Source organism: Salmo salar, chromosome 17, assembly GCF_965601325.2.
Source record: "Salmo salar chromosome 17, fSalSal1, whole genome shotgun sequence".
Classification (NCBI taxonomy): Eukaryota; Metazoa; Chordata; class Actinopteri; order Salmoniformes; family Salmonidae; genus Salmo; species Salmo salar.
The window spans coordinates 21,031,519-21,092,466 of record NC_138307.1 but is presented as its reverse complement, the minus strand read 5'-3'; the positions used below and the strand labels follow the sequence as shown (position 1 = coordinate 21,092,466).

The 60,948-nt window shown below is 42.3% G+C and overlaps 1 protein-coding gene across 3 annotated transcripts; it reads right to left on the bottom strand.

Moving 5' to 3' along the window:
* Window positions 1-720: 720 nt before the first annotated feature.
* Window positions 721-50,655, bottom strand: LOC106575727 (prolactin receptor). 3 transcript variants are annotated; one of them, XM_082963585.1, is made up of 9 exons: window positions 50,190-50,655; window positions 26,297-26,409; window positions 12,845-12,986; window positions 10,867-11,036; window positions 8,001-8,179; window positions 7,170-7,323; window positions 6,942-7,029; window positions 6,618-6,687; window positions 721-5,249 (listed from the first exon to the last, which is right to left on the bottom strand). In XM_082963585.1, exons 1-9 carry the CDS (start codon window positions 50,345-50,347, stop codon window positions 4,527-4,529), a joined length of 1,797 nt encoding a protein of 598 aa, XP_082819711.1. In that variant the 5' UTR covers window positions 50,348-50,655; the 3' UTR covers window positions 721-4,526. The 3 variants fall into 3 exon arrangements, with proteins under 3 accessions (XP_082819711.1, XP_082819710.1, XP_082819712.1); XM_082963584.1 differs by having other exon boundaries at window positions 721-5,252; window positions 50,190-50,641; XM_082963586.1 differs by lacking the exon at window positions 50,190-50,655 and adding an exon at window positions 46,835-47,268 and having other exon boundaries at window positions 721-5,252.
* Between the last annotated feature and the right edge of the window lie 10,293 nt (window positions 50,656-60,948).

Sequence of the window (60,948 nt, the reverse complement as noted above, 5' to 3'; positions counted from 1 at the left end):
TACCAGTCAAAAGTTTGGACACAACTACTCATTCAAGGGTTTTTCTTTATTTTTACTATTTTCTACATTGTAGAATAATAGACATCAAAACTATGAAATAACACATATGGAATTATGTAGTAACCAAAAAAGTGTTAAACAAATCCAAATATATTTGAGATTCTACAAAGTAGCCACCCTTTGCCTTGATGACAGCTTTGCACACTCTTGGCATTCTCTCAACCAGCTTCATGAGTTAGTCACCTGGAATGTATTTCATTTAACAGGTGTGCCTTGTTAAAAAAGTTAATTTGTGGAATTTCTTTCCTTCTTAAAGCATTTGAGCCGTTCAGTTCTGTTGGGACAAGGTAGGGGTGGTATACACACACACACACACACACACACACACACACACACACACACACACACACACACACACACACACACACACACACACACACACACACACACACACACACAAATACAGAGAGACACACAGACACACATACAGTTTTCTGTCGACAGGTTGGCATTTCACTGACATTTTCATTGGATAATGACGTGGAATCGCATCTGCCCTTTAAATATTTGAATCCCAGCTGTGATAGATGATGGTTATTTTAGCTTTCAGTGCACTCACTGAAGTGCAACACTCGCTGCTAGGGAATTCCTGCCAGAGTCGATCAGAGGTAGTGGTGTGTCCGTGTGTGAGAGTGTTCAGGAGAATGGACGAGGCTGAAGTAGAGACAGGTCAGCAGTAGGCTTTATTCACTGCATGGGAAAGATCTTGCAGGGGACATAGCTTCCAAAACAAACAACATAACTCACCCACCCCACCGTATCCAATGTACAGAACAGAAACAATTTGACCTGACTGTTTCTACGTGTCCTATATGGCCTTTACAAATACCGCTGTTGTCTGTGTTATCGCGTGTGTGTGTGTGTGTCTGTCTCTTTAGAAAAATATATAATTTCAGTCTACCAGTGTGAGCACTTATAAGGACAGGAGAGTTCCACACAGTCAAGTCAAGGCACAAACTTGAAGCGGCACAGCAGAGTACAACAGTGAACAGAACAATATGACAACACAGAGAAAAGCTCTGCACAGGACTACTGATGGCAGAGAAACCACCTGACTTCATAGAGAGGGGGGGAGAAAAAACCGAGAGAGAGAGACATTAAAAACTAAAAACATCAGTCATTTAAACCTTAAAAATGTACCAACACGTCAAACAGACTGACCAAGGTCCATCCACAGGGCCAGTGTAACAGACTGACCAAGGTCCATCCATAGGGCCAGTGTAACAGACTAACCAAGGTCCATCCATAGGGCCAGTGTAACAGACTAACCAAGGTCCATCCATAGGGCCAGTGTAACAGACTAACCAAGGTCCATCCACAGGGCCAGTGTAACAGACTAACCAAGGTCCATCCACAGGGCCAGTGTAACAGACTAACCAAGGTCCATCCATAGGGCCAGTGTAACAGACTAACCAAGGTCCATCCATAGGGCCAGTGTAACAGACTAACCAAGGTCCATCCATAGGGCCAGTGTAACAGACTAACCGAGGTCCATCCATAGGGCCAGTGTAACAGACTAACCAAGGTCCATCCATAGGGCCAGTGTAACAGACTAACCAAGGTCCATCCATAGGGCCAGTGTAACAGACTAACCAAGGTCCATCCATAGGGCCAGTGTAACAGACTAACCAAGGTCCATCCATAGGGCCAGTGTAACAGACTAACCAAGGTCCATCCATAGGGCCAGTGTAACAGACTAACCAAGGTCCATCCATAGGGCCAGTGTAACAGACTAACCAAGGTCCATCCACAGGGCCAGTGTAATAGACTAACCAAGGTCCATCCATAGGGCCAGTGTAATAGACTAACCAAGGTTCATCCATAGGGCCAGTGTAACAGACTAACCAAGGTCCATCCATAGGGCCAGTGTAACAGACTAACCAAGGTCCATCCACAGGGCCAGTGTAATAGACTAACCAAGGTCCATCCATAGGGCCAGTGTAACAGACTAACCAAGGTCCATCCATAGGGCCAGTGTAACAGACTAACCAAGGTCCATCCATAGGGCCAGTGTAACAGACTAACCAAGGTCCATCCATAGGGCCAGTGTAACAGACTAACCAAGGTCCATCCATAGGGCCAGTGTAACAGACTAACCAAGGTCCATCCATAGGGCCAGTGTAACAGACTAACCAAGGTCCATCCATAGGGCCAGTGTAACAGACTAACCAAGGTCCATCCATAGGGCCAGTGTAACAGACTAACCAAGGTCCATCCATAGGGCCAGTGTAACAGACTAACCAAGGTCCATCCATAGGGCCAGTGTAACAGACTAACCAAGGTCCATCCATAGGGCCAGTGTAACAGACTAACCAAGGTCCATCCATAGGGCCAGTGTAACAGACTAACCAAGGTCCATCCATAGGGCCAGTGTAACAGACTAACCAAGGTCCATCCATAGGGCCAGTGTAATAGGAACACAGTGTTTTAGTACAAAGTATTTAAGCTACTCGTTGCATCATATCTTACTGTGTGTGTTATCATTGTTATCCAGTGTGACGGCTGGTAACCAAGAAAATTCCCAACTTTTTTGTTAAATGGCTAATGAACTGCTTCCGATGTCATTAAACTGTACCCCGACATTTCAAATGCCCTGAGACTTTAGGTTTATTTCACAGGCGATGCATATTATTTGTTTCTCCATGTTTCTTTCAAAAAACAATGCATATATTTAGTGTAAAAATCCTCTGTAGATATTAGACTGCCATCTACACACCTTCAAGGTCATCTTGCTAGCAACTGGGAGCGTCTTACTTTTGTCATTAAAAAAGCCTCCATTTTCTAAATATCATACATGCCCTCCTATTCACCAGGACAGCTTGTCAAAGAAGATTTTATGAAGAAATCACTGTGAAAAACACATCTACTCAAGTATGTGGGTGTGGTGAAAATGTCTTGTTCCTATACACATCATTAGACGCTTTAACCATTGTTTGTCCTTGTTGTAATATCGGTCACCTTCAGAAGTAAAAATCTTTTCTAAGTAAAAATCAATAAAATGATCACAGTGCTCTTTTCTTTAGCCTCCTCTCTTTTCTCCCCTGAGAGAGCTGCATGTGTTATGTTCTTGTAAAATAAGTGCTTTCAAATCCAGCATGTAGTTAATAGTCAGAGCACATGTAGCACTGCATAGTGAAGGCTGTTTTTCAGACTGACAATTATAGATGTTACGAAAAATGACCATCACTTGTTTTGAATACAGTGCAATCTGTAGTTTCATTTCTGACCAAAAATTCAAGAAAAGGAAAACAAGTTTTGAGTGTACGCGTGTTTGTGCAGTCTCACGGGACTGAAAGTAGATTGCAACTTTACTGGGTTGACTTCCTACTGTGCTACTACTGTGCTATGCTTGGTTGACTTCCTGAGTATGAAGCATACAGTTAAATCTGTGATTTAGTTCATGGACTGAACCCAGACAGTTCACTTTATAAGTGTACTTTACTGTTATCATTATTATTATTAGAACATTGCCTCATTATATTTCTCGTCAATAGTGCATTTGATATATTAAAGTATTTCCTCTGTAATTCATTCATTCTAATAATTACAATCATTTCTCTCTAAAAATGCATTTATATTTGAAGAAGTGTACTGCTCTCTTGGTCTGGCTGTTCAGATCTTTGGTGTGCTCCACTGTTCTCTAAATGCATGCTAACTTCTGCCAGGGCCTCAGAACGGCTATGATTGGTATCAGTGAGGTACAACTGGTATTCTTGCATTCGTCAAACTTTTCACCTAAATCCAGTTAAATCAGTTCACAGAGCCCTAAAACATGATTGTTAAAAAATGGAAGGGTCTTTCACAGAGTGATTGGTCATTAATTCTACATCCAACAACAAGAGAGTTCACAGGCATTATTTTCTAACAAGACTGGACCGAAGAACAGGTGAGTATATTAACCTTTCAGTGACTCAGTCCACACAACAACAGTTGTAGTTCTACGGAGAATCTATTGTTATTGTTCAAGACACTTTGCAAGTTTATGTTTCTTTCATCTTGTCAGATTTTCTGCGTCAAAAGGAATCCATCTTGTATCCCGACCTCGGCTCTGCTCTGAAAGAAAACCTGCTGCATCTCTGATTCCCCGCAGAGAGAATGTAGTCAGAACGTTGTCCCTGCCATATCAGCGGTTAACAGAGGTGGCAGCAGTGTCTGTCCAGCAGTGTCACTGTCATTTGGCAGGCAAGGGGGGGGGGGGGGTAGACAAAGAGGACTCATGTCCCAGGCCGGTGCACTCACAAAAACATATTATGTTCGTATATTAAGTAGGTATATTCAAAGGTCCATCCATGAGTTAACATCCTCATTTTAGCCTGGAGTAATTCCTGTTGCTGTGTGTGTGTGTGTGTGTGTGTGTGTGTGTGTGTGTGTGTGTGTGTGTGTGTGTGTGTGTGTGTGTGTGTGTGTGTGTGTGTGTGTGTGTGTGTGTGTGTGTGTGTGTGTGTGTGTGTGTGTGGGGTAACTGGTCACACCCGGTTGCCCTGTGTGCCAGTGGTTCCAGGCAATAAAGGCACAGCCACTTCACTATGCTCCACACTCTCTGTCTCCACCTCTGTCTCTACCACTGTCTCTCCCGGAGCACTGCCGTTGGCTACTGCCTCCATCTTCTTAGCCAGGTAGTCATCTAACTGGCTGCTCTTCTCCAGCCCTCCTTCCTCTAGCTCCTCCTCCAGCTGTACGTAGGGGCTGTGTTTCAGGTGGTTGGGCAGGCAGGGCACCAGATGCACTTGTCCGTTGTCACCCAGCACGTTCACGCACGTGTAGAAGTCCTGGGTGGATGATGGGGGCGGGGCCTGCTGGTCTGGAGGCGGGACGGGGGTGGGATCCACCATCATGCTGTAGTCAGTGCCCGGGAAGACCAGAAGCTCCGGCTGGTCGGGGTTTTCTGTTGGCCATTCCCACGCGGTCGGGAAGGCTTCCACTGAAGCCTGGCAGTAAGGGGCGGGGACTGGGGTATAAGAGGCGGGGACTGGGGTATAAGGGGCGTGGCTGGAGGTGGTCTGGACCAGTAGTTGGCTGTGGATGGCCATATCATAATCCTCCTTCCGGACTGCTAGGCTCCCCAGGGGAGCCTGGAGAGACTGGTTGTTGTCCATGCTGACAGGGTCCCAGACCTCCTCCTCACTGTAGCTTGGGGGCTTATAGCCATGGAAGGAGATGAAATGACGGTTGATCTCATCGAAGCCCCCCTTCTGAGAGAGAAGGAGGGAGGAGAAAAAGAGAAAGGAAGGTGAGGGGATAGAGAAGATGGGAAGAGGAATGTTTAGAGAAGATAGGAAGGGAGGGGACAGAGAAGACAGGAAGGGGAGGGGTTAGAGAAGATAGGAAGGGAAGGGGATAGAGAAGATAGGAAGGGGAGGGATTAGAGAAGATAGGAAGGGGAAGGGTTAGAGAAGATAGGAAGGGGAGGGGTTAGAGAAGATAGGAAGGGGAGGGGACAGAGAAGATAGGAAGGGGAGGGATTAGAGAAGATAGGAAGGGGAGGGGAAGAGAAGATAGGAAGGGGAGGGAACAGAGAATACAGGAAGGGGAGGGGTTAGAGAAGATAGGAAGGGGAGGGGATAGAGAACATAGGAAGGGGAGGGGATAGTGAAGATAGGAAGGGGAGGGGACAGAGAAGATAGGAAGGGGAGGGGATAGAGAACAGGAAGGGGAGGGGATAGTGAAGATAGGAAGGGGATGGGATAGAGAAGATAGGAAGGGGAGGGGACAGAGAAGATAGGAAGGGGAGAGGACAGAGAAGATAGGAAGGGGAGGGAATAGTGAAGTTAGGAAGGGGAGGGGATAGAGAACATAGGAAGGAGAGGGGACAGTGAAGATAGGAAGGGGAGGGGACAGAGAAGATAGGAAGGGGAGGGGACAGAGAAGATAGGAAGGGGAGGGGACAGAGAAGATAGGAAGGGGAGGGGATAGTGAAGATAGGAAGGGGAGGGGACAGAGAAGATAGGAAGGGGAGGGGACAGAGAAGATAGGAAGGGGAGGGGATAGAGAACATAGGAAGGGTAGGGAATAGTGAAGTTAGGAAGGGGAGGGGATAGAGAACATAGGAAGGAGAGGGGACAGTGAAGATAGGAAGGGGAGGGGTTAGAGAAGATAGGGGATAGGAAGTGGAGGGGTTAGAGAAGATAGGGAATAGAGAAGGAGTGGATAGAGAAGATAGGAAGGGGAGGTGATAAAGAAGATAGGAAGGGGAGGGGTTAGAGAAGACAGGAAGGGGATTGATGGATAGAAAAAAATAGAAAACAAATGACTCAGTGAAGCTTGAGTGAACAATGAGTTATAAGTCACCAGGCTGGTGTGTGTGTGTGTGTGTGTGTGTGTGTGTGTGTGTGTGTGTGTGTGTGTGTGTGTGTGTGTGTGTGTGTGTGAGAGAGAGTGCGTGTGTGTGTGTGTGTGTGTGTGTGTGTGTGTGTGTGTGTGAGAGAGTGCGTGTGTGTGTGTGTGTGTGTGTGTGTGTGTGTGAGAGAGTGCGTGTGTGTGTGTGTGTGTGTGTGTGTGTGTGTGTGTGTGTGTGTGTGTGTGTGTGTGTGTGTGTGTGTATGTGTGTGTGTATTTACCTTCAGAAGCAGGGAATTGATGCCTCTGATGCGTGGTTTGGGAATTGGAGGCAGAAGGAATGCTTTTATCCTACACCGAAAGACAGGGATCAGAGAGAACCATCAATACACTTTCTACATTTATATTTCATGATATTACAGCCTATATAGCATGTGTGTTTAATATAGAAGGGTTTATATATCAATACAAGATCACTCCTGCACACATTTATCTCTAAACCTGTCCTTCATGTGATGAATAAAAAGTATTTGAAAGAAATCAAACATGTATTTGATGTTTACAAAGTTGTTTACATAGTTGTTTACGTGTGTGTGCTTCCCTACCTCTTGCCCTGTAGGATAATTCCAAAGCCGATGATTAGCAACAACATGACCCCAACACCGGTCACCAAAAGCAGAGCCAACAGATTATCTGTAAGGGACAAAGACAGCACAGATCATTCCATATCATTCCATTCCATATGGGTCATATATAACAGTGCTTGAGATTAGGAGTTGACTGTGGGTAGGTGCAGACAGTAACTGAATCATCAGACAGTTAAGAGTCCCTACCAGGGGTAGATTTGGCTGGGACACAGAGTAGGACAGGGGTGCTCCACTTGCTCCAGAGGCCGTTGTTGCGGGAACGGCATCTCACCCTGACAATGTACTCTCCTACCGGCAGATCCAGCAGCTCCAGCCAAGGCTCTCTCAGCAAGCCCTTCACCTGCAGACACACAGGGGGCGATAGTGAGCTGTCAGTAGCAGTTACCGTACACATACATTATTTAGCAGATGCTCTTATCCAGAGCAATTTACAGTAATGAGTGCATACATTTTCATACTGGTCCCCCATGGGAATCAAACCCACAACCCTGGCGTTGCAAGCACCATGCTCTACCAACTGAGCTACACAGGATAGAGGTGACAGAAGGTGATAGAGTAGTATGATACTGGTTAAAGTGACAGTTTAAAAAATCCGATACTGTTGAAATAATATGGTACTGTTTAAAAAAGATCCTTCGCCGTTCAGCCAGACTAAACCATGGAGCCATAGAGAGCTGCTGCGTTTCTGTTAGTTTCTGTTCTTTCTCATCTGACAAAGAGGCAGGATCATCGGTCGTAACGTGGGTAACAGACAAACTCCCAGTTTAACTGTGAAATAAGCACATCTTCCTCTTAAAGAATCAATCATGGACATGACATGCTTCCCACGTCACACGCTTAACACCCTCAAATGGTGTTGATAAACACTGCACCTACAACCCTTCCTCTCTCTCCATCTCTCTCCATCTCTCTCTCTGTCTCTCTTTCCCCCTCTACCTCTCTCTCTCTATTTCCCCCTCTCCCTCTCCCTCTCCCTCTCTCTCTTCTCTCTCTCTCTCTCTCTCTCTCTCTCTGTACCTTCCAGTTGTTGGGCTCGGCGATGCGTCGGTACTGCAGCTCGAAGACCAGGGTGATCCAACCGTACTGGATGTGGGAGGGATTGGGGTAAACCCAGGACACCATGGCGGTGCGGCCAGCTTCCTCCTCCGTCTCGTTCAACAGGGTGTAGGTCAAGTTAACCGGAGCCTCTGTCTCCACTGCAGACAGACAGACAGACAAGAAAACTGCAAGGCGTGGGCTTGTTATGGTTGTATGCTTCACAGGGAGTGAAGAAGAGCTAGAACGTAAATAGAGAAACAATGGGATGGGAGGATGGTGAAAGGAAAAGGCCTAGGCTGGCAGTCAGGGGGAGAATACACAATGAACAGCAAACAGGATGTGGAGGGACAACAGGGACAACAAGCAACATGCTGAGGTAATGGTACGTGAATGGGGTTATCTTTTATAATGAAAATGGAGAAAGGCCAGTTGGAAGGGGTTTCAGAGTAAGAAGGGGAAGCTGAATAGGTTCTGAATGACATCTCTATTGTTACCGTGAGAAAAAGCCGAGAGCCTGGAGAGTAACCCTTCTATTTTCCTTCACATGCGTTACTATTCTCTGTGCATACGGAAGCACAATGTAGACATGAGTGGTGACTGTTTGCAATGCGCATACAGTATTGAACATTCCCATGCACGTGTACACAAACACACACACACACACACACAAATCAGGGTGCTCTTTCCATCGGCTTTGAGAGTGCACTCACTGATGGAGAAGTAAGGGATGGGATCAGATGTGCCCTGCTGGGAGGGGACTAACTCCCATTGGACTGGGTTGAAATGAGGAAGAGCTGACGTCACACAAACAGGGAGAGGAGGCGTGGCAGACGCCAGACACACAGGAAGAGACATCACAAATATCAGACACAACAGTGGGTTAAGACAACAGTCATAGGTTGAGCTGAAATAGCACCCTATTCCATATACTATAGTGTACTGAAATAGCACCCTATTCCATATACTATAGTGTACTGAAATAGCACCCTATTCCCCTTAGGTTCTGGTCAAAAGTAGCACACTATCTAGGGCAACTAGATAGGAAACTAGATTCAGCTGCGGGACGACATGTTGGAGTGAATGGTTGGGGGGCTGGAAAATAATGATAATAATTTGTACACTGCAAATTGACCACAACTAAGCCCCAAAAGAGATGGTATTTGAAAAGAACAGTAATTTCATACCTTGATTACATTGAGACAACATCACATATTTCTCTTTTTTTATTTGTGTGAATACTTGGGAACAGATTTCCTAAATTAAACTCAATTTTAGCTGAATTGCTGCTGGTTTTACAGTTTTCTTTTACAAAAAGTGTTTTTTTGGGGGGGCAAGAGAAATCACTAGCCAGATGGTTTTTGATCTCGGGAGCAGGATTTCCACTTGGGGCCCCCATTCCAGCCTGTGCCCCCCCACACATGTGCCATGTCTATTTCTATGGGCACAAGCACTGTTCATGACTCAAACTGTTCACACCCTTCTTGTTGGTGGAGAGAATTTTGCAGGTTTCTGTAATTCTACACATTTTGTCATGTGGTGCAAAGAAGATTTAGCAGTTTTAAAGCTAATTTTATTGCAATTCTATACATTTTGCCATGTCTAATGTATATTCATGTTATATTTGAGTGACTAAAAACGTACAACAATATCTATGGGCTAAAAAACATATATAAATAAACTTTAGCTGACATGGGCTAGTTGAGCTGGACATTTCTGACAAGTTATAAATAGCTCTCTAAGTTATGTAATGACTATCATGATAAGAGGAACTGATGATGTACTACCCAATTTTGACCCAGTTTGGGAACCACTGGTTTATATCACCCTGTACCTATATCATCCACATCCAGGCAGTGGTCTATATCACCCTGTACCTATATCATCCACATCCAGACAGTGGTCTATATCACCCTGTACCTATATCAGCCACATCCAGACAGTGGTCTATATCACCCTGTACCTATATCATCCACATCCAGACAGTGGTCTATATCACCCTGTCCCTATATCATCCACATCCAGACAGTGGTTTATATCACCCTGTACCTATATCATCCACATCCAGACAAGTGGTCTATATCACCCTGTACCTATATCATCCACATCCAGACAGTGGTCTATATCACCCTGTACCTATATCAGCCACATCCAGACAGTGGTCTATATCACCCTGTACCTATATCATCCACATCCAGACAGTGCTCTATATCACCCTGTACCTATATCAGCCACATCCAGACAGTGATTTATATCTCCCTGTACCTATATCATCCACATCCAGACAGTAATTTATATCTCCCTGTACCTATATCATCAGCCACACCCAGACAGTAATTTATATCACCCTGTACCTATATCATCAGCCATACCCAGACAGTGATTTATATCACCCTGTACCTATATCATCAGCCACACCCAGACAGTGATTTATATCTCCCTGTACCTATATCATCAGCCACACCCAGACAGTGATTTATATCACCCTGTACCTATATCATCAGCCACACCCAGACAGTAATTTATATCACCCTGTACCTATATCATCAGCCACACCCAGAGAGTGATTTATATCTCCCTGTACCTATATCAGCCACATCCAGACAGTGGTATATATCACCCTGTACCTATATCATCAGCCACACCCAGACAGTGATTTATATCTCCCTGTACCTATATCATCAGCCACACCCAGACAGTGATTTATATCACCCTGTACCTATATCAGCCACGTCCAGACAGTGATTTATATCACCCTGTACCTATATCAGCCACGTCCAGACAGTGATTTATATCACCCTGTACCTATATCAGCCACGTCCAGACAGTGATTTATATCACCCTGTACCTATATCAGCCACGTCCAGACAGTGGTCCTTGGAGCTGAACACTCCGTGGGAGGTCCTGGCCATCACGTTCAGGCAGTATATGGTCCAGATGGACGTGTGGCCGCTGTCAAAGTGACAACTGTTGGGGCCGCCCGTTACATAGTCTGGACACTCACGCCTCGGCCCCTTTCTGTGACAAACAAGAAAGGAATGATATGGTCAATTAAATTCAACTAATTTATTTTAATGAAGATGGTCTCTTAGGGTACATTGTTACTACACGATGTGATAGAACAAAAATACCTGCATATATTGGGAAAAAAAGCCTTGAAATGAAAAATTAATCTTAGAGTATTTCAAGGCGTTTTTTAATGAATACAGGATTTTATCCTCTACCAATCCTGCAACAAGGAGAGTACAAGGTGTGTACTGTGTATATATACAGTATATCGTACATGGTGTGGAGTACATGTAGTACATATACAGCATATAGTACATGGTGTTTACATATACAGTATATAGTACATGGTGTGTATATATACATTATATAGTACATGGTGGGTACATATACAGTATATAGTACATGGTGTGTATATATACAGCATATAGTACATGCTGTGTGTATATAGAGTGCCTTCGGAAGTATTCAGACCCCTTGTCTTTTTCCACATTTTGTTACGTTACAGCCTTATTCTAAAATTGATTAAATACAAAAAATCCCTCAACAATCTACACACAATACACCATAATCACAAATCGAAAAAAGGTTTGTTGAAATTTTTGCACATTCATAAATAACAAAACAGAAATACCTTATTTACATAAGTATTCAGACCCTTTGCTACGAGACTCGAAATTGAGCTCAGGTGCATCCTGTTTCCATTGATCGTCCTTGAGATGTTTCTACAACTTGATTGGAGTCCACTTGTGGTAAATTCAATTGATTGGACATGATTTGGAAAGGCACACACCTGTCTATATAAGGTCCCACAGTTGCCAGTGCATGTCAGAGTAAAAGCCATGATGTCTAAGGAATTGTCTGTAGAGCTTCGAGACAGGATTGCGTCGAGGCACAGATCTGGGGAAGGGTACCAAAACATTTCTGCAGCAATGAAGGTCCCCAAGAACACAGTGGCCTCCATTGTTCTGAAATCGAAGAAGTATGGAACCACAAAGACTTTTCCTATAGCTGGCCACCCAGCCAAACAGAGCAATCGGGTGAGAAGGGCCTTGGTCTGGGAGGTGACCAAGAATACAATGGTTACTCTGAAAGAGCTCCAGAGTTCCTCTGTGGAGATGGGAGAACCTTCCAGAAGGACAACCATCTCTGCAGCACTCCACCAATCAGGCCTTTATGGTAGAGTGGCCAGACGGAAGTCACTCCACAGTAAAAGGCACATGACAGCCCGCTTGGAGTTTGCCAAAAGGCACCTAAAAGGACTCTCAGACCATGAGAAACAAGATTCTCTGGTCTGATGAAACCAAGATTGAACTCTTTGGCCTGAATGCCATGCGTCACGTCTGGAGGAAACCTGGCACCACTCCTACGGTGAAGCATGGTGGTGGCTGCATCATGCTGCGGGGATGTTTTTCAGCGGCAGCGACTGGGAGACTAGTCAGGATTGAGGGAAAGATGAACAGAGCAAAGTACAGAGAGATCCTTGATGAAAACCTGCTCCAGAGCACTCAGGACCTCAAACTGGGGCAAAGGTTCACCTTCCAACAAGGCAATGACCCTAAGCAGAATGCAGGAGTGGCTTCGGGGACAAGTCTCTGAATGTCCTTTAGAGGCCCAGCCAGGTCCCGGACCTGAACCCGATCTAACATCTCTGGAGAGACCTGAAAATAGCTGTGTTTTCGCTTTGTCATTATGGGGTATTGTGTGTAGATTGAGGAGGACATTTTTTTATTTAATCCATTTTAGAATAAGGCTGTAACTTAATAAAATGTGGATCAAGGGGTCTGAATACGAATGCACCGTACAGTAATAGTACGTACTCTAAGGAGTAGGTGAGGCTGTAGGTGATGTTGTCGTCACTCTCGGAGTTGTTGTCAAGGGGATGCCACCAGCAGGTGAAGACCTCCATGTTGGGCGAGCGGCAGTAGTAGATGTGGGGCCGGGTCGTCACGGCAACAGCACCTGGGGGATAAAACGAGAGGTTAATGACTCTAACCGTCTCTATGGATATCTGCATTCACTGTCGTTTTTTTTCTAACAGACTGATATATTATTCTATACACTTATTTGGTGAATACATGCCGGATCAACCATTTATAAACATGAAGAAATACATGCCAAAATCATTCAGCTATCAAAATAATCCATATTATAATACGTCAGCCTCTTAACATTTAACCGGGTCTCTCAGGTGCCTTGGTTGTCAGGGCAACTCAAATCCAGGTTCATGACATTTGGACTAATGCAAAAAACTGTTAATCCAGGTTTATGACATTTGGGTGAACGCTAAAAACTGTTAATCCGTTAACCATTATAGAAGCTCACAAAGGGTGAGGTGAGTTTGTCTGGATGGCGATGCTGGAACAACCCCATGTGATACAAACTAAGGAAGTTTGAACACTAGTGTTTTGTGAAGTTATTTTCTTCTTATGTCATTGAACTCGAAACAGAGATCTCATATGTTTGAAAAAACAAACAGTTGTAAAGCATAGCACACACACTGAAGGGGGGGTCTAGTTGCACCAAAAACAAGTTGAAGCTAATATACAGGTTGGTCTTATGACTCTTGTTGAGAGAAGCAGCCGGTAGGAAACTGAACTGGACCCCAAATCAAACAGCAGGACCTCGTGAGAAGGATTACATCTCCAACAGTGACACTCGGGCTAACTGGAACAAACAGTTACTGTTTAAATCCCTTTATTTCCCTGAAGAAGCACATTATGTAAGTTACAGTGACGTGGACACTTATGAGATAAACATTTTATAGACAGTACATTTTGCTTTAATGATTAACCCATGACAGGTTTTATGAGGCTAATGAACATGACCGTCTTGAATAAGGCTGTTCAATTGACAGTTAATGTTCTATGTATTTCCCATGTCAGGAAATACAGTGTTTTTGAGGCAGTACGGTAGTGACAGACTGACTGTCACACACGCGCATGCATGCACGCAAATACACACACACACACACACACACACACACACACACACACACACACACACACACACACACACACACGCGCACACACACACACACACACACACACACACACACACACACACACACACACACACACACACACACACACACACACACACACACACACACACACACACACACACACTCCCTGCTGTGGAGGTGCATCCAGGTAACATCTGTTGAGAGACTTATACTGAGGTGAGGTCACTAGAGAGAACAGGCCTTGACCTACCCATTGTCTAATGACTGACTGAGATTACTGGTCCATTGAGAAGTATTACTACATACTGCACTTCTTAATGGACCAGTAATCTCAGTCAGTCAGCAAATTAAACAAAAGCAAAGAACCTTGCCAATGGATTTTTTCAGAATCCCAAATCCTACTAGGAAAAGCAGGTCCACTCTGGAAACTGGCCTTATACACTACATGTGATAGGCCTGTATAACAGTACAGACACTGTGCTGTACTTTAGATATATATGACATTGGCAGTTTCCTATTCATAGGCACTTGGCAGTGTTTGAGGCACACGTACAGTGCATTCGGAAAGTATTCAGACCCCTTCCCTTTTTCCACATTTTGTTATGTTATAGCCTTACTCTAAAATTTATTAAATAAATAAAAATCCTCAACAATCTACACACAATACCCCACAACTACAAACCAAAAACAGCTTTTTAGATTTTTTTTCTAATTTATTCAAAATAAAAAACAGAAATATCTTATTTACATAAGTATGAATTTGAGGCACATAATGAGTTATTCATGACAACAACTGTCACGTCCTGATCAGTAAAGGGGTATTTTGTTATTGTAGTTTGGTCAGGACGTGGCGGAGGTGTTTGTTTAGAGTGTCTCGAGGTTTGTTAGTCTATGTGCTTATGTAAGAGGGGGTGTTTGTTTAGAGTGTCTCAGGGTTTGTTGGTCTATGTGCTTTTGTAAGAGGGGTGTTTGTTTAGTGTGTTCCGGGGTTTTTGGTCTATGTTCTATGTTAGTGTATTTCTATGTTCAGTCTAGTCAATCTAATCCAATACATTGGATTGACCTTCAATTGGAGGCAGCTGTTCCTCGTTGCCTCTGATTGAAGTAACGGGATTGGTGGGTAGTTGTTTCCTGTTTTGTGTCTGTGCACCTGACAGGACTGTTTAGTGGCGTTCGTTGTTTTGTATACGTGATTTGTTTGTTTTTTCCTTCTTTTGATTTAATAAAGAAGATGAGTATACACGTTCCCGCTGCACCTTGGTCAAATCCTTACGACGCCCGTTACAACAAAGAACAAGATGAAAACAGGGTCTATATACCAAGTCAACATACATACTGGTATGTCAACCAGAGGGCCAATATACCAAGTCAACATACATACTGGTATGTCAACCAGAGGGCCAATATACCAAGTCAACATACATACTGGTATGTCAACCAGAGGGTCAATATACCAAGTCAACATTCATACTGGTATGTCAACCAGAGGGTCAATATACCAAGTCAACATACATACCGGTATGTCAACCAGAGGGTCAATATACCAAGTCAACATTCATACTGGTATGTCAACCAGAGGGTCAATATACCAAGTCAACATACATACTGGTATGTCAACCAGAGGGTCAATATACCAAGTCAACATACATACTGGTATGTCAACCAGAGGGTCAATATACCAAGTCAACATACATACTGGTATGTCAACCAGAGGGTCAATATCCCAAGTCAACATACATACTGGTATGTCAACCAGAGGGTCAATATACCAAGTCAACATACATACTGGTATGTCAACCAGAGGGTCAATATACCAAGTCAACATACATACTGGTATGTCAACCAGAGGGTCAATATACCAAGTCAACATACATACTGGTATGTCAACCAGAGGGTCAATATACTGGTGGGAGGAGCGCTAGAACGACGGTCTCATTGATGACGTGGATGTCAGGTTGGATTAAATGCGGAAGACACATTTCAGTTGAATCCATTCAGTTGTACAACTGACTAGGTATCCCTCTTTCCCTTTCCTTTCATTGTAATGGCTGCAATGGAATAAATGGAAATTTGACTCTATTACAATGAGCCCATTCTCCTATAACTCCTCCCACCATCCTCCTAGGATGTCAAAATACAGTAGCGCTACATGCCAGTGTTTGTGGGTGGGGTCTCATTGTCTGAGCGAGATTAGCTGTCTTTAGGTGACGTGTGTGTGCACATGTGTGTGCATATGGGTGTGTGTGTACACGTGGGTGTGTGGAACTAACACTGTTACTGAAGTGAATAGCCATTACCCTCTGGTGAATCCCAGCTGCAGATATCAGTAAACAGGAAGTAGAGGAAACTAGATTTAGAAAAAGGACGACAATGCCTCTGAAGATGTTCCTCCTCTCTACGTCTTCTACCATTCATGTGATCTGGATTTTCTCCCTTCCTTCCCTCCTGGGCAATGCAGTAATCACCTTACTGTGGCATGTATTTCCCATTCCAGTCTCAACTATACCCTGTCTGGGTTGGTTCAATACCATGGTTCTCCCTCCAGCACTAACCTACCCTACACACAGTCCTACGTCAACGCAGCTGTCAGTGCCACTAAAGCAGACAGCAACAACCCCCTTCTGTGGTTTGATGGTTCAGCTAGTTCAGTACCGGGGCTGTGAGAGCTTACCTCCACAACTAACTGAGAGCTCCACTACATATTAGACTATGAACAACCAGCTGAGAGCTTACTTCCACTACATATTAGACTATGAACAACCAGCTGAGAGCTTACCTCCACTACATATTAGACTATGAACAACCAGCTGAGAGCTTACCTCCTCTACATATTAGACTATGAACAACCAGCTGAGAGCTTACCTCCACTACATATTAGACTATGAACAACCAGCTGAGAGCTTACCTCCACTACATATTAGACTATGAACAACCAGCTGAGAACTTACCTCCTCTATATATTAGATTATGAACAACCAGCTGAGAGCTTACCTCCGCTACGTATTTGACTATGAACAACCAGCTGAGAGCTCCACTACATATTAGACTTTGAACAACCAGTTGAGAGTTTACCTCTGCTACGTATTAGACTATGAACAACCAGCTGAGAGCTTACCTCCTCTATATATTAGACTATGAACAACCAGCTGAGAGCTTACCTCCACTACATATTAGACTATGAACAACCAGCTGAGAACTTACCTCCTCTATATATTAGATTATGAACAACCAGCTGAGAGTTTACCTCCTCTACATATTAGATTATGAACAACCAGCTGAGAGCTTACCTCCGCTACGTATTTGACTATGAACAACCAGCTGAGAGCTCCACTACATATTAGACTTTGAACAACCAGTTGAGAGTTTACCTCTGCTACGTATTAGACTATGAACAACCAGCTGAGAGCTTACCTCCTCTATATATTAGACTATGAACAACCAGCTGAGAGCTTACCTCTGCTACGTATTAGACTATGAACAACCAGCTTGCTGTACCTCCACTGTATTAGTGCTATGACTGTGGTCATAGAGGGGCTGTGCTGTGAGAGCTTACCTCCACTGTATTAGTGCTATGACTGTGGTCATAGAGGGGATGTGCTGTGAGAGCTTACCTCCACTGTATTAGTGCTATGACTGTGGTCATAGAGGGACTGTGCTGTGAGAGCTTACCTCCACTGTATTAGCACTATTAGGTGCAGTAGTCACAACACTAGTTAGAGACGGTCAGTGCTTAATTGAGTAGGATACAGAATACCTTAGACAAATTAGACGGGTCCAGTCAGAGTAAGGTCATTGTTCATGTGACCTGTTCACCAGATAAGCATCACTGACTTCAGTAGTAGTGTTGCAACATATACTGTAGGCAACCCATCATAACACTTACTGTAACTACAACATATACTGTAGGCAACCCATCATAACACTTACTGTAACTACAACATATACAGTAGGCAACCCATGATAATACTTACTGTAACTAATATACAGTAGGCAACCCATCATAACACTTACTGTAACTAAAACATATACTGTAGGCAACCCATCATAACACTTACTGTAACTACAACATATACAGTAGGCAACCCATGATAATACTTACTGTAACTACAACATATACATAATTTATACATACATACATACATACATACATACATACATACATACATACATACATACATACATACATACATACATACATACATACATACATACTAGAGGTCGACCGATTAATCGGAATGGCCGATTAATTAGGGCTGATTTCAAGTTTTCATAACAATCGGAAATCTGTATTTTTAAAAAAAAACTTTATTTAACTAGGCAAGTCAGTTAAGAACACATTCTTATTTTCAATGACGGCCTAGGAACGGTGGGTTAACTGCCTTGTTCAGGGGCAGAACGACAGATTTTTACCTTGTCAGCTCGGGGATTCAATCTTGCAACCTTACGGTTAACTAGTCCAACGCTCTAACCACCTGCTTTACATTGCACTCCACAAGGAGCCTGCCTGTCACGTCCTGACCAGTAAAGGGGGTTATTTGTTATTGTAGTTTGGTCAGGGCGTGGCAGGGGGTGTTTGTTTTATGTGTTTCGGGGTTTTTGGCTTATGTTCTATGTTAGTATATTTCTATGTTTGTTCTAGTGTGTCTATTTCTATGTTTAAGTTTCTTGGGTTGACCTTCAATTGGAGGCAGCTGTTCCTCTTTGCCTCTAATTGAAGGTCCTATTTAGTAGGGGTGTTTTTCCATGGGTTTTGTGGGTAGTTGTTTCCATGTATTTTCAGTGTACCTTACAGGACTGTTTTTCGTCGTTTGTTTAGTATAAGTGTTTTTTTTTTTTTTTTTTTTTCAATAAAAGAAGATGAGCATACATATACCCGCTGCGTTTTGGTCTACCTTTAACGACGCTTATGACACCTGCCTGTTACGCGAATGCAGTTAGAAGCCAAGGTAAGTTGCTAGCTAGCATTAAACTTATCTTATAAAAAACAATCAATCAATCACAATCACTAGTTAACTACACATGGTTGATGATATTACTAGTTTATCTAGCCTGTCCTGCGTTGCATATAATCGCTTAGGTACACGTTGCTCCAACCATAAACATCAATGCCTTTCTTAAAATCAATACACAAGTATATATTTTTAAACCTGCATATTTAGTTAATATTGCCTGCAACATGAATTTCTTTTAACTAGGGAAAATGTGTCACTTCTCTTGCAAACAGAGTCAGGGTATATGCAGCAGTTTGGGCCGCCTGGCTCGTTGGGAACTGTGAAGACTATTTCTTCCTAACAAAGACAGCCGACTTCGCCAAACGGGGGATGATTTAACAAAAGCGCATTTGCGAAAAAAGCACAATCGTTGCACGACTGTACCTAACCATAAACATCAATGCCTTTCTTAAAATCAATACACAGAAGTATATATTTTTAAACCTGCATATTTAGCTAAAAGAAATCCAGGTTAGCAGGCAATATTAACCAGGTGAAATTGTGTCATTTTGTGTTCATTGCACGCAGAGTCAGGGTATATGCAACAGTTTGGGCCGCCTGGCTCGTTGCGAACTAATTTGCCAGAATTTTTGGTAATTATGACATAACATTGAAGGTTGTGCAATGTAACAGGAATATTTAGACTGAGGGATGCCACCCGTTAGATAAAATACGGAACGGTTCCGTATTTCACTGACAGAAAAATGGAATCATTGCGGTGGAATCATTTCACGGAGCAAAGTTCTTCACAAAACTGGATCTCAGGAGCGCGTATAACCTGGTGCGTATCAAGAAGGGAGACGAGTGGAAAACCGCCTTTAGTACCACATCGGGCCATTATGAGTACCTCGTCATGCGGTATGGGTTGAAAAATGCTCCAGCCGTCTTTCAATCCTTTGTTGACGAGATTCTCAGGGACCTGCACGGGCAGGGCGTGATTGTCTATATCGATGACATTCTGATATATTCCGCCACCCGCTCCGCGCATGTGTCCCTGGTGCGCAAGGTGCTTGGTAGACTGCTGGAGCATAACCTATACGTTAAGGCTGAGAAATGTGTGTTTTCCAAACGAGCCGTCTCCTTTCTGGGTTATCGCATTTCCACCACGGGGGTGGTGATGGAGTGTGACCGCATTAAGGCCGTGCGTAATTGGCCGACTCCAACCACGGTGAAGGAAGTGCAGCGGTTCTTAGGCTTTGCCAATTACTACCGGAGGTTTATCCGGGGTTTTGGCCGGTGCGTTTGCGATGGTCGACGGAGGCGGACGGAGCCTTCAAGAAGTTGAAGACGCTGTTCACCGACGCACCCGTGTTGGCGCACCTGGACCCGTCTCTAGCATTCATAGTGGAGGTGGACGCATCCGAGGCTGGGGTGGGTGCCGTGCTATCACAGCGCTTGGGTACGCCATCGAAACTCCGCCCCTGCGCTTTCTTTTCGAAGAAGCTCAGTTCGGCGGAGCGTAACTACGATGTGGGGGACAGGGAGTTGCTAGCGGTGGTAAAAGCTTTGAGGGTGTGGCGGCACTGGCTTGAGGGGGCTAAACACCCCTTTCTCATCTGGACCGACCACCGAAACCTGGAGTACATCTGGGCAGCGAGGAGACTGAATCCACGTCAGGCAAGGTGGGCCATGTTCTTCGCCCGGTTTAGGTTCACTATCTCCTATAGACCGGGTTCCCTTAACACTAGAGCCGACGCGCTGTCCCGTCTCTATGACACGGAGGACCGGCCCATCGATCCAACTCCCATCATTCCAGCGTCTAGGCTGGTGGCACCGGTGGTATGGGAGGTGGACGCGGACATCGAGCGGGCATTAGTGTTGGAACCTGCGCCTGCGCAGGTTCCCGTGGGTCGCATGTATGTGCCGCTCGGTGTTCGTGATCGATTGATTCGATGGGCGCACACGCTACCTACTGCGGGTCATCCTGGTGTGGCGAGGACAGTGCGGAGTCTCAGGGGGAAGTACTGGTGGCCCACCTTGGCTAAGGACGTGGGGTCCTATGTCTCTTCCTGTTCGGTGTGCGCTCAGAGTAAGGCTCCTAGGCATCTACCGAGAGGGAAGTTAATTAGCGGGGCTATTTATGTTAGCTGGTCCGCTTCCGTGTTGTGCAGGATTATTTCTATTGTGATGGCTCATGTTCGTGTCGGCGCTATTTTACGCCGTGTGTATTTTCTCCCCTGTGTTTGGGAGTATTTGTTTGATGAGTGAGTGTAAATTAAATACGCCACTACCCTGTGCTCGCTGCTTCCTCCTTCACCACGACTGCAAATCCGTTACACATACATACATACATACATACATACATACATACATACATACATACATACATACATACATACATACATACATACATACATACAGTACCAGTCAAAAGTTTGGACACACCCACAACTCATTCAAGGGTTTTTCTTTATTTTTACTATTTTCTACATTGTAGAATAATAGTGAAGACATCAAAACTATGAAATAACACATATGGAATCATGTAATAACCAAAAAAGTGTTAAACAAATCAAAATAGATTTTATATTCTTCAAAGTAGACACCCTTTAGCTTGATGACAGCGTTGCACACTCTTGGTATTCTCTCAACCAGCTTCATGAGGAATGCTTTCCCAATAGTCTTGAAGGAGTTCCCATATACGCTGAGCACATGTTGGCTCCTTTTACTTCACTCTGTGGTCCAACTCATCCCAAACCATCTCAATTGGGTTGAGGTCTGGTGATTGTGGAGGCCAGGTCATCTGATGCAACACTCCATCACTCTCCTTCTTGGTCAAATTGCCCTTACACAACCTGGAGGTGTGTTTTGGGTCATTGTTCTGTTGAAAAACAATGATAGTCTCACTAAGCACAAACCAGATGGAATGGCATATCGCTGCAGAAGGCTGTTGTAGCCATGCTGGTTAAGTGCGCCTTGAATTCTAAATAAATCACTGACAGTGTCAACAGCAAAGCACCCCCACACCATCACACCTCCTCCTCCATGCTTCATGGTGGGAACCACACATGTAGAGATCATCCGTTCACCTACTTTGCGTCTCACAAAGACACAGTGGTTGGAACCAAAAATCTCAAATTTGGACTCATCAGACCAAAGGACAGATTTCCACCGGTCTAATGTCCATTGCTCATGTTTCTTGGCGCAAGCAAGTCCCTTCTTCTTGTTGGTGTCCTTTAGTAGTGGTTTCTTTGCAGCAATTCGACCACGAAAGCCTGATTCACACCATCTCCTCTGAACAGTTGATATTGAGATGTGTCTGTTCCTTAAACTCTGTGAAGTATTTATTTGGGCTGCAATCTGAGGTGCAGTTAACTCTAATGAACTTATCCTATGCAGCAGAGGTAACTCTGGATCTTCCTTTCCTGTGGCGGTCTTCATGAGAGCCAGCTTCATCAAAGCAGTTTTTGCGACTGCACTTGGGGCGGCAGGTAGCCTAGTGGTTAGAGCGTTGGGCCAGTAACGAAATAGTTGCTAGATCAAATCCCTGAGCTGACAAGGTAAAAATCTGTCGTTCTGCCCCTGAACAAGTCAATTAACCCACTGTTCCTAGGCTGTCGTTGTAAATAAGAATTTGTTCTTAACTGACTTGCCTAGTTAAATAAAGGTTTAAAAAAAGAAACTTTGAAGTTCTTGAAACTTTCCACATTGACTGACCTTCATTTCTTTGTTTCTCTTTTCTTATTTGAGCTGTTCTTGCCATAATATGGACTTGGTCATGGACCAAATAGGGATATCTTCTGTATACCACCGCTACCTTGTCACAACACAACAGATTGGCTCAAACGCATTAAGAAGAAAATAAATTCCACTCCTTCATGACTGTTGGAAAAGCATTCCTCATGAAGCTGGTTGACAGTATACCAAGAGTGTGCAAAGCTGTCATCAACGCAAAGGGTGGGTACTTTGAAGAATCTAAAATCTAAAATATATGTTGATTTTTTGGTTACTACATGATTCCATATGTGTTACTTCATAGTTAGGATGTCTTCACTATTATTCTACAATGTAGGAAACAGTAAAAATAAAGAAAAACCCTTGAATGAGTAGGTGTGTCCAAACTTTTGACTGCTACTGTACATACATTTACATTACATTTACATTACATACATACATACATACATACATAGATACATACATACATACATACATACATACATACATAAAGTTATATAAAGTCTTAAGATTGGTTTCCTGACTGCATAATGTTTTATCCAAAGTGCAACATCAACACTAGCATTTTTAGCACCGGTGAATTGAATATCAATTGAATATTCCTCTTACTATATGAAGCACACTGAAAATGTCACTCATTTGTTCCCCTCTGTCCTTAATCAAGCTACTGTTCTGTCAAAAGGGAATGTATTGTACTACTGTACTGGCCACATTGTCCATGATGAGTCTCCCACTGTGAGTTCTGAAGTGGTGCAGGGTACACAGACCAGACAATGTAAGACGTAGTTGTCACGAATTCCACCGAAGGTGACTCCCCTGCCTGCTCGGGCGGCGCTCGGCGGTCGTCGTCACCGGCCTACTAGCCGCCGCTGATCCCTTTTTCCTTTTCGTTTGGTATGTCTTATTGTTTGCACCTGTTCCCCATTTGGTTCTCTTGATTTATGGTTATTTAAGCCTGTTTAGCCCGCCCAGGTTTGTGCGGGATTATTTGCGTCAGTGTGTTTGTTATTGGATGTGCTGGCGATCGTATAGTGTTGTTTTATGTGCGTGCTGTGCGCCTGTTGTTTTTGGGCACCTCGCATTTTCACGCCGGTTGTGTTGGCGTCGACCGTTTTTTGTTGTGTTAAGGAATAAACACATTATCTCCTTACCTCTGCTCTCTGCGCCTGACTCCTACCACCACTCCTAGCATTTACTGACAGTAGTAGAATAGACAGCCTTCATGTCCTTCTCTCCACCCTATTCTCCCTGAATGAGTTTAAATGTAGACACATTATCTGATGATGATAAACTCATGTAAGAGGAAGATGGTGGAGGGAAGAAATAATCTAATACACCGTTACCTTAGCTCAACAACCGCTGCCTTACTTTAACAACTAGCAGGCTAAGCAGATGACTTAACCAGGAACAAACTGGTACCTCAGCAGCTCAGCTAAGTATATGATTATTCAGTCTCTTCCATAAACCGATATCAAGGTTTAACCAGACCAGCTGTCTTCCTCCCTCTGCAGAGGCAGCGTTGCTATGTCCGTGGAGGCCGGCAGGCAGGTTGGCCTGATATATAATTCACAACTCATGTTCTGTTTTATTCACTGAACAAGCAACGAAGAGCAGGGTATCACACAAATGACAAGCTGACGACCAGGTTCCACTATGAGAGGATTGCTGCCTGCCCCACATCTGTTACTCAGACTGGAGGGGGAACGAGACAACAGAATTAGGAGCACTGCCTGCTTTTGTTTCAGTTAAATGTTTTCCACAGAAAGAATGAAAATGCTGCGTAATAAACCCAAGTGACTGAATAAGAAAATCTCTTCAGTCCTGGTCGACAAGGGTGTGGACTGTGGAGGCATTTTTACATCCTAGAATAATTGATTATATATTGAACTAGTTATCTAATTATTGATTAAACTAATCGGCAGGCCCGTAATTAGTGTAATCAGGTGGTGATGCACTGACTGTAACTAAAACCTGGGTAACACCTGGACTGAAGAACACTGTTGTAAAGTATTCCACACTACAAAAGAACAAACAACAACATCGGAAGTCCCTGGGCCGTTTCTAAAGAGAGCCACCAGCAAGGCATTTGGTCTTAAGCATGGCATTTGGTCTTAAGCATGGCAGTGGCTGATTGAATGGGGCACACTGTGCTCTCTGTGTCGACTTCTGAGAATTTAGACATTTTTCTCTTGAACCGAACGCTGCTCAACAAACAACAAACGGGTGCCATACAGACTGAACCCATGGAACGATAGGAATTACGTCCTTTGCCCAAACAAAGTGGAACCGTAGGCACCAGAAATAGAATCCAATGTCAATTGGACCACAATGTTGCGACTACTGCACAGAGAGACACACAGAGACACAGATACAGCCAAAGAGATACACAGAGACACCCACAGAGATACATAGAGACGCCCACATAGATACACAGAGACACCCACAGAGATACACAGAGACACCCACAGAGATACACAGAGACACCCACAGAGATACAGAGACACCCACAGAGATACACAGAGACACCCACAGAGATACACAGATACAGCCAAAGAGATACACAGAGACACCCACAGAGATACACAGAGACACTCACAGAGATACACAGAGACACCCACAGAGATACACAGAGACACCCACAGAGATACACGGAGACACCCACAGAGATACACAGAGACACCCACAGAGATACACGGAGACACCCACAGAGATACACAGACACCCACAGAGATACACAGAGATTCACAGAGACACCCAAAGAGATACAGAGACACCCAAAGAGATACACAGAGACACCCACAGAGATACACAGAGATTCACAGAGATACACAGAGACACCCACAGAGATACACAGAGACACCCACAGAGATACACAGAGACACCCACAGAGATACACAGAGACACACAGAGATACACAGAGACACCCACAGAGATACACAGAGACACCCACAGAGATACACAGAGACACCCATAGAGATACACAGAGACACCCACAGAGATACACAGATACAGCCACAGAGATACACAGAGATTCACAGAGATACACAGAGACACCCACAGAGATACACAGAGACACCCACAGAGATACACAGAGACACCCAAAGAGATACACAGAGACACCCACAGAGATACACAGAGACACACAGAGACACCCACAGAGATACACAGAGCTACACAGAGATACACAGAGACACCCACAGTGATACACAGAGATACACAGAGACACCCACAGAGATACACAGAGACACCCACAGAGATACACAGAGACACCCACAGAGATACACAGAGATTCACAGAGATACACAGAGACACCCACAGAGATACACAGAGACACCCACAGAGATACACAGAGACACCCACAGAGATACACAGAGACACCCATAGAGATACACAGAGATTCACAGAGATACACAGAGACACCAACAGAAATACACAGAGACACCCACAGAGATACACAGAGACACCCACAGAGATACACAGAGACACCCAAAGAGATCCACAGAGATTCACAGAGATACACAGAGATACACAGAGATACACAGAGACACCCATAGAGATACACAGAGACACCCACAGAGCTACACAGAGACAGTCTATCTAGTGGACTTTGAGGTCAGGGTGTAGTGGGCCGTGTGACTCACCGTCTCTGTGGTCATTGTCTGGCTGTAGAAGGTTCTGGGTCAGGGCACTGCATGCTACCCCGGGCAGGACAAGGACCAGCAGCCACAGCATCACACAGCTGTTCTCCAACGATCTGCCAACACACACACACACGCACGCACGCACACACACACACACACACACACACACACACACACACACACACACACACACACACACACACACACACACACACACACACACACACACACACACACACACACACACACACACACACACACACACACACACACACACACACACACACACAGGCTACAGTTACACATCTGACTATGGGCCAACTGTGTATTTATATAGTCATCAACATCTGGGTTCATCCCCTGATTCAAATCCCCCTGGGAACAGATGGACCTGTGTGTGTGGGTGTGGGTGTTCCTGTGCCTGTGTATAATTCCCTGGGTCAAGTCTGACAAGCCCAAGCCAGTGCCTCTCATCTCAAGACTATTCATGATGGCAGACTGGGAGTTAAATAGAGCTAGAGAGTAGTAGCTTATTCTACTAATCAAGACTACCTTGGAAAAGACCACAGAGCTCACTCAGTCATGTAGGACCGGCCAGCCACAAAGCCATCATTGTCCAATGTTAGCGCTGAGGGGCTAATTATTTAATTTGGCTGTCTGGTCATCAGGGGTAAGTAAAGATAATCACGGTAAATAAAAGCTAAGTACATTTATTTTTAATATTACTCAAAGGTGCTAATTCTAATTTCCTAAACGTTCACTTTAAGGACAGTTTTTGTGATTCTGAGGTGATTTCAGTGTTCCTAGTTTACTGTTTCAGTTGGTGGTGGACTGTTGGGGGTTGTTTGAGGCTGTTTGGAGGGTCATCTGGTGACACAGCAGTCAGAACATGGTGGCAGGTGTTCTGACAATGCCCAGTAAAGTGTGAGCATTTGAGCCCTAGATATCAAGCCTTTTAGAATTATACTCTAAAGACAAATACTGCACCAAAAGAGCTTAACAGCTTAAAACGGACATCAAGAAAGACAAGAGATTTGCTCCAATCAACTCCCACCGGTCCCTATGTCATCAGACATTGGGGATAATCGGCTTTTTGATCTGTGGCTGAAGCAAGTCACCTGCCTCTCCTTCTCTAACCCCAGCCCCTGCCCTGGGCCTCTATCCCCCAGGGCTACACTCTTATATAAAAGGCTTCCAAAAGGGTTCTTCAGCTGTCCCCATAGAAGAAACCTTTTTTGTTCCAAATATAACCCTTTTTGGTTTCAGGTAGAATTCTTTTGGGTTCTAAATGGAACTCAAAAGGGTTCTACCTGCAACCAAAAAGGGTTCTTCAAAGGGTTTTCCTATGGGGACAGCTGAAGAACCATTTCAAGAGTGTACGTCACTGCTCAAACCCCTGTTCCACTCAGAGGCTGGTGCTTTTTGCTCCCACCCGCATCCTTCACCAAGCAACCCCTTCCTTCTACCCCTCCTTCCCAAGCTACAGCCTCACAGCTTGGGCTGCCCTCAGGAGCTGGAGGATAAGAAAGGATCGGCTGTCTCTCATTCTCTCAATTCAATTCCATTCAAAGGGCTTTAATGGCATGGGAAACATATCTTTACATAATAGATAGTAAACAAAAGTGAAATAAACAATAAAAAAAGAACGGTAAACATTACACTCACAAAAGTGCCAAAATAATAAAGACATTTCATATGTCATATTATGTCTATATACAGTGTTGTAACGATGTGCGAATAGTTAAAGTACAAAAGGGAAAATAAATAAACATAAATATGGGTTGTATTTACAATGGTGTTTTTTCTTCACTGGTTGCTGTCACGCCCGGATCTGTTTCACCTGTGATTGTCTCCACCCCCTCCAGGTGTCGCTTATTTTCCCCAGTGTATTTATCCCTGTTTCCTGTCTCTCTGTGCCAGTTCGTCCTGTATGTTTCCAAGTCAACCAGTGTTTTTCCCGTTCTCTTGCTTTTTGCATTCTCCTTTTTCTAGTCCTCCCGGTTTTGACCCTTGCCTGTTTCTGGACTTTGTACCCGCCTGCCTGACCATACTGCCTGCTTTGATCACGAGCCTGTCTGCCACTCTGTACCTCCTGGGCTCTGATCTGGTTTTGACCTTTTGCCTGTCCACGACCATTCTCTTGCCTACTCCTTTGGATTAATAAACATTGTAAGACTCCAACCATCTGCCTCCTGTGTCTTTGTGGGTTCGATTCCCACAGGGGGCCAGCACAGAAAAAAAAAAATGTATGAAATGTATGAAATTGTATGAAATGTATGCATTCACTACTGTAAGTCGCTCTGGATAAGAGCGTCTGCTAAATGACTAAAATGTAAATGTAAATGTTTATTTGGGTCTCGCCTTGTGCCTTGATAGTTGCCCTTTTCTTGTGGCAACAGGTCACACATCTTGCTGCTGTGATGGCACACTGTGGTATTTCACCCAATAGATACGGGAGTTTATCAAAATTGTAATTGTTTTCAAATTCTTTGTGGGTCTGTGTAATCTGAGGGAAATACGGTCTCTCTCTCCCTCTCTTATTCTGTCCCAAGCAGGAGTATCTGGTCACCCTGTAACACCTTATGAGTGACAGCGACCTACAGCTAGTGTTCAACCAATCCTTTTCAAATGAACCTGTTCATGCCCTCCACTCTGCCGAGTGCTATGGGCTCTCCATGTCTTTTTGGTCAATTGATCAACTGACCACCTGACTCAACAGACCAATTAGTAAAGACAACAGTTACACTGTAAAAAAAAATCCTGTGTCTGAATATTACTGTGCGTTATGACTGATTTATAAATATGCCCACTCATTGGCCACAAAGCCAATGGTTGGTTGAGTTGAACCTTGGAACAGTTGGATTTCATTCAAAAAGCATAGTTCTACCACACTCCAGTGTCACGTATTGTTACCTTATATATGAGTAACTCCACTTGACTGTGGTCTGGTGGGAGGCACTCACATGAGGTTTGCATGGTGAAGTAGGTTAAAATGATGAACTATGTAGGGACTTAATGTCTGAGACGGCAGAACAGCATCCCAGACAACTGTCACAGGAACAGAACTAGCTCCTTGACCCTGTGCTATACACTGAGGGTACAAAACATTAGGAGCACCTTCCTAATATTGAGTTGCACCCCCTTTTGCACTCAGAAAAGCCTCAATTCGTCAGGGCATGGACTCTACAATGTGTCGAAAGCGTTCCACAGGGATGCTTTGACTCTAATGCTTCCCACTGTTGTGTCAGATTGGCTGGATGTCCTTTGTGTGGTGGACCATTCTTGATACAAACGGGAAACTGTTCAGTGTTAAAAACCCAGCAGCGTGGCAGTTCTTGACACACTCAAACCGGTGCGCCTGGCACCTACTACCATACCCCATTCAAAAGGCACTTATATGTTTTGTCTTGTCCATTCCCCTCTGAATGGCACATGCACAATCCATGTCTCAATTGTCTTAAGGCTTAAAAATCCTCCCCTTCATCTACACTGATTGAAGTGGATTTAAAAACTGACATCAATAAGGGATCATAGATTTCACCTGGATTCTCCTGGTCAGTCTGTCATGGTGTTCCTAATGTTTTGTACACTCAGTGTACATGTATAATGCACACTTTTACATGTGTGAAACAGGACAAATAAAAGCACTCACCTAATTATTTTGTATAATTGTTTATTGAAATTATTTGCGGTAGGGAAGTTCCACAATTTCCTAGAGAGACTGGGTGAACTTTTCTGAGATTGGGTAACCTTTCCAATAGTTGCTTAGGCTACTGCAACTGTTTCAGTCTCCAGCCATCGAGCATCATCATATCTGCTAGCCTGCTTTCATGTCTGCCAGAGATTTCCACAGTAAGAAACATGAGCATTCTTCAACTGAATGGTTCACGCCTGATGCCCTCAATTGCCCTTCGTGCTCACTCCCATACCCTATAATTCTGTATTTCTTTCTGACTGTAATGTGTATACAGGTAGGCCAGAAAAGCCACATCCCTGATTGGAAGATGAGTGGCAACCCTGATTAGCAGCACCTAAGCACCTTGTGTTCCCTGCAAATGTGGTTCTCAATTCAAATAAAATTGTATGTACACACTGAAGAAGGCTGCAGAGCCGAAACGTCTGTGTACGCTATCCCAGATGCAGTGAAAATAATAATGAAAAAATAAGAAAAATGAAGTAAGATTTATGAGAGATCTTTTTGCGTGCAGACACATTACACCTTTTGTTTGTCATTCTTCAACTTATGAAATTAGTTTTATTTGATCCGCTCAAAATCAGTCACTGATGTAGGCTAGCGGTCCAGCTGCAACCAGCAGCCACAACGGCCCTCGAGGAAAAGCTAATCCAGCATTCAGAAGGGTCCCCCTAAAACTGTCACTAGGAATGATCATGTGGCCATTAATGTGGCTATTACATGTAGTGGGAACAGAAAAGTCATTTGCAGTTTGATTATAGTTGCTAAGCCTCGACAGTTATCCTTACAAAAATGTTCGGTTTGACGTTTAACCGTGACATTTTGGAATGTTCAACTGACATTGTAACTAAGTAACATGTTTGCTGCAAATAGAACACTTGTTGAACTCACCTCAGGGAACACTGGAACACGGCCAACATTCCATTAGAGCTCTTTGTCCTCAGACAAATCTCTGATGACATTTTGACCTACTAAAACTCTTTCAATGGCCCTCACAACATCGTCTGAAGACCTCCTCAAAATAGCCTCCTACTCAGAAACCTTTAATCTCTTTTTAGAACCCAGGTAGACAGTCTAGTGGTGCAGTACTGTGACCCAAATACGGATCCTAAGGCATAGGGGCCATGGCCCAGTGTCCAAGCCAATACAGTACATATGTGCATCTGACATTGACATTTTGCTGTGCCATCACATAGGATGCTTAGTACACAGTGTATGTTCAACCCCCAGGGTTGGAGTCAATTCCATCTTAACTTCTCGTCCCCAGTTAACTCTACAAACGGCAGTTGAGGACAGTAATGAAAGACGCCTCATAGAGAATGATTGGCCATTGCCACTGCACTTTAAAACTCACTGGTAAACAGATTTAGCCTTATTCATCATGTCATTCAGCCTCTCTGAATAAGATAGAAGGAGTTGATATTGCCCACAGAGTATTATTTGCCTCTCTTTCACCAGAAGAGTTACTGGACTGTAAAGCTGCTCCACTTTGATGGAACATCTTGGTTTTTCTTCATGGCCAGCAGCAACAAAAAAATGAGAAGGGGTCGCCTTGGTACCAAGAGAAGGCTCTCCATGGTTACAAATGTAACTCTCTCTTGTGCAGCAACAACAGGGAACCAACGTGTTCTCTTTTAGAGGTTTTGGCACATGGCTAATCTGATCTGGACAAAAGGCGGTTGCAGGGTCACACAATTACACCTGGAGATTAAATCAAAGCAACAGATGATTTTCCATGGACTTGGAAACAACTAATCCCCTGTTCTACTTTCTCTCACTTGCATCACAAACCAACATATTTTTCTGAGATTAGTGAGGACTTTCAGATCCAGGGAATATAATAATAAAGCTGTAGGCTAGCTGGGAATATGGGATATAGGGACAATATGGGATATAGGGACAATATGGGATATAGGGACAATATGGGATATAGGGACAATATGGGATATAGGAACAATATGGGATATAGGAACAATATGGTAGGACAATATGGGATATAGGGACAATATGGGATATAGGGACAATATGGAATATAGGGACAATATGGGATATAGGGACAATATGGGATATAGGGACAATATGGGAGATAGGACAATATGGGATATAGGGACAATATGGGATATAGGGACAATATGGGATATAGGACAATATGGAATATAGGGACAATATGGGATATAGGACAATATGGGATATAGGGACAATATGGGATATAGGACAATATGGGATATAGGGACAATATGGGATATAGGACAATATGGGATAGAGGGACAATATGGGATATAGGACAATATGGGGACAATATGGGGACAATATGGGATATATGGACAACATGAGATATAGGGACAATATGGGATATAGAACAATATGGAATATAGGGACAATATGGGATATAGGGACAATATGGTAGGACAATATGGGATATAGGGACAATATGGAATATAGGGACAATATGGGATATAGGGACAATATGGGATATAGGGACAATATGGGAGATAGGACAATATGGGATATAGGGACAATATGGGATATAAAACAATATGGAATATAGGGACAATATGGGATATAGGGACAATATGGGATATAGGGACAATATGGGATATAGGGACAATATGGGATATAGGGACAATATGGAATATAGGGACAATATGGGATATAGGGACAATATGGGATATAGGGACAATATGGGATATAGGGACAATATGGGATATAGGACAATATGGAATATAGGGACAATATAGGATATAGGGACAATATGGTAGGACAATATGGGATATAGGGACAATATGGGATATAGGGACAATATGGAATATAGGGACAATATGGAATATAGGGACAATATGGGATATAGGGACAATATGGGATATAGGGACAATATGGGAGATAGGACAATATGGGATATAGGGACAATATGGGATATAGGACAATATGGAATATAGGGACAATATGGGATATAGGGACAATATGGTAGGACAATATGGGATATAGGGACAATATGGGATATAGGGACAATATGGAATATAGGGACAATCTGGGATATAGGGACAATATGGGATATAGGACAATATGGAATATAGGGACAATATAGGATATAGGGACAATATGGTAGGACAATATGGGATATAGGGACAATATGGGATATAGGGACAATATGGAATATAGGGACAATATGGAATATAGGGACAATATGGGATATAGGGACAATATGGGATATAGGGTCAATATGGGAGATAGGACAATATGGGATATAGGGACAATATGGGATATAGGGACAATATGGGATATAGGGACAATATGGGATATAGGACAATATGGAATATAGGGACAATATGGGATATAGGGACAATATGGGATATAGAACAATATGGGGACAATATGGGATATATGGACAACATGAGATATAGGGACAATATGGGATATAGGGACAATATGGAATATAGGACAATATGGAATATAGGGACAATATGGGATATATGGACAATATGGGATATAGGACAATATGGGATATACGACAATATTCTAAAATCACAGACCTGTCATTACTATAATGATGGTCCTTGAGGTTGGTGAGATCACAGACCTGTCATTACTATAATGATGGTCCTTGAGGTTGGAGAAATCACAGACCTGTCATTACTATAATGATGGTCTTGAGGTTGGTGAGATCACAGACCTGTCATTACTATAATGATGGTCCTTGAGGTTGGAGAGGTCACAGACCTGTCATTACTATAATGATGGTCCTTGAGGTTGGAGAAATCACAGACCTGTCATTACTATAATGATGGTCCTTGAGGTTGGTGAGATCACAGACCTGTCATTACTATAATGATGGTCCTTGAGGGTAGTGAGATCACAGACCTGTCATTACTATAATGATGGTCCTTGAGGTTGGTGAGATCACAGACCTGTCATTACTATAATGATGGTCCTTGAGGTTGGTGAGATCACAGACCTGTCATTACTATAATGATGGTCCTTGAGGTTGGTGAGATCACAGACCTGTCATTACTATAATGATGGTCCTTGAGGTTGGAGAAATCACAGACCTGTCATTACTATAATGATGGTCCTTGAGGTTGGTGAGATCACAGACCTGTCATTACTATAATGATGGTCCTTGAGGTTGGTGAGATCACAGACCTGTCATTACTATAATGATGGTCCTTGAGGTTGGAGAAATCACAGACCTGTCATTACTATAATGATGGTCCTTGAGGTTGGAGAAATCACAGACCTGTCATTACTATAATGATGGTCCTTGAGGTTGGAGAGGTCACAGACCTGTCATTACTATAATGATGGTCCTTGAGGTTGGAGAGGTCACAGACCTGTCATTACTATAATGATGGTCCTTGAGGGTAGTGAGATCACAGACCTGTCATTACTATAATGATGGTCCTTGAGGGTAGTGAGATCACAGACCTGTCATTACTATAATGATGGTCCTTGAGGGTAGTGAGATCACAGACCTGTCATTACTATAATGATGGTCCTTGAGGGTAGTGAGATCACAGGCCTGTCATTACTATGAAGATTGTTTTTAGTAGAAAGGTTCTCATAATGCCTGGGGACCTTTGTAGTTGTCTTACTATCTGTGAATGTGTTATAGAGTTTGCCTGTAATGCTGCTTTGCTACTACTGTCATTGTGCATAATGTGAAGGAGGTCACTGGGCTTGTGTAACGGACCTCTTCTTCCCTTACCAGCTCACATCTAGACTGGGACTCAGGACCTTTATCTCACAAACATGTGACTGCCCCCTTGATGACGTCTTAGACATTTACGCCACCGATAAACTATTAGGTAGCTCGGGTGGAGACAATTCAAGCTGAGGAGTGAGATGGTTAAATGCCCATCTGGAATGCGTCCTGTGTTATGTATTGTGTTAGGCATTGTTTTTTTTATAGAGTTCCCTCTGGATAAGTTATTCAATTCCAATATAATCCAATAATTCAATAAGCATCTTGGAGAAAAACAAAAGGGATAATGTCCACCACTAAGTAAACAAAACATTTAGAAATAATTATCATGGGGCTTATTTTTCATATCAAGGTAATCTTGAAGAAAAACAAGAGTGCCTCGATGAGAAAAAAAAATGTCCCACAATACATTTTTCTAAAATTATTTATTTACTAAGTAATGGTCATTATCCCCTTTATTTTTCTCCAAGATTCTGAATTAGTGAATTATATTAGAATTTAATAATTTATCCAGTCATAGACTAGCCAAAGAGCCCCTTATAACAAGCCTCAAAGATCTTATAGTTATTACACATTCAAGCGCACCAGCACATTGATTTTCCTCCCCAGTAAGTAAGTTATTTATCACCAATCAAATCCAGGAACAAGTACCAAGAGCTGGATCAGCTGACTAAACTGCTATTACAATGCTATTCCAGAGTCAGTAAGCTTTTGATATTCTGTATCATGACGATAAAGCATTGTGAATCAGCAGTAAGTATCGTTTGCTTTGATTGGTCACTTTGTACAGTACGGGGGGGGGGGGGGGGGGGGTTAATACATAGCCTCAGGTGCAATCCACTAGTGCTAATTCTATTAAGCATGAGGGTTACTGGGACAGAATCTGACACGGAAAGCTGCTCAACGTCTTGCACTCATTTAACCTCTAATCCAAAATAAAGATGCACGCACAAACACAGACACAGTCTCTCGTGACAGGCTCGTCTCTCGTGACAGGCTCGTCTCTCGTGACAGGCTCGTCTCTCGTGACAGGCTGTTAACATAGCTGGCCAGCGTTTACGTGAGATTTGGCTCTGGGTTCTGACATACACGCTACAAAATTATAGCCTGCAAATGTCTACTGTTTTGAATGTGTATTTTGTTGCAAGGACATTTTTGGTGAAAAGTATCAACTATATACATCAATATACGGTGCATTCGGAAAGTATTCAGACCCCTTCCCTTTTTCAACATTGTGTGACGTTACAGCCTTATTCTAAAGTGGATTAAATAAAACATTTTCCTCATCAATCTACACACAATACCCCCTAATGACAAAGCGAAAACTGGTTTTTAGAAATGTTTGCAAATGTATTAAACATATAAAACAGAAATACCTTATTTACATAAGTATTCAGACCCTTTGCTATGAGACTCAAAATTGAGCTCAGGTGCAACCTGTTTCCATTAATAATTTGTGAGATGTTTCTACAACTTGATTAGAGTCCACATGTGGTAAATCCCATTGATTGGACATGATTTGGAAAGGCAAACACCTGTCTATATAAGGTCCCACAGTTGACAGTGCATGTCAGAGCAAAAACTAAGCCATTATGTCTAAGGAATTGTTCGTAGAGTTCCGAGACGGGATTGTGTCGAGGCACAGATCTGGGGAAGGGTACCAAAAAATGTCTGCAGCATTGAATATCCCAAAGAACAGACTGGCCTCCATCATTCTTAAATGGAAAAAGTATGGAACCACCAAGACATTTCCTAGAGCTGGCCGCCCGGCCAAACTGAGCAATCAGGGAGGTGACCAAGAACCCGATGGTCACTCTGACAGAGCTCCAGAGTTCCTCTTTGGAGATGGGAGAACCTTCCAGAAGGAGAACCATTTCTGAAGCACTCCACCAATCAGACCTTTATGGTAGAGTGGCCAGACGGAAGCCACTCCTCAGTAAAAGGCACATGACAGCCCACTAGGAGTTTGCCAAAAGGCACCTAAGGGACTCTCAGACCATGAGAAACAAGATTCTCTGGTCTGATGAAACCAAGATTGAACTCTGTGGCCTGAATGCCAAGTGTCTGGAGGAAACCTGGCACCATCCCTACGGTGAAGCATGGGGGTGGCAGCATCAAACTGTGGGGATGTTTTTCAGCGGCAGGGACTGGGAGACTAGTCAGGATTGAGGGAAAGATGAACGGAGCAAAGTACAGAGAGATCCTTGATGAAAACCTGCTCTAGAGCACTCAGGACCTTCCAACAGGACTACGACCCTAAGCACACAGCCAAGACAATGCAGGAGTGGCTTCAAGTCTCTAAATGTCCTTGAGTGGTCCAGCCAGAGCCAGGACTTGAACTCAATTGAACATCTCTGGAGAGACCTGAAAATATCTGTGCAGCGGCACTCCCCATCCAACCTGACAGAGCTTGAGAGGATCTGCAGAGAAGAATGGGAGAAACTCCCCAAATACATGTGTGTCAAGCTTGTAGCATCATACCCAAGAAGACTCGAGGCTGTAATCGCTGCCAAAGGTGCTTCAACAAAGTACAGAGTAGGGATGCACGATACATCGGTGAACACATCAGTGAACATATTGGAATCAACCAATATTACCTAAAAATGCCAACATCAGTATCGGCCCGATGTCTAGTTTAACGGCAATGTGCAAAACCGATGTCAAAGCTGACGTGCGTACCTATATAACATAGGTACATGACGTAATGACCCCACACTACACACGCACTACACACGCAACACAGCATTCCTAACCTAGCCCACAATGTCTTCTGTGTGGATCGAGCAGTCAACAAGTCGAGCAGTCATTTGAAAGAGTAAGAAAATTTCAGCGAGACAACTCAAAGGTGAAATCCATTAACGGCAAGATTATGGAATTCATTGCCCTTGACAATCAACCGTTCTCTGTCGTGGGTGATGTTGGCTTTCGCCGAATGGTCGATCGCCGGTACACACTACCAAGTGCGCTATTTTTCAGATGTTGCCATACCGGAGTTACTCAGTAATAGCGTCACTGCTATTAGCTTCACCACATACTATGGAATGCCGTTTGGGTCTTTGCGTGTCAAAAAAGATACACATCAAATAACACTATTTGACACATTAAATAAGCTTTAAATTAAACACGTCAAATAACACAGTTCTATTATAGAATGTTGTGTGTTCTGAATTTGCACGTGCAAGCCAAGCGCCACCACTACTATCAGTAGTGCTGTCAAAACTGTACAAAAAAGTCTGTAAACTAGCAAACACTGGCCACGAACAATGTGTTTACAATCCTGCGTTGGTAATAAAGCATTATTTGTTCGACCGCAAATTCTGGGGTAGCTAGCTAGCGTTAGCTTGGTACCTAGCAAGCACCAATAAAACCAGTCTGAAACCAATGACCAGTAGAAACTGCAGTCATTTTCATTATTCTTATCAATGATTTAGGAATCCTTGTGAGTAAGTATTAGCTAGGTAGCCACTTGTTGTTCGCCTATTGAAATTGAACTTCAGTTCATAAAATAAATAGCTAGCCAGCTACTTAACCCTGTTGCTCAAAGCTAACGTTATAAGCAGCCAGTTAGCTTCATCTGGCTAGTGAGGCTCGACCGGACCGAATTATGTGTTGTGATGCTAGCCACAATATGGATTGAAATAATAGTGGAATTTGCAGTTTGCCTGCAAAATAAATAAATAAAAGTACCTCTTCGAAAGTGATGTAGATGGTTACAATTGGTGGAATCATGCCATATTTAGACTAGATAATGTTAAACAAGGTTGGAATGTGAAAATGAAATGGGGTATCAGTCTATTCGGTGACACCCACAGAACACAACTGTGAAGAGTTTACGCAAATATTAGCATTGTAGCTCTTATCGCAGGACTGTGACTGTGTGAAATCACCTACCCAGTCAGCCTATTGTGTGTATTGACATACATATTGCACTGTACAGTTTTACCTAAGGATTGGGGATCAATGAAATGGGGTATCAGTCTACTCAATACCCAATATATTTTTTCCCAACGTCCTCCTCAGAGTTATCAGACTTCAAAACATTCACGCAGTATTGTTTTTCCTCAGGAATAGTGTTTAATACACATAGGTTGACAATAAATGTGGCTCAATTCACAGTTGTTTCAGAGTCCTGCAATAAGAGCTAATGTTCTGTGTGTCACTGAGTAGACTGATACCCCATGTCATTGATCCACAATCCATAGGTAAAGCCGTACAGTGAAATAAGTATGCCCCCAATGCAATTCTACAGTATAATACATCCAGTGTGATTTCAACAGATTTTTGTCAAATTAACAAATTATTGTCTTTTGTTGATTTTATATAACAACATTCCAACCTCGTTTAGCATGATCTATTCAATAATGGCATAATTCTACTATTTGTATTCATTTGCATCACTGTCAATGACATACTTTTATTTTCAAGGCTAACCGCAAAGTCCACTATTGTGGCTAATCCTTATTGTGGCTAGCTTCACATAGATGGGTTTGTCCACTATTAATCAAATAAGAACTGTCTTATAAATTAGGGTTATTTTAGATGATGACACCTAGCTATATAGCTAACTATAGCTGCTGAAACAGATGACGTCATTTTGCTATGTTTTTGGGGAAGAACATTGTTAGCATCCATGAGTAGCTAGCTTTTTTTTATGACCAGCACTGTAGGTGCGCGAGACAACTTTACCAGCATCATAGCATACGTATCGATGAATCGTTGTGACATATGAAATATGATTGATAGTGTAATCAATGTATAATAACTACGTAAGAAATTAATGAACACGTTAAATTATTATGTGATGTGCAGTCATATTCAGGTCCTGATTGGTCAACAAGCTTATTTGACACGTCAAATAGTGTTATTTGACACATCAAATAGTATTATTGACGCGCAAAGACCCAAACGGTGTTCCATAGAAATCCTGGTTGAGAATGAAATGACTGAACAAATGAACAACGAAACAGCACAGCAAGTAAGTGAAAGAAATAGGTTTTACTGGTAATGGAGACATACGTACATGTCAACAAAATAACTTTTTGGCCAGTGTGGTGTGGTGTGTAACCTTTATTTAACTAGGCAAGTCAGTTAAGAACAAATTCTTATGACGGCCTACCCCGGCCAAACCTGGACGACGCTGGGCCAATTGTGCGCCGCCCTATGGGACTCCCAATCACGGCCGGATGTGATACAGCTTGGATTCGAACCAGGGACTGTAGTGACACCTCTTGCACTGAGATGCAGTGCCTTAGACCGCTGCGTCCGTGTGTGTGTTAACTATTTAACTGTACTAGAATGCTTAAAAGGCCCCTAAAATGTTAAATATCGGTTATCGGTATCGGGTATTTTTTTGGCAAGGAAAATATCGGATATCAGCCAAAAATGTCATATCGGTGCGTCACTAGTACTGAGTAAAGGGTAAGAATACTTATGTAAATGTGATATTACTGTTTTTTTTTTAAAATAAATTAGCAAAAATTTCTAATAATAACCAGTTTTGCTTTGTCATTATGGGGTATTGTGTGTAGACTGATGGGGGGGGGGGGGGGGTTGACTATTGAATCCATTTTAGAATTAGGCTGTAACGTAACGAAATGTGGAAAAAGTCAAGGGGTCTGAATACTTTCTGAATGCACTGTACATCTCAAAATAAACATTGATGATCTCCCTGTCTCTCTCAGAGATAAAACAATAAATACATGCCACAGTTGCCTTGCAAAAGCATTCTGACCCTTTGGATTTCTTCACATTTTATTGTGTTACAAAGTGGGATTAAAATGGATTTAGTTGTCATTTTTTTGGTCAACAATCGACAAAAAATACTCTAATGTCAAAGTAGAATATATTCTTTTCATTTTTTAGATAAATAAAAAATGACAACTAAAATATCATTGTTGCATAAGTATTCAGCCCATTTGTTTAGGCACACCTGAATCAGACCAGGAGTCAAATTTGGCTTAAATATCACATAATAAATGACATGGACTCTGTGTGAAATAATAGGGGTTGACATGATTTATGGCTAACCCTTCCTCTGTCCCCCATACATACATCTTGTCCCCCATACATACATCTGTAAGGTCCCTCAGTCAAGTATTGAATTTCAAGCACAGATTCAACTACAAAGACCAGGGAGCTTTTTGAAAGCCTCATAAAGAAGGGCAGTGATTGGTAGATGGGTAACAATAACAAATCATACTTTGAATATCTCTTTAATCATGGTCATTAATAATTATGCTGTGGATGATGTATTAAACCCCCATCCTTCTGAACTGAGCTGCAGGGCAGGAATGAAACTGATCAGGGATGTTACCATGAGGCCATTGTGATTTTAAAACAGTTACAGAATTCAATGGATGTGATGGGAGAACTGAGGATGGATTAACAACATTGTAGTGACTCCACGATAAAAAAAGATTCCAAGTAAGGCATCTTGTATGCAACAAGGCACTAAAGTAATACTGCAAAAAAACACAGTAAAGGAATACACATTTTGGCCTGAATGCAAATCCTTATGTTTGGGGCAAATCCAACACAAAACATCAAAACATTTCAGGATAAAAATAAACAGGATGGAGCTAAGTATAGGCAAAATCCTAAAGGAAAACCTGGTTCAGTCTGATTTACACCAGACACTGGGAGAGGAATTCACCTTTCAGCAAGACAATAACCTACAACACACAGCCAAATCTATACTGGAGTTGCTTATTAAGAAGACTGTAAATGTTACTACGTGGCCAAGTTACAGTTTTGACATAAATATGTACATGTGGTTCTATTTTATTTATGATAACCCTGTCTGTCTGTCTGTCTGTCTGTCTGTCTGTCTGTCTGTCTGTCTGTCTGTCTGTCTGTCTGTCTGTCTGTCTGTCTGTCTGTCTGTCTGTCTGTCTGTCTGTCTGTCTGTCTGTCTGTCTGCCAGGGATTTACACAACGTGCTGACAGCTGAGGGAATGTCCTTGGAGCCTGGCTGCATGTGACACTAAAGCTCTCGTAAAGTCCCTCTCCCTTTCTCTCCTTTCTCCCTCTCTTTTTTCACACGTTTATCTCACACTCTGTCCATGATAAGGCCCCAGCTCAAAGTCCCCCTGCACATGCCATTCAGAAATTGGTGAACTCTGAACTCGGTGACCTCTGAACTGCAGCGTACTTGGTGTTTTATAAGTGATGATGTAATGTGTTCAGATGGCTGGAGAGGAGGAACACGATCATCTAAGATAAACGTATGAAAACAGACATACCACCTAGTGGAACAGGGCCATTGACCAAATACTGGGAAAGAAGAGTGGGACCCATTATATTAGGGGTAGGGTGAGGCAAGAGCAACAGAATGTCTAGTAATCTGATCATTGGCAAATGAGTGAAGGAGTAGATGTTCTATTGGGCTTTTGATACAATCATTTCAGGTCTCCCTCGTAAAAGACTAGCCTGACTTCAATGGGACTTCCTAGATAAATAAATAAAAAGCCAATAATGGTTATAAATACTAGCATGGCCAATGGCCACCTGCCAATCACCTCAGATACAGACAGTATCATCATATCATTATTATCTCTGTCATATTATAATTATCATCTCACGCTGTTCTTTTGTTATTGTAAATGAGCATCAAGTTCAAGACACTTTTTACCCTCTGGGCTCTTTAGTCATCCTAAACCTGTTATGATGACTAGGCCGGTCTTACATGTGCATATGGGTTGAAGTGAGGTTCTCTATGTATACTGATGCACCACCTGGACCACACTGTAATTCTGTCTCTCTGGCCTCTAGGTAAGTGATACTAGTACATTGCTACTTCTATGTACAATCTCGAACGTAGTTTGTGGATCTATTTTCAAACTACTGGCTCAGTAAAAGTGCCCTATGGGTACGAGGGAGTTCTATAGGTAGTCATTATGATAATATATGATAATACCTGGCTGACAGATAAACCATCCATATTGTATTCAGTTCACCCATGCAGTATGTATCAGAGACACTGAGAAGGCGGAGGAGAGAGGGGATCAGAACCCATGACAACGCCAGAGCCTAGCACTGAGACACACACACACACACACACACGCACACACACACACACACACACACACACACACACACACACACACACACACACACACACACACACACACACACACACACACACACACACACACACACACACACACACACACACACACACACACACAGTGTTAGCTGTAGTCATGCCGACATATCTAATGAAGCAGAGCTTTTCTGTTAGCTGCTCCCCATGGGGCCGGTTATGGCAGCCTCTAATTCATCAATATTCTATTCTCCCATTTAGTAATCTTCTTCTGTGCTAACCATTTTCTCCATGGATTTTGACTATTTCATAAGGGTTATTCTTTTATGTAAGTTTCTATCAATATTATTATTTTAAAAAATCTTAATTGTTTGTTCAATTATTTGTTATTTTAACATTATGTTTGCCCATGTGTGTGTTCAAACAGATTAATGAATCAATAAAGAGTTATGAAGCCAAACTCTCCAACATGGCTCTGGTCTCAGCAACAGGTTGTAATCCAGACCAAAGATGCCTGGAAGGGTTTTTCTCCCTTACGTTTAAGCCAGATCCCCTTGAACATTTTTATCAGCCATATTGAATTCAAACCAATTAGAAATTGGATTATTAAAAACAGTGTGGGGTTGAAGATGCATCAGGCATACCAGCTGAATCAGTGTCGACAGGAAAACATGGAGACTTTCCTATAGCTGCAGTGAACCAAGTCATACTGAACAACTGTGAGATGGTCGGTTCTGCGGACTTTTTAAAAGGTAAATGAATGACTATTAAATTATGCTGACACCAATCTAAAATATCATTTCTCCATCCAGAAATAATCCAAGTCACATATTGGACCATTTGACCAGAAAGTTGTGCTATTTAGCAATAAGCATTATCACCTGTAGCCCAACTGATGCAGCATACTGTCAATAAAGAAATAGGCTGAAGCATAGGGTTGATATAGAAATAGACTGAAGCATAGGGTTGATACAGAAATAGGCTGAAGCCTAGGGTTGATAAAGAAATAGGCTGAAGCATAGGGTTGATATAGAAATAGGCTGAAGCATAGGTGAAGTATAGGGTTGATATAGAAATAGACTGAAGCATAGGGTTGATATAGAAATAGACTGAAGCATAGGGTTGATAAAGAAATAGGCTGAAGCATAGGGTTGATAAAGAAATAGACTGAAGCATAGGGTTGATAAAGAAATAGGCTGAAGCATAGGGTTGATAAAGAAATAGACTGAAGCATAGGGTTGATAAAGAAATAGGCTGAAGCATAGGGTTGATAAAGAAATAGGCTGAAGCATAGGGTTGATAAAGAAATAGGCTGAAGCATAGGGTTGATATAGAAATAGGCTGAAGCATAGGTGAAGTATAGGGTTGATATAGAAATAGACTGAAGCATAGGGTTGATAAAGAAATAGGCTGAAGCATAGGGTTGATATAGAAATAGGCTGAAGCATAGGTGAAGCATAGGGTTGATATAGAAATAGACTGAAGCATAGGGTTGATATAGAAATAGGCTGAAGCATAGGGTTGATAAAGAAATAGACTGAAACATAGGGTTGACAAAGAAATAGACTGAAGCATAGGGTTGATATAGAAATAGGCTGAAGCATAAGGTTGATAAAGAAATAGGCTGAAGCACAGGGTTGATATAGAAATAGGCTGAAGCATAGGGTTGATATAGAAATAGACTGAAACATAGGGTTGATATAGAAATAGACTGAAACATAGGGTTGATATAGAAATAGTACAGTGGCTCTGTTGAGCTCTGTCAATATAGATGGAAGCCAAATCAATATGGTACGAAGGGATTTCACAGCTCACTGAGGCGTGTGGATCAGCCAGCAAGCAGCCAGCAGCCAGTGCCCAGTACACATACCCGTCTGGGTCAGAGAGCTGCACTGAACCATTAAACACACACGCACACACGCACACACACACACACACACACGCATGCACGCACCGCAGGTTGCATATACACACTGATAGCTGGGCACACACTCAAACTAATGCTAAAGCCCAACAAAAAAAGACACATGGGCATACACACACCAAAGCACAAACTCCCTGCAGAGCAGGTAAAGAGTAACAGTGCTGACCCGTGATTAACCAGAGAAGCCTGCAGTCTTCTGCCATTAATTCGACACCTACTAATTAATGCAGAGCCACACACTGCTTAACAAAGGATCTACTGAGATAAACACACACCTCCACGGCCACCCAGCAGCTTGGCATAACTCATTTGTTAACAACAACAATAAAGAAATACAAGATTGGTTATTTACATGTTATTTGTAAATGTCAGAAATTCAGGAAGCAACAACCATTCTTCCACAAGACCAAGGAGAGGAATCAGCTCAGCTGTCAGACTTGATCAAATCCCCAAAAAGCCCATGTTTAGTTACTTGTTAAATCTTATTCATGAAATTCATACTGAAAAACACAAGGTTAAAAGAGTAAAATGTTTGACTCCATTACCATGTAAATACTAAGCAGAATAATTACAAATATAAATGGCATTACAATGTTTGTTAATATACTGCAGGTTTCCCCAACTGGCACGGTTTTATTTGGCCCCCCAAGTTTTCTGAGCAAAAATAATATTATTATTATTATTAATTTTTTTTTACATTGTCATTGTTGGACATAAAAGACATAAAACACCAGGAAATCAGCTCCAATTGATTTTAATTTTGGAAATCTGTTCCCAAGTATTCCCACGCATAATAAAGAGACATGACTGTATACAAATGTAAGCAAGGTTTGAAATTATTATGTTTCAGTCAAATATTATATCTGTTTGGGATTCTTGCAGTCAATTTCCAGTCTACAATTGATCTATAATTATGTTCTGGTCCACCGACCATCCGCTCAAGAAAAAAATGGTCCCGCGGCTCAATCTAGTTGATGATCCCTGCTACATTGCCATAAACACTTGACTCCATTACCATGTAAATACTAAGCAGAATAACTACAAATACAAATGTCATTACAATGTTGTTATACTGTGTACACAGGTACAGTATTCATAAGATCAGTTCCTCTGTCTCATTGTTTCCTCCTTGGCACTTAATTGATCAATCAAGGTCACAGGTTGGCTGGAGAATGCACATACATCCAATCAATCAGCACCCAATCAATCCAATCAAATAAGCTCCTATCTGGACAGCAATTGGCTATTTCAATGCTTCAGATGGTACAGAAGGGAGTCGGCCGACCACATACAGACCTGATGCCTGTTATCACTCCTGCATTACACCTGATAAGTCCAGCCAATGCATTAGTCCAATTAAGAACCAATGCCTTCAGGCATTCACTTTCATGTGAATACCTGGGTAGCAATGAATTCGATTCAGCCACACAGATTTTCTTTCAGCCATCAAAACTATGAGGTGTTGTACTGACAAACAATGTTTGAAGGGAAAATGGACAGTTCAATTTACAGTGGCTCTGAAGAGATTTGTCAATAGAATTTCAATTAATCAAACTATTGATTGATTGATTGATTGATTGATCAATTGATTGATACTTAAAGTTGCTCCTTTGGAAGGTCAACAAGTGTTTTACAGTACATATAAGTCTCTGACCTAAACATATGGTCCAACGGTAATCTCAAGACACCCTCAAAGCCTTTACACGCTCACACACATGCAGGACAAGGAGTATGTTAGTGGCCTTGTAACTACAATGTAATGTTAGTTCTCTGCATTTGTTTTAGTATTCATATGTAGACTCATTTTTTTGGGCCATGTGACCTGACTAGAAAACGTGTGTGTGTGTGTGTGTGTGTGTGTGTGTGTGTGTGTGTGTGTGTGTGTGTGTGTGTGTGTGTGTGTGTACGAGTATACTGTGTATCCTCTGTATATATATGTGTACGTGTACACTGTGTATATATATATGTGTCTACTGTGTACGTGTATATATGTACAGTATGTTTAAATATGCATATTCACACTTTTACTTTCCCATTTTGTTCATGCAAAAACAATCAGTGATCAAAACCCCCATATCATTGTAACTAGAGGAGACAGCAGCACACCATCAGAAGCCAGTTCCAATTGCTACAATTGACGATTGCGTGATGTGCAACACATTTTCCCACTGTTTACTTACACACATTGATTGAATTATCATTTCCTCCTCGGTCCTCACTGACAGAGAAAGAGTCAGGACATCACCCTCATCAGTCCTACAGTAGACCAGTAGGTATTCTTCACACACTTCAGGTCAGTTTGGATCCGGCAAAATGACTCTGTCATGGCCGACTCTTTCGCTTGAGCTGCCGTTAGCTCAGACCAGAAGGTCTGGAGAGGTATGGTACACGCAGCTACCTTTGGCCTTCTCCTGACTGCCGTGGCTGATCCACAGCTGATGAGGTTTAGCACACAAGTGTGTGTCTACGTACTAGCACAGAGCTCCGGATTGACCCATTCTCTATCCGCCTGGTTTCTGCACCCCCGGGCAGCGTACTAACGCAGGCAGGCAGACAGAGGCACGGAGGCATTCAATCAGCATAACAGAGTTATCGGCATAACAGAGTTACTGGGAGTTATTGGAATTACTTATTTTGTTCATTATTTTACTGAATCAGTTATGTATTAACAGCTGTAAGGCTTCTTAATCACAATCACCCTTTGTGATTAAACAGATAAACACCCTTATCATATGCTAAATGTTTTATTAACAGAATATGATATGGAGATAAGTATTTATATAACTTTGAGGGTGTAGTTTGTTTCAATAGTAAATGTGTCAACAAGATGAATGTTTGACCCAGAGTTCCGTAGTTCCAGCTTGTATAAGACATATGTTGATGATTGTATGCATGATCACTCCAGTCAACCTGGCCCATTGGGAACTGGTTAATGATACGCTTCATGGGACTGTGAATACATGCTTGACAAAGAGATGGAAGTCATCCCTGAAATAAATTACAAATAAGAAGCAAGCGCATTCATTTCCCTCTTAATTATTGAGAAATTGTACATTTTTGTTGTAACCTTCTTTGATATCAAGTTGCAGCAATAGGTATGTTTTAAAGGTGTAATCCGTTGATTTGAAAAGTGGTTCTCTGGCAAAGACGCTCTCTGTCCTCCACAATGAGAGAAGAGGTACTTAATTGCATATTATGAATTTTTGCTTGTTTGTTTGCTATTTTTATGTTATTTATTTCATGCTGTGTTTTTATTCATGTTATTGCCAAATGAGACAGAGAAGTCGCAGATTGCACCTTTAAATTGTGTTCAGGTGATTCCTTTCTTTATGAAATGCTATTTAAGCATTCGAAAAAGCAACTTTGTTGCCTTGTTAAGGAAGTGTTGTTGCATTTTAGCATTACCCAAGTACAACTCCTTGGCATAATGGTGTGGTGCTAAAGTCTAGCTGAGCTGAGGAGCCGTGTATATACAGCTGGGTAGGCTATAGTTTTATTATTTTATTTTATGTTTTATTGTCACATACTGACGCCAGGAAGGGAATTTAAGGATTTTGGGCACTGTAGCCAAGTTTCAAAAGATTGCGACCCCCCCACCCTTTGCCTCACAATGGTTTGATCCACTGCCAGTTCCTTAGTTGGCAAGGTAACAGAGAGGTCGTATCCACTGTCTGAAAGGCACTCAATGAACGTAACTGACGTGAGGTTAATCCAGTCAATCGCGCACACACACTAGCTGAATATGCAGAGCTAGCGGGCAAATATTAACTATTAAGCTAGCTAGTAATTATTCCATTTATGTGGCCTCGTCAAAGATGGAATCTTTGCTATCGTCAATTTATTCCAAGATCAGCATGCAGATGATGTAAGTTAGTGCTTCAAAGTCCCTGTGATAAGGTTAGCGATAAACTGAAGTCCAAACTGAACAGAACTACACTCTCTTCTACCATTGTCTTAAATATATTTAATGGTCTCGTTGCAAAAGCTAAATTGTCGCAAGGGAACTTTTATTTATTTATTTTATTTCACCTTTATTTAACCCGGGTAGAAAAGATTATAGCAAACACCACTGAAACGGAATTGGTGCTCGTTAGCTTTGCAAATTCAGCTATTGTTGGAAGCCAGCCAATATGAAACAAACTATTAAAATTACAAAAGGTTGCAGCATATGTTGTGTAAATGGTGAACTCATACAGCTGTCAACGCTTGTCATTTTAATCCATTTCACATTTGCTAGCTACCTTTTAGATCGAAGCCCAACTAGAATGATAAAAGATAAGATGATAGAAGCCCATCTCCTACTGTAAATAACCTACACACTGTGTGTGTGTGTAGCCAGCCAGCCAGGTAGAAAAAAGGCAGAAAAATAAAGTATTTTTCAGTACACCAAAACGCAAAGTAAGAACCCTAGTAGCCTAATATCTCAAAGACTAGTTGATAAAATGTTCATAAGAAAGAAATGAAATTCTAATGGAAATGTTTCACAATGATGTCATTAGGCAGAGCAGGCAACAGATGGCACACAGACAGCAGAGTTGGGGACAGATATGCAGGGACAGACTGGCAGAGACAGGGAGTCTCAGGTAAGTTTGTTGAGTCTTTGTTTGGCAACATTATGAAAGGTTCTCAATTTTTTTGGACTTGTAAAATAGGAACATAATTGGAAAATGCCATGGATACCCCCACTCTCAACTTAAACTGGTGACTGAACTAAGATTTGTTAAAGGCAATGGTATTGCTGTTGTGATTAGTTGTGTAGTTTTGGGTACCGGTAGTTAGGAGTACGGCAAACACCTTATTTTCTTTGGTTCCTCAATATACATTTACCATATTACAATGTAGGCTATGTGTTACAGCACTACTTTTGGTGTCCCCCTCAGGAATTGCTCTTGAGAAAAGTTCATGTAATTGTCCCCTCCAAAGTTGATATCAGATTTTCGCCCCTGCTGAAAAGCACTAGCTATGGGCTAGCTTCATTTCCATCCCTGGTCCGCGGTGTTGCTGCTTATCAATTTGGATGGACCCAAATGTTGTTTCTTGAAGACAAGAGACCTTTTGATTTCCACACAAAATCTATTACAGATTCATTTACATTGCATCTCATAATGAATATTGATGGAATTTGGTTAGGCAGCTTTCAGATTTTATACTAATTTCATTTAAATATCTATGCTTCAGCTCGTGATGCCTTTCCAAATGTTTTCACATGCAAATTCACATATTTCAAATATTTTTAATTTTTAAACAACATTCTGCATCAAATATAGGCTAGCCTACCATACAACTTTTTAAATTTAGAAGCTGCCTGCAATGAAATGTAGTAAGCTAAACTACTATTGGTGTTAGGCTATTGCATGTGTTAGACAAATGCAGAGAACTAATTAATCCATTGCAACAATGTAGCCAATACAATGCACAGTCAGTAATAGTAACTTCACACAGATAAAACAAAACCGAAAATAAGAATAGGCTAAACTACAGTAATGAAAACAAAAACAATGGATTTAAAAGTGACACCCGGATGTGGGAATTTACCTTAGAAATAACATGAATGTCCCCTCTCTCCTTCGGAATCTCCCTGGTCCAAAACTCTGAGCAACTGTCTGCTTCTCACGCGGATTTTGCTCAGTGATGGCGAACGGAATTATCAAAGAGACCTTCGAGGAAATCTTCGGGTAGTTAGACAAGACCATGGCCAGTCACCCGCTTCACACGCTCATGTAATTGTGCCTTGAAGGTGGTCCTAAAGATATGTATTCTTCAAATAATAACGAGTCACAGTGACATGCCAAAATATGTAACGCATACGCCAAACTCCTCAAACCATCGGTGTCTGTACGCGGTCAACGGTTGTTCGCTATGTTCGTATCTTGCCTTGCTTCATCTGCACGTTATCTCTCTGCAGCCAACGCACCGGTTGGCGGTTGGTTGGCGCGCGCCTCTCGGATTATTGCCCGGCCCCCTCGTGTTTTCCAATACCTTGACACATTGTTATGGCTTTCTCCCTTTATTTTTACGAGTGACCTGCGGCCAAGTTATTAGTCTACACATAATTACAAATCTGTGCAATTTGAGTCAAGTAAACGTGTCTGCTGCTGATTGCAAATTGACACACTTGGTCTTGGCAATATGACAGCTCCCCACACACTCACTCAGTAAGATATGACTGAAGGCAGTTCAGTTACTGTAGCCTAATAATCATTATAGATGCATTTAATTTTTAGTTAACATACTTTATGGCTTGCAAGCATGTCAGGTCAATGTTAGCCTGTATTTAGGTTAGGTATCTATAGATGGTTCATGTGTGTGTGTCCCATCTCCTATGTACTATATTATAAACTGGCTGGTTTGAGCCCTGAATGCTGATTGACTGACAGCCATGATATATCAGACCTATAAGACAGGTATGAAAATACATACATTTTTACAGCTCTAGTTACGTTGGTAAGCAGTTAATAATAGCAATAAGGCACCTCAGGGGTTTGTGATATCTGGCCAATATACCACGGCTAACTAAGGGCTGTGTCCAGGAACTCCGCGTTGTGTTGTGCGTAAGAGCAGCCCTTAGCCATGGTATATTGGCCATATACCACACCTTCTCGGGCTTTATTGCTTAAATACACACACACACACACACACACACACACACACACACACACACACACACACACACACACACACACACACACACACACACACACACACACACACACACACACACACACACACACACCCAGGCCCCTACACAATCCCAACACTGTAAACAGTTTGATAAACAAACCGTGGTCTTTCTCAGAGTTGAATCCTCACTCTCTCAGTGTGGGAGTCTCTGACTGCATCTGTGTGGACTGGAGTGTGCTGCTAGCTGGCCTTGCTGGGACCGGAGACGAAACAAGAGAGAAGTGTTATCCTAATTACATTTAACTGCCTGGTGTAATCTGCTTTATCTGTTTCAACCAGAGACAATGGTCTAATTGTGTCCCCCGCAGACGGTGGCAGGGTGGGGTCCGCTCCCTAACAGCCAGCAGCCTGACCCATGACCAGAGAGAATCAGCCAGAGTCAGGAGACTCTCCCCAGGGATACAGGCTTCTTATGAACCTCCCATTCCTCTGACTTACATCTAGACATGTGTTAAAGCACATGTGGGAATCAAACTGATTGCCATAGCAATGGTCCTGGAAAAAAGGGTCAGGGAACAATATTTCTATACCAAAAACACTTCTTTCCAACCCTTTTGCTGACCACAGAGTCCTTTACTGAGGATGAGGATTCCAATATCAACCATCTCAATATCGACCTGTACAAAATACAAAACCTATCTGCATTGCATTGTATAGATGTTGATGTTTACATCATGTGTGGACAGTAACACAGAGACAAATTCTTTGCAACTACTTGTTGCATGGCAATAACATTTTCTGATTAATTACAAAAGGTGTTATATAAAGATTCGCATGATCTAAATTGATTGGATAGGGGTGTCCTTGTCCTCGCCTGGCTGCCAACATGTAAGTCCAATACAAAGGACTACACCACAGTGTGTGTGTGTGATAACGATCTTGTATTTATTTATTTATTGTTGTTAACAAATGAGTTATGCGAAGCTGCTGGGTGGCCGTGGAGGTGTGTGTTTATCTCAGTAGATCCTTTGTTAAGCAGTGTGTGGCTCTGCATTAATTAGTAGGTGTCGAATGGCAGAGGACTGCAGTGCTTCTCTGGTTAATCACGGGTCAGCACATTGAATTAGTCTCATCTGCTCTGCAGGGAGTGTGTGTGAGTGTGTTAGTGACGACACCATGGTATTTCAGGTATGGCGCACTGTGTGTATCATACGTTTGAAAAGCACTTTTCAACTGAAGTTGCAGTTGTGGTAGCCTATGTCCTGTGCAGTATGTTCACGCCTACACATGTGGTCACATGTCCGGACAACTCGGAGACATCCAGGGAGACAGCTATTCATTATGTTACAACTCCCTGAAAAGATGAACCATGACATTCCATCAAGTCTTAGTCCATTTGAAACACATGCTCCCCTCAGAATCCGAGCTGATTGGCACTCCCTGCAATCCCCGGTCGTCGATGTATAGATTAGGCCTTAGCTACAGTATGCCATGCGTCTGTATACTAAGCATCTGTCTGTGTACCCTGCTCTGTCTCTCTGTACCCATGCCATGGTGGAATTTCATAGGAGAGTGCTCTAGAGTGTATTCATATGTGTCTTGTGATCAGACAGTCTATTCGAGGTAGACTGAGCAATATGGTGTACAAAGTAAACAGCATAGTGGGTCAATTTCCGAAACATCTAAGAACGTTGAAGCGCGAGGCTAAACTTTTCCGCTGTTTTGGTCTCCTAGTGAAGTCTTGCATCTAGCTCATCTCAACATCTGCGGTGCTGCTCGTGGCAACGTCATTTTGCTGAGTCTATCTTTAAGGAAAGTTTGTTTTATGGCCATATGTAGAATAGGTAGTCTGTGACTTGACATGGCCATAGTATCTCCCTGTAGTAGGGGTCATGGGTTGACATGGCCACAGTTGTCACGTCCTGACCATAGAAAGATGTTATTTTCTATGGTAGAGTAGGTCAGGGTGTGACAGGGGGTTTTTGTCTATGTTTTCTATTTCTATGTTCAGGTTCTAGTTTTGTATTTCTATGTTGGGGTTTTGTTTGGGATGATCTCCAATTAGAGGCAGCTGGTCCTCGTTGTCTCTAATTGGAGATCATACTTAAGTAGGGGTTTTTTCCACCTGTGTTTGTGGGAGATTAATTTTGAGTAGTGTATGTTTCACCTCTGCGTCACGGTCTGTTGTTTTTTTTCATTCAGTTTATTTATGTATTGCATAGTTTCACAGTATAAATAAAATGTGGAACGACACACGCTGCACTTTGGTCCGCTCCTCCTTTCTACAACCGTGACAACAGTATCTCCCTGTAGTAGGGATCATGGGTTGACATGGCCACAGTATCTCCCTGTAGTAGGGATCATGGGTTGACATGGCCACAGTATCTCCCTGTAGTAGGAAATCATGGGTTGACATGGCCACAGTATCTCACTGTAGTAGGGATCATGGGTTGACATGGCCACAGTATCTCCCTGTAGTAGGAAATCATGGGTTGACATGGCCACAGTATCTCCCTGTAGTAGGAAATCATGGGTTGACATGGCCACAGTATCTCCCTGTAGTAGGAAATCATGGGTTGACATGGCCACAGTATCTCCCTGTAGTAGGAAATCATGGGTTGACATGGCCACAGTATCTCCCTGTAGTAGGGATCATGGGTTGACATGGCCACAGTATCTCCCTGTAGTAGGGATCATGGGTTGACATGGCCACAGTATCTCCCTGTAGTAGGGATCATGGGTTGACATGGCCACAGTATCTCCCTGTAGTAGGGATCATGGGTTGACATGGCCACAGTATCTCCCTGTAGTAGGGATCATGGGTTGACATGGCCACAGTATCTCCCTGTAGTAGGGATCATGGGTTGACATGGCCACAGTATCTCCCTGTAGTAGGGATCATGGGTTGACATGGCCACAGTATCTCCCTGTAGTAGGGATCATGGGTTGACATGGCCACAGTATCTCCCTGTAGTAGGGATCATGGGTTGACATGGACATAGTATCTCCCTGTAGTAGGGATCATGGGTTGACATGGCCATAGTATCTCCCTGTAGTAGGGATCATGGGTTGACATGGCCACAGTATCTCCCTGTAGTAGGGATCATGGGTTGACATGGCCACAGTATCTCCCTGTAGTAGGGATCATGGGTTGACATGGCCACAGTATCTCCCTGTAGTAGGGATCATGGGTTGACATGGCCACAGTATCTCCCTGTAGTAGGGATCATGGGTTGACATGGCCACAGTATCTCCCTGTAGTAGGGATCATGGGTTGACATGGCCACAGTATCTCCCTGTAGTAGGGATCATGGGTTAACGTGGCCACAGTATCTCCCTGTAGTAGGGATCATAGGTTGACATGTTCTCTGGTTTTTAGAGGGATGTTGATTGCCTGTTAGAACCTAATGGTTTGATAAAGCCTGTGTTGTTTAGTGCTGCTGGGAAGGGATAAACACACACACAGACACACCACACATACACACACTGACCCATTTTATTTCTGATCTGTGTACTGTATGTTCCCTAGAAAAACCGTTCAGGGAGTAAAGTTGGACCCCAACCTGTCTCAGCCAATCAGAATCATCCTGGGAAAGGAGTTCTAATAACACCTGACATCTGGGAGGACAGGGAATATGGACAATACCTGCACTGTGTGTGTGTGCGTGTGTGTGAATTGTAAACAAACAAAAATTTGAACAACTGGGGACATTTTGTTAGTCCCCACAAGGTCAAATACTATATCTAGGGGGTTTAGGGTTAAGGTTAGAATTAGTGTTAGGGTTAGAATTACGTTAAGGGTTAGGGTTAGGAGCTAGGGTTAGTTTTAGGGTTAGGAGCTAGGGTTAGATTGAGGGTTAGGAGCTAGGGTTAGGTTTAGGGTTAGGGTTAAGGTTAGGTTTTGGGGTTAAGGTTAGGGTTAGGATTAAGGTTAGGGTTAGGGTAAGAGTACGGATTACAGGTAGGTTAAGGGTTAGGGTTAGGGGTTAGGGAAAATAGGATTTTGAATGGGACTGAATTATGTGTCCTCACAAGGTTAGTTTATGGATGAGTTTGTGGATGAATTGAATTTTCTACTCAATCAGTATGGTTTTACTTAGTACATGATCATGAAGAGATAATCACATTATGTTACATTATGTTACATACTTTATATAATTTAATAGAGGAATTTGGCTGTTTTGTCTGGAAATAAGGTTGGAAGCATTTTGGACAAACTTGTACGATATGTATGTTTGGGGCTATAGTTCAAAGGTTAGAAAGCATTTGTGTTTAGGTTAAAAAACATAATTGACACAGTATGGGAAAGCACAGTCATTTCCTGATTAAGACATATAGAAATGTGGAAAATTGAATTTTCTACACTATCAGTATAGTTTTAGTTTTATCATCAAGAGAGAATCACATTATGTTACATTATGTCACATACTTTATATAATTTAATAGAGGATGGTTGGAAACATTTTGGACAAACATTTTGGACAAACTTGTACAATATGTACAGTACTGTACTAGTCAAAAGTTTGTACACACACACTCATTCCAGGGTTTTTCTTTATTTTGACTATTTTCTACATTGTAGAATAATAGTGAAGACATAACAACTATGAAATAACACTTATGGAATCATGCAGTAACCAAAAAAGTGTTAAACAAAGAAAAATATATTTTATATTTGAGATTCTTCAAAGTAGCCACCCTTTGCCTTGATGATAGCTTTGCATACTCTTGGCATTCTCTCAAGCTGGTTAAGTGTACCTTGAATTCTAAATAAATCACTGACAGTGTCACCAGCAAAGCACCCCCACACCATCACACCTCCTCCTCCGTGCTTCATGGTGGGAACCACACATGTGGAGCTCATTCGTTTGCCTACTCTGCATCTCACAAAGACACGGCAACCAAAAATCTCAAATTTAGACTCATCAGACCAAAGGAGAGATTTCCACCAGTCTAATGTCCGTTGCTCATGTTTCTTGGCCCAACCAAGTCTCTTATTCTTATTGGTGTCCTTTAGTAGTGGTTTCTTTGCAGAAATTCGACCATGAAGGCCTGATTTATACAGTCTCCTCTGAACAGTTGATGAATCTGTTACTTGAACTCTGTGAAGCATTTATTTGGGCTGCAATTTCTGAGGCTAGTAACTCTAATGAAATTATCCTCTGCAGCAGAGTTAACTCTGGGTCTTCCTTTCCTCTAGCGGTCCTCATCAGAGCCAGTTTCATCATAGCGCTTGATGGTTTTTGCAACTGCACTTGAAGAAACTTTCAAAGTTCTTGACATTTTCTGGGTTGACTGACCTTCATGTCTTAAAGTAATGATGGACTGTCGTTTCTCTTTGCTTATTTGAGTTGATCATGCCATAATATGGTCTTGGTCTTTTACCACCCCTACCTTGTCAAAAAACTGATTGGCTCAAACGTATTAAGAAGGAAAGAAATTCCACAAATTAACTTTTAACAAGGCACACCTGTTAATTGAAATGCATTCCAGGTGACTACCTCATGAAGCTTGTTGAGAGAATGCCAAGAGTGTGCAAAGCGGTCATGATTCTGCATGATTCCATATGTGCTATTTCATAGTTTTGATGTCTTCACTATTATTCTACAATGTAGAAATTGGTAAAAATAAAGAAAAACCCTGGAATGAGTAGGTGTGTCCAAACTTTTCACTGGTACTGTATGATGGATTTATTTCAAGCCATTATATCTGTGTTGTATGTGTTTCTGATTCTGGTATGTTCTAGAGTTTTGGCTTTTAAATCGTATGTAACCAAAAGGCTGTGGACACAATTTTCCTCTGTGTGGACAGCAATGAATATATCGCTCTCTCTTGCTACACATGTGAAGTGCGGTGAAGTTAAAGCAAATTTTTAGGTTCTTGAATTGGTGCACCTGACTACCGAGACCCACTATCTCTCTTTCCATCCCACTTTTCTCGTCTTTTTTTAATCATCTGCAATCGATAAAGATGAAAAATCCTATGCACTGTCCACACTCAACGAAAGCGGGAAATGAAAGGAAGAAGATACAAGCAGATGATATAACAGTCATATCAGTGCTGACAATCACTGGTCTTTGTCGAAATAAGTATTTGCTAAGCGTTTTAGGCTAATTAAGTGTATTTATGTGATTGAGTACATTAAGTCCAGGATGTGGTATTGTTGTAGCGAACAGTGGGCGAGGGAAGCGAACCCGGTTCGAGTAGGGTGAAAGGCGAACATCCTACGCATCGCACTAATAGGGTTAACCCAGTTGGTGGGAATTGTAACTTAATAATAAATTGTTGTTCCACCTCAAAAAGCACAAGAAAGTTTTCAACACCCACCATCTCAGATTTTTCTGAAATCGTTTCTGTAGTTAGAAACAGATAAGATTAGCATTACTGAAACATTATTTTGTTGAAAGATTATTTTAACTCTGATAAATATAGCTAATTGATAGCACCTAAATTGTTCATTTAAATGTATAGGATTCATATAATATTCAATAAATATAGTACCCAACATCATCATCATCACAACCATTTCAGAACAAATTAATAAGTTGATGAGTGCTTATATTCGTCCAATTTACAAGAGCGCTTTACATTCACGCGTGAATAGGAAATGTGTTCTTTGCATATCCCAACTCTCCCTGAGAGGTCGCAGCCTGGGTTTGCCATTATCAACAGTGATCGTGTAGCAATTAACTGCCTTGCTCAAGGGCACATTGACAGATCTTTCATCTTGTTGGCTTGGGGATTTGCACTAGCAACCTCTTAGGTTAATGGCCCAGCGCTCGAACCACAAGGCCACCCACTAGGCTCACATAGCGAGGATTGTTACATTATTATGGCGTGTGAACACGGTATTCATCTCCTACAGTTGTGTGGTTCTGTGAGCTATCCACACTGCAGCTATTATGGTCTGTAGGTAAGATATTCAAACCCACACATTCAGCACCACTAGTCATGAGATCCTTGCGGACTCCAATTAACCAATGACGCAAGGCATTCGTCTAAAGACATGTGACTCAAATGAGATATAGAGCGTTTTGCTCAATGATTCATGGGGCCTATCCAAGACATCCAGCTCTCTGGTGGGTCTGTGCAGGATGGGGATGCAGCCAAGCGAGAGACAAGGCCGGCTAATGAGGGAGCGGATGTCCTGTCCTGTCCTCTAGGCCTGATGATGTTTAAAAACATCATATCATTCCCTTTTTAAGCTGTGAATAGCATTTCAGCTTGGTTAACGATATATACTATACCTCCAGTAGGTGAAAGACACTGTCTGGTTGGACAAGAGGCTTTCACAACAAAGCAGGGAGAGGTGGGGGAGTGTGCAGAGTTAATAAAATATATGTATTACTTTGAGAGATTAGCGTCCTTTCATGGTCATCAAAATCTGGACGGGAATACGTGGGGAATAGAGTGTCTGTAAACAAAGGTGTAAGGATACAGAGCATAGCCTAGAGTATACCCCAAAATAGAAGCTTAGATGGAAAAACAAATGAATGCTGTGTTTTGGACATGACGAGCAATAGAAGGTGTACAATGACTAATGTGTCTGGTACAATTATGCAACTTTCTCCATTGACATTGGGAGGAGCAGACACCAGCTTACATGTATGTGCTTGCAAAACAGTTTCAATTTTCATAACGACTTTGGCTGCTTTTCTGTCCACAACCAACACTCATATGATACATGACACTGGAGAATGTAATTCGGGAAAGAATAAAATATGGTCCAACGATGATTGGACCGGTTTAGCAAATACTTGGAAACACAGGTGGCTGGTGGCACCTTAAGCGAGAGACAAGGCCGGCTAATGAGGGAGCGGATGTCCTGTCCTGTCCTCTAGGCCTGATGATGTTTAAAAACATCATATCTTTCCCTTTTTAAGCTGTGAATAGCATTTCAGCTTGGTTAACGATATATACTATACCTCCAGTAGGTGAAAGACACTGTCTGGTTGGACAAGAGGCTTTCACAACAAAGCAGGGAGAGGTGGAGGAGTGTGCATAGTTAATAAAATATATGTATTACTTTGAGAGATTAGCGTCCTTTCATGGTCATCAAAAACAGGTGGATATTCCATGTGAATACGTAAAATATTGCAGTACATACCTGCTTGGTTGTACACAAGGCTTCCACCACAGAGAGGGGTGGGGGAGGGGGGAATGCAAGTTCAGCAATCTTTAATAAAAAACAGTTTTCACATTTCATGTATTATAGCGAAAGATTCTTTAATACATAGGAGAGATAAGTACTCTTTCATGGTCATCAAAAACAGGTGGATTTATCTTCACTGTGTATATAGTTGGTAAACATTATAATGTATGGTGTACTCCTGTTGTAGTCTTTCATGTGACAAATAAACCTTGATTTGATTTAATTTGATTATTTGTAAGAGTACTCCCATCAAAATATGGTGGGTATTTTATATGTAAAAACCAATCAGATATAGGAGTACTCCCATCAAAATATGGTGGGTATTTTATATGTAAAAACCAATCAGATATAGGAGTACTCCCATCAAAATATGGTGGGTATTTTATATGTAAAAACCAATCAGATATAGGAGTACTCTCATCAAAATCGTTAATGTGAAAACATAATATGTACAAGATTTATATGCTGGTGCTCCCCTTTCTGCCCTGGGGAACCCTTCTGACCGCATGATGCTCCAGAGCGGAGCTGCTGCTTTAGGCCTAACACCATGCACCATTTTAATGGACATCATTCCATGGCTCAACCTACAAAAAAAAAAAAAAACAGGTAGCAAATTCTATCTCCAATTGCTCCAACAAGGAATTTAATTGACGCAGGGATTTAGAGTGATTACTTAAAGTGCCCAACATGGAATCACCAAGGTTACGCAGTGGCTAGTGTTTACTGCTGGATGGGGATACGTGGGGAATAGAGTGGCTGTAAACAAAGGTGTAAGGATACAGAGCATAGCCTAGAGTATACCCCAAAATAGAAGCTTAGATGGAAAAACAAATGAATGCTGTGTTTCGGACATGACGAGCAATAGAAGGTGTACAATGACTAATGTGTCTGGTACAATTATGCAACTTTCTCCATTGACATTGGGAGGAGCAGACACCAGCTTACATGTATGTGCTTGCAAAACAGTTTCAATTTTCATAACGGCTTTGGCTGCTTTTCTGTCCACAACCAACACTCATATGATACATGACACTGGAGAATGTAATTCGGGAAAGAATAAAATATGGTCCAACGATGATTGGACTGGTTTAGCAAATACTTGGAAACACAGGTGGCTGGTGGCACCTTAATTGAGGAGGACGGACTTATAGAAATGTCTGCAACTGAATTAATGGAGTGGTATCAATCACATGGTTTCTATCTGTTCTAATCCCACTCCATAAATTCCATTCCCGACTTTACTATGAGCCGTCCTAGCCTCACCAGCCTCCTGTGCTCGGAACGGACTATGAGTATAGAGAACACATCCTGTAGTGTGCAGGTCACTAGACTTCCTGTTCACTATGACTATAGAGAACACATCGTGTAGTGTGCAGGCCACTAGACTTCCTGTCCACTATGACTATAGAGAACACATCCTGTAGTGTGCGGGCCACTAGGCTTCCTGTCCACTATGACTATAGAGAACACATCCTGTAGTGTGCGGGCCACTAGACTTCCTGTCCACTATGACTATAGAGA

Excerpts from the sequence above, each read along its gene's own strand:
- LOC106575727 (XM_082963584.1), bottom strand. The coding sequence starts at position 50,347 with ATGGTCTTGTCTAACTACCCGAAGATTTCCTCGAAGGTCTCTTTGATA. Across the intron at positions 8,180-10,866 it reads TCTGGACGTGGCTGATATAG|TGGAGACAGAGGCTCCGGTT; the intron begins GTACAGGGTGAT and ends GTCTGTCTGCAG. Across the intron at positions 5,253-6,617 it reads TCAATTCCCTGCTTCTGAAG|AAGGGGGGCTTCGATGAGAT; the intron begins GTAAATACACAC and ends CTTCTCTCTCAG.